At 48.4% G+C, this 61,233-nt stretch overlaps 1 protein-coding gene across 1 annotated transcript; it reads right to left on the minus strand.

Annotated features, from left to right (window-relative positions):
* Positions 1 to 16,036: 16,036 nt before the first annotated feature.
* Positions 16,037 to 30,812, minus strand: LOC144141557 (kielin/chordin-like protein). Its single transcript, XM_077673098.1, has 2 exons — positions 29,810 to 30,812; positions 16,037 to 16,690 (listed from the first exon to the last, which is right to left on the minus strand). Exons 1-2 carry the CDS (start codon positions 30,105 to 30,107, stop codon positions 16,347 to 16,349), a joined length of 642 nt encoding a protein of 213 aa, XP_077529224.1. The 5' UTR covers positions 30,108 to 30,812; the 3' UTR covers positions 16,037 to 16,346.
* Between the last annotated feature and the right edge of the window lie 30,421 nt (positions 30,813 to 61,233).

A 61,233-nucleotide genomic window follows, 5' to 3' on the forward strand; every position in this document is an offset into this window, starting at 1 on the left:
GAGGACCAGTTTTACGGCAGAACAAGCGGGCGGGTCATCAGCGGTAGGATCTATGGACGGGAAGAGCTCTACTTCGGCACGGCCACAGTCGATTACAGCTCCATGTTGGGAAAGGAAGTCCCACCCCAGTATTACATCGTGGGAGCACGAAGGCAGGACAACGAACTCGATAACGTATACGACGTCTCGAATAACGGCACGGGCAGTGCACACGCCGAGTGGATCTATGGGATGAGCCGTAGCAGTCCGCAATAAGAACCCGAGGTGCGGCGTCGTGACCTTCTTTAAGCGGCGGCAGAGTTTGGCGTCCATGACAGAAACGGCGGCTCCAGTGTCGACAAGGGCTAAGATTTCGGCGCCATCTATGACAATACTAATGATGTTTGCGGGAGAGGGAGGAGGTCTTGGGCAGATCGACGACGACGCAGTTCTTGCCTCCGGAACTGCGGCGCCTAGTTTTCCGCTTGCGTTGGGGTAGGACGACGACGCATGGGCGACAGCGAGCGTCGTCGCGGGGACGAAGATCGGCGGCCGGCGAAGTCACGGCTTTCGGAGGGCATAGATGTCACCGGCGAATACGCGGCGCCCTCCTGAATGAGTTGCGATGGGGCGTAGGAATAAGCCGTGGCAGGGTTGCGTCCAGTTGTCATACTGCGGCGGCAATAGCGGGCCACATGGCCAGGAGCCCTGCATGCAAAGCAAATTGGACGATTGTCCAGCGTCCTCCAAGGGTTAGTGAGTTGCGGACCAGAGCATCCCAAGCAGCAGAAATTGCCAAGCCCAAGCATGGCAAAACATCAGTGGCCAATGTGTCCGAGCTTGGCAATACCTCGGCCGCCAATATTGGCTGGTGTTTGGGAAAGGTGACAAGCCAACAATTGGCCAAGCCCTGGAAGGCCAATATTGGACAACGCTTGGCAAAGTACCTTGCCATGATAATGCCAATTGGTGGACCCCACGCTATTTTCATGCACATTTTTGGCTTTGTGGCCAGTCCTTATGACCAATGCTTATTTTACGAGTTGCCTCGCGGCCCGATTTCTGCTTTATACATGCCAGTATACAGGAAATTATTAAACGGGTGCGCATTATTTATTTAATGCGCACTCGTTAAATAATTTTATGTACAATGGCATGTATAAAACAGAAATGGGACCGCGAGGCACAATAAGCAAACTGCATCAACTTTGCGAACCAATTATACATACGTGACTTGCCAAAAACAATGGAGCAACACAACACACCGGGTCTCTCTGTGTAGCTTTTTTATTATTCTCATCAAATATACGAGAAACCTCGCTTAACAGTGGCAAGAATACGAACACAAACCTGAAAGCAAACACAAATAACAGTCGAGAAAAAATTTTAAAAAGCGCTGCTCATGAAGCGCGAACCGATTATCATTCGTTTAACTGCTTGAGATGCCTACAAAACAGAAGCATTCAGGTAAATGAAAACAGGACCCTCATTCCCGGTAATTCGCCGAACTGCCAAGACCACAATATGTTTTTGAACAGCACTATTGTAGAATAGCCCAGCTTGGAAAGCTTGTCACTGCTGCATCCGCCACTTGTCCACGGGAAACACCTGTGCGTCGTAGCGCCTGTAATAAGTAAACAAAAAATAGTTCACTATCATGCTAAATTCACGCTGCTTACTAAATACAGCACCTATACAAGCCTTACCACATATCCGTGTGAAAATATTCAGCCTAAAGTTCTAGCTTGTTAACACTCGCTATGAAACCTAAAACGTACTGCACTATTCATTTTTCAATACTGCGTTTTACGGTGGCAGTTACTTGGCTCGTTCTTGAGAAAACAGTCCGGAATTTCACCGAAAATGGGCTTCACTCTTATTGCAGTAGCGCAAAGTAATATAAAAAGTCCAATAGACAAAGCGACACGCCAGCGGTTCCGTGAAATTTTGTTGTGCCTTCGCTCACTTCTGCCCCGTCAGCAGGGTTGCCACTGGTGGCTACTTTTCGCCAAATTGGCGACTTTGAGAGGCCCGTGGTGACCTAAAATCATGAATGGCGACATGGCGAATTTCTGACGATTTTCGGATGAGGACTGTCCCCCTCATCCGCTTCCCTTTCTCCATCTGTCTTTACGGCAGTGCAAAGCTTTGCCGTCGAAACCGACCGAGAAGCGGCGTTCGAGGGGCTGTTTGACTCATTTCGCCCGAGGCATGCGCATGTGTAAGCGTGGTACGGGGGTAGGCATCGGGGGGCGGAAAGCGGGACATACTAGCGGCGTCAAATGAAACGCGAACGCGAAAATATGAACCTGAACACACAAATAGCACGATTTCTTTCCATGCAAGCCAAAATCACGCGTGGCTCAGTTACAAAAACAAAGTTTGAAAAAGTGGATTTCCAAACATACCAATAGCAACCCATGAACTCTACGAACAGTATTTTTCAATTTTGCACGTTCTGGTTCATATTTTTGTGTTCGCGTTTCATTTGACGCCGATAGTATATACGCAGCTGTCACTGCTACCGTGAAAATCTTTCGCCGCCGCGGCTGGGGCACCGCGCGGCAAGCTTACTTTCAGCGGGCTTTTGGGTACTTGTCCGTCTAAGTGCAGCCACCGCTTTTTTTTCTGTTTGCAAGATGACGATCACATGCTACGGCAGTGGAAAAGTCCCTTCATCGGCTAAGCCGATGAAGAGGCTTTAGTCGGTGGTAGCCTAGCAGGCGCCCCAATGCGGTTAGGGGGCGGGGGGGGGGGGGGGGTAGCAGAAACCCAACTTCCTTCCTAAGGGCAAAGGGTCTGTTGTTTCCCCGCAGTCAGTGATGAGCTGACGAGGGCGAGCACCTCAAAAGGCGGTTTATTGCGAAAAAAAAAACGAGCACTGCTTTTGTTGGAGTGCGTTGGCGAGGGAAAGCTCTCGTAGGAAACTAATTGGCCCGGACCCTCGCAAGTCGCATTCCCGCACAGCTAGACGCAACCTACCCCCCCCCCCCCCCCCCCCACACACACACACATACTTTAAGGAATTCAGGATCAGGAGCTCGAGGTCGTCGGTGCCGTGTGGACCTGCGTTGGTAAAGTCCACACGGCAGCGACGGGCTAGCCTTGCGGCGACGAAGAAGAACGTCGAAGAACCAGGAATTTTGAAGCGGACGATGCGACTGGCGTTGAAAAACGTCAGTATAACGTAAGTGTTTTGAACAGTGCTGATTTTAAAAAGGTATTATACAAAATTAGAAGCGTTTATTTTTAGGTGCTGCCGCAGATATCTTGTATGGCGACATTTTTGGCGAAATCTTAAGAAAAAATGGCTAGTTCGGCGACTTCTCGCGCGTTGTTTGGCGAAATTGACTCTAAACTCAGTGGCAACCCTGCCCGTCAGACGCGGAATTCAGACGCGAACGGAACCGACGGAGAAGCCCAGCGGTAGTGTAATAACTTTGTCGCTCGACAATACCTTTACGTTGCTCAAGAAAATAATGAAACGAAAGCTTCATTAATAGGTAGAGTTTAATTAAGCCAGCGTAATACATCCGCAACTCTTATACTGCTTATACTGCACACGAGTCTTGCTTCAACGCATGCTGAACGTCGTGAACCTGCAGTGAGAGCACGGCTGCTTATTCGGAAAACACAAAGCCGGAAAAAGGATAGCTAGAACTGGCGTCACACAATTGGAAGCACATGTATGTGACCACTTTTTTCTTCGCAAGAACCAACAACACTAAGCAGCACTCGCGAGCGCCAGTTATAAACGACAGCTGAAGTTTTGGCGGGAACGAGCGCGAGCACTCCCGCACCGCGAAAAAATGAAATGGTGACTTACGTTTTCAGCGGCGGCCGTAGCAGGCAAACGATGTTATTACACCAGTCAGGTATACTTCACACAGCCACCGACACCAAAACGCACCTCACAGACACGTACAGGAGTACTACCGCAGTTTCAATGCCACAAAAGAGACGGAGCCGTCGGTGCAACGCGCCCGTGCACCGGCCCCGCCGCGGGTTCAAAGAACGCGCAAAGGCACAACGCTGAAGTAGTTCGACGTTCACCGTTGCGTTAGGACGCACAAATGACCAATTCCTACTGAACGTTTAACACTCTCTCTCACGCTGTTTTGAATAAGCTGCACTTTAGTTTAAGTACGCTTTGTTTCGTGGCACGGTGCTGTGGCTCTTTAGGTAACTACTTTTTGCTGCGTTTTGGCCTGTGCACCGCGCTCTAACCGTTTGGGGAACCGCCGCGGGCAACGACCGCAGTGCTGCCCTCGAGTGGTGCTGCTTGCGCGCCGGGTGCGCATGTACACACGCAAAATAACGCACACGAGTGCTCTACAGTGAGACTTCATGTAACAATATGCAAAAACAGGCAAGGCTGTCGGCATTTACACCTGCCAATACTTTTTATTTAAATGTGCTACTTGACACAAGCTTGAAAATGATTTGGAACTACTTTTTTTGTTGTGCGCTGCGCGTGAAAACAAATTCAAAAACACGCAAACTTCAGTAATATTTTGAGTGAACTTGAGTGGTCATTCAACTAACAAGAACATGCCAAGACGTGCGTAAAGGCACTCATAAATACCTGCGTCACATATAGGCTACTACTCTTCATAAAATTTAATGATCAAAAATTACGTCTGAATGAGCGCGCTGTCCAGTGTGATTTTTTGCGCACCGGCCAATGTGTGTCCTCAAGGCCGGTCATATAGCGCTCGTTGTCCACGAATGGCTTTTGCGTACAGGCCGGCGTCTGGCCAAGCTATCGGCTGTCCAGTGTGATTTTTTGCGCACCGGCCAATGTGTGTCCTCAAGGCCGGTCGTATAGCGCTCGTTGTCCACGAATGGCTTTTGCGTACAGGCCGGCGTCTGGCCAAGCTATCGGAAGCCAAAGGGAAGCCAAGGGGCGTCCAATGATTGGCTATCGGCCAATGCTGCTTGGGATACCGGGGGGCGTACAGGTACGCGGGGCTGCAGAAAGACGGGGCTTTGATGTATGTACCTGGCTGCGACTTCAGCATAAGGTCGCCGTGGGACAGAGTCAAGAAAGGTCGGTGGAGCGGCCATCGGCATGGAGGGTATAGAATCGGCATAAGCCAGAGTTGTGGTGACTGGGGCTGTCGGCGTAGCGTCGGAATAGGGCACGGGGGCGACAACAACAGGAGTTGACTGCAGTGCAGTTGGAAGGGACTGAGCAACTTGTTGTTGGACAATGGTCCGGAGGTCAGGGCTGAGGGAAGATTTACGCTCCGGAACGTTTGGCATTAGGGACAATTGACGAGCCACTTCCTCGCGCACAAACTGCTGGATTCGCTGAAATAATGTACCATCACTGTCGTTAGCAGCCAAGCTGGACATAAACTGATCTTGTACGACGGGTCGCCGAGTGAGAGCCCGCTGCCTACGCAGCTCGTCGAAACTCTGGCAAATGGTAACGACCTCTGCCACAGTTTGGGGGTTTTTCGCGAGGAGCATTTGGAAGGCATCGTCTTCGATGCCTTTCAGGATGTGCTTGATCTTGTCCGTTTCGGGCATGGCGCTGTCGATCCTCCTGCACAGATCTACGACGTCCTCGATGTACGAAATGAAGTTTTCACCACTTTTCTGTGCACGCTCGCGCAAACGCTGCTCCGACCGGAATTTTCGTACAGCGGGGCGTCCAAATACTGCTTGGAAGTCGGCTTTAAATTCTGGCCACGTTTCAAGACGGGCTGCATTGTTCAGGAACCATTTCTCCGCGAGCCCAGTCAAAGAATATTCCACGTTATTGAGCTTGAGGCGGTTGTCCCAATTGTTACGAGTGCTCACCCGTTCAAACGCGGCAAGCCAGTCGTCGACGTCCTGCTCATCGGTGCCGTTGTACTTGGGAGGGTCCCGCTCACGGATCGCACCAGAGCAGACGATGGGTGTTGGCGTAGGCGGCGGGTTATCGTCGCGAGGCATTGTAGGAGGTTGAAGTGTCCGATTGCGGAGCTCCAGGGTAAGAAAACGACTGCCAACGCGGGTCACGCCCTCGGGCCAGGACGGGGAGGAACCCGCACCTCCACCAAAATTGTAAGGAGGATTTATTCCAAGGCCAAAGGACTGGTCAGCTCAAAGTCAGCTCTAGGAGTCAGGAGCACGAAGTCCGCTCTGCAGTGTTGGCCGAGAGCAAAAAGCGAGAGGCAGCTTCTTCTTCCTTCCAAGCGTTCGCGATGCGGCTGCCGTCTATTGTTGTCACTTGACTGCGATGATCATGCTCTGTTTCGGCACGTACCCTCTCATGGCGAGTGGACAGTGCTTCCTATACTCGGGTTGCTCCTTCGTGAATTGCGCTGGCGACGGGCATCCTTACATCCTTACGGGCATCCTTACCTGTTATATATATATATATATATATATATATATATATATATATATATATATATATATATATATATATATATATAACAGGTGCATCATACATACGGCGGAGAACTCTGCTCCTGGGGAGGCTGTGGCCTCAAGTGTATAGTCCGCCTGCCGAACTATAATCCGCACCAAAATACGAAGAAACGTAAGCTAGGAAAGAGATGGAAGCATGATGTGTAGAAGTAAAAGAGTCTGTGAGAGTATCGGGAGTCTCGCGCCTTCAAAACACGTAAGCTGACTTAAGTGCCCCCGAGGAAATGTGTTTATATTAGGAAAGAGCACTTTAGATGCGAGATGATGCGGCCAAAATACCGCCATTCCACATATAGTTCAGCTGCACTGAGCGGCGCGATACGTCTTCTTCCCGCCAAAATCTTCCACCTCCTTCGGAGACGAGTGCCGGAACTTTCGCGCGCATTTCGCCATCAACAAAGCCACCGGGTCATCGTGCGGAAGCCTGCCGACAAGTGCCTCGATGAGAGCTCTCGAAGGAATTCCGAAACCAGAGGGAAGAGCGGCTCACCGACGGCGGCGCATTCCTCGCTATCTATGTACGTGCGGCGACCGCTTTGCTACAACTGTGACCTGATGAGAGCGGCTTGTCTCAACACGCACGGCCTCCCTCACTCTCTTTCTCTCTCTCTCTCTCTCGCGCGCGTTCACCTCTTTCGGACCGTTGTTTCACAGAGAGAGCAGTGCGCCTTCATTTCCTTCAAGCGGCCGCATTTGTCGGGGGGATGCATCATATCGTACAGCCTGACCTCGTTATAACGTCGCAGTATTGGGACAGCAAATTAGTTCGTCATAACCGATATTCGTTGTAACAGTAGAGGTAAAAATCGGCTATTACAAATCAACCATTTGGCTCGCACAAGAGTACCTGATACAAAAATGAATTTTTAAGGCTTCGAACCCATTATAAACAAGTTAACCCTCACCTTTCTCCTTGTTGCATTGTAAGCCCGATGAACCGGAAAATGAGTACGGGAAATCACAACAGAACAGAGTTCACTTGACAAAGCAAGGGCCGCGTCCTTGTTTAATTGATGAAGGATGTGATCTTCGTCCGGTGGCTACTCACAGCACTGAGCAAAATGAAGTTTACCACAGTGACCACGAACAAAAGGGCCTTTATACTTCTGCAGTTTCGGACAAGTTTTTTTTTTTTTTCCCAAAATGCTTCTCAGCCTCCTGGTCAAATATTTCTTCGTTACATCCGATATCCTGCACGGCTCTCACTGCTTCAGTTTTGTTGTAAAAGAATAAGTGTCGTTGACATAAAGCGTGACCAACCAAAGTCTGTATTTAGTCCGCTATAGCCGATAATTCGCAAAATTAGTGTTCGTTATAACAATGTTCAACTTTATGCAGGAATCATAGCGTCACGAAGTTTTTAAAGTGGAAGCCCGAAAGGGACAGGCAACCGATCTTTGTTAAGTATACCTTCTCTATCTAAAATGAAAGGGCGTCACTTCAAGTAGCCATGAAGAGAAAATACAACTTCGTTTAATTTGAAAGAACTAGGATTCAGTATCTCACTCAGCTCCATTACAGCCACAAAAGACGTTTTTTTTAACGAAAAAAAAAAGCAAGAAGTATTTAAAAGCTTTCAAATTTTGCGCCACAGTGACGTGTATGAGCAAGAATGACGTAATACGGGCCAACAATAAAACATAATTTTCAGTGCGTTGACTGCACGTTAGCATCCAAGTGATGCGGTCAAATGGAACTAGAGGCCCCATTACAGACGTCTAGTCATGTGTCGTCGCGACAGGTCAGTTAGGCAGCCGCCAATCGCACAAACAAGGTTCCGTGAAAAGTTGCGGGAAATTGGCTAGGGGGTCACGACTGCTTCACACCTTTTCTTTAATATCTCTGTTGTTTATTCGAAGATTGTGATGATATTGGTATCATTGTTATCGGGACTAAGCAGTCTTTCTAATAAACCCAACTTGTATTTTGTCTTCATGGCTCCTTCAAGGCGGAAGCCTTGGGTGCCAGATTGCGCAAGAGAGCGTTGTTGCTGTCCCGCATTGAAAATGGCCGCATCCCTGAAGAGTAACTTCACTTAATAAAATGTTGCAATTTTTTTGACGCGCGTACGAGGAATCATCTCGGTAAAGCAAATCATTCAGATTGAAAAGAAGATTCGGACCGTTTGAGTTCGTATGGGAATCCAGCTCGGGTCTCTGTAGTACAAGCCAAACGCGTTGCCACCAAGCTACACCATCCCGTAACGAGCGGCGGAACAGGACTTGTCCTATTTAGAGTGCGTGCAGCGCTGATGTCATATCGTGTGACTGGGGATTGTCATGGCACGTGAGTAGAACAGGTGAAGCCATCATCATCATCGTCGTCGTCGTCGTCGTCGTCGTCGTCAGCCTACTCAGGTCCACTGCAGGACGAAGGCCTCTCCCACTGACCTCCAACCGCTCCTTTCCTGCGCTCATCGAGTCCACAGTTTACCCCCGAAGTTTCGTATTCCATCCCTCCATCGGGTTAATGGCGTTCCCCTCCTTCTACACCCGTCTCTTGGCATCCACTCTGTTACCCTAATTGTCCACCGGTTGTCGGTTCGTCTCACTACATGACCAGCCCAAGTCCATTTCTTTTTTCTTTATTTCAACTATGATATCGTAATCTCTAGTTTGTTCTCTGATCCAGGTGGCTCGTTTCCTGTCCCTGAGTGTTACTCCTAACATAACTCGTTCCATGGCCCGTTGAGCCTACCTGTTTGCTTTCTAGTTCTTTGTTAAGGCGCCAAGTTTCAGCTCCGTATGTCATCACCGGTAGTATGCACTGGTTGAAGATTTTTCTTTTTAGCGACAGAGGTAGATTACTTTTCATTAATTCGGAGTGACTGCTGAGTGCTCCAAAGCCCATACCTATTCTGCGCCGGATTTCTCTCTCGTGGTTGGGGTCAACACTAAACATCTGTCCGAGGTAGTTATATTCCTTTAATTCTTCTAGTCTTCTAGAGTTTCGTTTCCCAAGCTGAACCGAAGCCACGGAAAACTGATTATGTGGAAGCTGTGGCTTGAAATGTCGCCAGTCCACCTGCCGAGGTAATTGGCCCCAAAAGACGAGAGCGAAGAAAGAGGCGCGAACGCGTTGTTTTATCGCGGCGGCGCTATAGATGCGGCCCTTGAGAAGTGCTCGCGATAAAACACGGGGAATACCCGCGACACCGCAGACGCGTCCATGGATAGCTAGGTCCCTGTGAAGGTATACATGTGGAAACGCTACTCTATAAAGCACTGAGCCTGCAACACGGCGTTTCTCGCACGCCGCTTGTGAACCAAATACGCACGCCGTGCGGACCGGACATTGCCCGTTCTACATGGGGCGAATTTCGCTTGCGAATTCGCCGCTGCGGCGCCACTCGTGCACCAAAACGATCTATTCTCGTTGCTGTGGCGAATTTCCGAATGTTTGGAAGAGTTGAACTCTACTTGTGAACGCCGCTTAGGCAATATGTCGCAGCAGTGAAAATAGGAAAATAAATCGTTTTGCCGCACGCGTGGCGCCGCAATTGCTAATTCGCAGGCGAAATTCGCCCCATGTACACGGGCTTTACTGGCCAAGTTTGCTCACTTATAGCGGCGGCATTGGCTGCTTGTCGCTCCTTTCGTTGTTCAACGGTCTCGGCACTCCGTCGTTTCCATCTTATCCTATTTTACCGCATACTGGGCCCTGCACTCGGCTCACACTCCATTTACCCTACGTATTACAAGCGCCACCGCCGCCTCGGCTTGACGTCCCGTTTCTCGCACGGCTAATTGGCTGTCGGTCTGCTCGCAGATCAAAGGAGGAAATTTTTGCCGGCATGGCCTATCTAAATTGCTAACTACAGTCATACCATGCAGACCTGCCTTGTCAAACGACAACGATCCCTAACGGCAAACGTCATAACGCGACTGATTAATTATATGCTTCGCATCCACAGAAGTACCCTCGGAAGAATGTCTTCAATTTTTCTTTAAATTACCTGCAGCGCCTGTGATACCGGAGAAGGTTTCCTAGGCCGATTTCACCTTCTCACACGGCATAACCACCCCAGCCTCATGTGCATGTTACTTTCACTGTTGGTTTATTCTTATGCGGGGCATTTTGGTTGCGTACAGAATCGCCGGTCTTACCTGTCCATTTCGCATTTGAGCTTGTTCGGGGCGTTTTATCGTAGCTTCTTTTCGGTTCGAATCCCGCCGGCTCACTACTGGGGACAGAGTCGTCCGTGCCCCATGCATGCTTAAATTATCGTTGTGCCCAGATAAGTGAAATAGGTTGTCTTCTAGTCCACGAAGTAATCACACCTGAGATCTTCGCATTTTCGTTCACTTGTGTAGTGGGTCCGGTACTCAGTTTTCATTTGACTGATTGATTGTAGGGTTTAACGCGACGACGCAACGCAGGCGATGAGGCGCACCGAAGTGGAGGGCTCCGAATTAATTTTGACCACCTGGGGATCTTTAACGTGCGCCGAAATCTCGAACAGACGGGCGTTTTTGCTTTTTGCCTCCACCAGAAAAGCGACCGCCGCGGCCGGGAATACAACCCGCGTAATTGTGCTCAGCAGCGTGGTACTCAGTTTTACTTATCGTGATTCTCATGTCAACCCTCTTTCACTGTTCAAATTTCAGTTCTGCGCTCCTCCGACGCTTCATGTGCAAGTGTCGCCAGTTTAAAGTGCACGACGCTTTCGGAATGAGTTTAAAGGATAACTGTGTAGTTTCCTTTTTTTGGCAGCTCGCTTGGGAGGGATTATACAGGCTTAATAATTACAATTTTGGGGGGGAGTAACAAAGAAATTGGCAGTTTTCAACACTAAGCACGTTCACGAAGCATCTTTTCCACTTGTATTGCATTCACTTTGAGTGAGGTACAATTGAAGAGTCATATTACGTTAACATTAAACAATTTACCTGTTACCACTCGAATTTTTGCGATTCCAGTTGCCTGAAAGGTTTTTGTTCGTGTGTTCCTGCAATTCTTAAACCCGAATCTTTCACACAACCGGAATCGCACTGCTCGCTCGGACCGCACCGCATCAACAGGAATAGCCTTACAATGGTCTACTCAAGGGGTCCAGTTTTGTTCGACAAGGCGTACCTTCTGCTGTAATTGAAATCCCCTCGTCGGATCCTTGTAGTTTACCTCCGTCAAGCATTAAATTCGCAGCAGTTCAGATATCATTATGCAAAAAAAGAAGAGGGCTAAGTGTGAATCCTTGTGGAATACCTCTTTCTAAGTGTAATAGTTGGCGATGTGGTTTGGTACGCAACTATTCCATCCTGTAACACACGTGGGATCATTTTAATATGATGGTGCACACCCTCAGACAGCAGGGAAGAACACACGCTTCCCGTATCACCACAGGGAGAAAAAGTGGCCTCTAGTTAATATACGCACAGCTATCGCAGCAAAACACTGGTTGGTTTGCACCGCCCTCTTTGGCCACGAGGTGTTCTCTTGGCGTACAGTATCCCAAACCTAAACAACGAAATGCGGAAAATAAGGGGCTTCTTACGATTTCATGAACTCCCCGGAATACTTCGTGCTACAACAAAGGTTTATTGCACACAGAAAGTGCAGTTCTAAGGTTTCGTACGGTTATAAGAACACGCCGGAGCAATTCGTATTGTTACGAGGGTTTACTGTGGGTGCAAAGCGCAGTTCTGAGGTTTCGTACGATTAGAAGAACACCCACGACTGCTTCGTGTTAAAACGTGTATACTGTAGTCAGCAAGCGTTGATCCAACATCATTTCCACTTACAGATTTTCCAGTGGAGCGATCGAGGTTGCTCCAACTTAGCTGGCGTAAAAGCGCAACTAATTATTTTGTATTCCTAAAGAAGTCTGGCCAGTGGCCGGTCTTTTGCTTGCTGGCTTCTTCTATGAGATTTGAATTCTATACGAAGGGCAATTTGTCGCCGCTTTCATTGCGGGTAAACTACAATACGGACTCCTGATTGGGGCAAAAGAGGCTAACGGTTTTGAAACACACCTCAAGAGCTCGTGGCACACGAGGATATCCAAATCTGCTAACGAGCCAAATAGTTCAAGAGGGACAACGGCATGCGCTCCGCTCCGCACAGCTACCAACATATTTGTAGTAGTACCAAAATAATCCTATGTTGTGAAGGAAGAGTACCAAATATGCCGTATGGGCTATGTATGACCATTCTCTTATTACGAGCGAGGTAGCGCTTCTGCCATACTCTACCGCATTACGGGGGTTCTGTCTTCTCTGTGCGTACAGATGGTTGTAGTGAGACTGGATCCCGAAGCACATACTCCTTATCTTTGTCGACGTGCTGTGCAGGTTGGAGAGGCCCGACCGCGCATTTTAAGTACGTCCGACCATTCTGAACTGCCGCGGAGTAGATAGATAACAAAAGGGGAAACCGCTTGACACTCGGTCGTATTCTCTACTGATTACCCGCGCTATCTGGATAAGAGCGGCCTTGTTTGCGAGTTTGACACGCGTTGTTTTTTTGCACGTTCTTTTCTTTCTGTTCCTGCGCCCATCCTTCCTTTTACTTGCGAAAGCACTACTAGCCCAGCGAACTGGATTTCGTCTTTGTCTGTATACTGAGTTGGTGAAAAGAACGAAGATACGCAGCGTCGAACCTGGGTTCCCTAGGTTATAAAGCTGAGCCACTGTCATGAGGATGTGTGTCGCGCCGCCCATGGTTTTGTTTTTGTAGTCACATTTAACTTTTCTTTTCTTGCTCCTCAAGCTCTGTTCCCCGTATTTTAAATACCCTTTCCTTCTCTTTAAATCCATCCTTTCGCACTTCCCATGCGTAGGGTAGCCGGACTGTTCCCTGGATGGTTATAACCTCCCTGCCTTTCATGTACTGTATTATCCTTCATTCTTTCCTTCCTTCCTTGCCTCCCTCCCTCCCTCCTTTCTTTCTTCCTTCCTTCCTTCTTTCCCTCCCTCCCTCCCTCCCTCCCTTCTATGTCTCCTTCCTTCCTTTCTTTCTTTCTTCCTTCCTTCCTTCTTTCCCTCCCTCCCTCCCTTCTATGTCTCCTTCCTTCCTTCCTTCCTTCCTTTCTTCCTTCCTTCCTTCCTTCCTTCCTTCCTTCCTTCCCTCCCTTCCTTCCTTCCTTCCCTTCCACCTTCCTTCATTCCTTCCCTCCATCCCTTCCTTCCATCCTTCCATTCCTCCTTCCTTCCCTCCCTCCCTCCTTCCTTCTTTCCTTCCTTCCTTCCTTCCTTCCTTCCTTCCTTCCTTCCTTCCTTCCTTCTTTCCATCCACTCATTCATTTCAGAGACAACAATCGAGCGGTGTGTCTGGAAACTCTATTAGGTCCATGGCCTGACGCTGGCCGCCAAAATAAGGTTGTCAGTACCTTAGAGGCATTCTCTACCTCGACAGGTATCGCGTCAAAATATTAACCGACACTGTGGGCCGTTCACTGCGACTCCGTGAGAACGAACTGCAGGAGGTCATTTTATGGACACCATCTAGACCTCACGAACTTTGTCGCGAACTCGTGATTTTTTTAACCGGGTCTATGTGACTCTTGATTTTGTGGAGCGGAGTAGCCGGGTATTGGCTTCCAACCTCTCCACTCAATAAACCTGTTAACCTACATACTTGTCTACACTGCTAGAACTTTTTATTTTGCATTCACATTGTTCCCCTCTCCTCTTTTTGCTTTCTCTCTGACTAAATCATTTCTTCAGCTTTGCTAATTCCGTCCTATCCAATTGGTTTTCATGACTAAAACAAATTCTTCTTGGACAATCCCCCTAAGTGGGTATGCGCCATTTTTCGTAAGCCACCACCGTCACCACTTAGGTTGCGAAACTGATGCCTTACCGACTATGCTGCAAAGGCTATATTGCCCTCTATAAGCGAAGTGTTGGGGGTGATGCCTCGCAGCTTCCGTTGCTACAGACGTTGCCGCCCTGCCTACTACGCAACGAAGCACGCTTGCGTATGTGTGAAGTAAACATGGAAAGTGAATTGAGATGGTCGTCTCAAAAAAAAGAAAAAATTCCCCCGCATTTCCCCGAGGGGGAGAATGTGAAAGTGCGAATGCACGGTTGTCGGCCCGCTTGCGGCGCTTGCGCTCGGCCCCCGCAGCCCACCGCCTCGCCGCCTTCTCTTCCATCTCTTCCATCGGGTTTGTAGTATCACGTGTACACCTCGCAGTTATCAAGCCGCTATAACGCCGCTGAGTCGCCAACGCACGCCGCTGACGACGTAGTTTGAATGCGTTAAAGATATAAGGCGCGTTACTCACACTGATATCAGCGTGGCTTCCGTGGCTTAGTCGGTAGAACGTCGCGCTGCGGCCGCAAAGTCCTCGGATCGAAACCTGGCGCCGGATGCTGTTTCTAGCGACCCAAAACCATCCACCGCCGGCGGCGGCGACGGCGTCCGCAGTGCTCCTCTATATTTAAAAAAGAAACAGCATCCGGCGCCAGGTTTCGATCCGAGGACTTTGCGGCCGCAGCGCGACGCTCTACCGACCAAGCCACGGACGCGACGGTGATATCAGTGTTAGTGACGCGCCTTATATCTTTAACGCATTCAAACTACGTCGTCAGCGGCGTGCGTTGGCGACTCAGCGGCGTTATAGCGGCTTGATAACTGCGTGGTGTACACGTGATACTACAAACCCGATGGAAGAGATGGAAGAGAAGGCGGCGAGGCGGTGGGCTGCGGGGGCCGAGCGCAAGCGCCGCAAGCGGGCCGACAACCGTGCATTCGCACTTTCACATTCTCCCCCTCGGGGAAATGCGGGGGAATTTTTTTAAATATAGAGGAGCACTGCGGACGCCGCCGCCGCCGCCGCCGGCGGTGGATGGTTTGGGGTCGCTTATAAAGTGCATTCGCACTTAAAACCCGAAGAAGGGGCTTGTCTCACCTGATTCGTCACCACAGACACGGCACCTATCCCCATGGGAAATATACCGAAAGGAGCATACGCAATTTCTCTAAGGACACTGCGCTTATACAAACGTATTGCACGTATGGCACATGCCCGCCCTTAAACGACATCACGACTGCAAATCATTTAATCAGCAACTCGTCAAACAAGGGCCCAGCAATTCCTAACTAGGTGCAAGAAAATAGCTATTCGGTTCGAGAAAATGAGCCTTCACACGTTATTTTGTGGTTAGCGCATGCCAAACCCGTTTGTCCGCCGATAACACTTTATGGGGCACACTTTCGCCACGCATGAAGACACTATCCTTAAAAGGCCCTAGGGTCTTCATACTTTGATGTGCTCCTGGTAAAAAAAAGATGTCTTCTCAGCAATTCACCTCAGCGTAATAACGAAGGCAGCATTGGACTAGGATTATGTATACATGGTGCTTTATAAACGTTTTTGTTATAAGGCCCGAGTACCTTCGCATTTTCGTATAAGACCTCTTGCAGTATTCTTCCAAAAGGTGTACTCCCAGCAATGCATGTGTATACACTGGTGAAGCCGACTTTAGAGGGTCCGGTGTGTAGCAGCAGTGGCTTAGGCATTTATTCGCAAGTCCCCGCTTGGACTTTGAGCAAATTTGATGTTTTGTCCAGACTTCGGCACCGCCATGAATAAAATAAAATTTGTACGGTGACGAATCGCGTCACCGTACACATTTGGGACTCCTCTATTATTCAGCCTTCCTATGGATGACGCCGTGAAAGTCAGCTGTTCAGCCTTTTATTGAGTCGGTGTTTATTGGCACACAGCCTTCTCAGGCATCGCGCTATGGTTATTATGCATGGGTCATTTCAGAACGTTATTGTGCGCCCGATCAACGGGAGCCCGCAAATGAGCGACATGTATGAATCACAACAGTATGACCAGCAGCAAACGCTCAGTTGGCCGACCAGCTGTACTGGGTCGCAGCAGAGACCATAGTCGCCCCGCCCACCGGCGAGTCGCGTTGGCGCATATCCCTGCTGCAAACAGTTCCACCGCATTTCTTTTTAGTGGAGTCGCTGTTGTTGCCAGAGCGCGGTCAGTAGTGCAGCAGCGTCGTGGGAGTTATGCGTCGCACAGTGTGCGTTGGAGGTGGCAGCGGGGGTTTCTGCGGGGACGGGGGCAGCATAACGGGTCCCTCGCAGGGCGTGGCACGGCACAGGAGGCGGGGCCCGTCGGCGCAACGACATTGCATGCAGGGTCCCGACGCCCTGGGCACCAGTTCGCCGAGCTCGAAACGCTGTCCGCCCAGGACGCAGCCCTGGCGTTGTTGAACCACCACGTGGCCTCCCGCCGCTGGGAGAAGCACCGGTGGTAGCGGATCGGCTCGGCTTGGCTCGGCAACAGGAGGCAGGGGGGACACAGCGCCCGCAGCAGCTGCCACTGCGATACACACACGGTGTAAACGTGTTATATGCAAGGGATGTAACTCTCCGCGCTGGTGTTGACGTCAAGCTACCTCCACCAAGTTGGAGGAGTGGCTGGCGTACTCAAGCGCTCAAGCTGAGCGACAGCTGCCTGAACTGGCAGAGTTGGCCCCCAGCACCATACCTGGAGCCCGGTCTAGGGCCACCTTCTGCTAATAAACTTACCTTTCTCTCTGTCAACGCCTTGTAAGCCTATGGGTGCGAAACTCACCTGCTGTTCGGCGTCATGGCGTGAAGTAAGCGACTTGGGTTACTATCCCTGAGCCATGAGTTGAAACCACAATACGCACTGATGTTTTTTTTTCAGTGCAGCTGTGAAGCCATAGTTGCCGGAATGATGGCGGTGTCAACGAAAACTCGCCGCGCCGATTCTCGTCGCCTCGGCGAAAGCGCACACGCTACTGCGGCAGCAGCTAGACTCGGTCACGTGACCTTCCTTTCCAGCGGTGTCACCAAGCTCACTCATTTCTCCCTCCTTTTCACTCCTCCAAGGGGTGCTCTCACTGTAGCGGTGGCAGGTGTTTCATCACTTGACCGTTTGTTTAAAATGCACCGCGTCTTTTTCTTGTTCTAACAGAAAGGAGGCCTAAGAGGCCCCCAGAGCAGAAAAAGGCGCATCGAAATCGTCTATATACGTGCCAGTAGTAGTCGTGAAAGGAGTTTAAAAATCTGGGAGGCCGGACCACGGTGTAAGAATAAACCATGGAGAAACGGCGCTACTGTTCAGACCCAGCAGTGCCTTCTTCTGAAACTGTGTGAGGATACCGGCTAGTAGTTACTGATCCGTGATGAACGCGTAAAAAATCTGGCTCAGGCAGGCAGCGAGGAAAACATACATCAGGAGTGCCGCTGGAACGTTTACATACGCTTCGTACTTCAGGAAATCGAAACTTTAATTTGAGCGTGCGGATCGAGCACGCCGGTCAATCATACCTCTCCACAGATTATCTAAGTCAAGCAGAACTAAAAGGATTTGGGTACACTTTGATAATCGGTTACTCTGAGAATCCGAACAGTTACAAGGTTAGAGACGATGACGTTTCGAGTGTGCGTCCAGGAAAAAACACCGCATCTCAACAATAAAAAAAAAAGTCAACGTTCAATCCTGTAAGTTTTATCTTACAATCCTCTAAGTTTAATCTTACATGTCTTACTTATATCACTGCTACACATGGTGAACATGAGCCGACAAATCAGTGCTTTATTGCTATTAAAGATTAACAGGTGATAAACCGGAAACATGTGCGAAGTAATAGAGTGTCACCAACACCTTCTTTTGCAACTCGTACAAAGAAGACTCCTTACGGAAGACTTTGTCAGTGAGGAAGGTGAGTTGAGGGACAGGTGACATTCGCACAACTGTACAAAGGGCCGGGTTACCGGCACCCGAAATTAAAAATAATCAAGAGACTAGCTACCAAGTGAGCAAACGAATGAGACAAACCCCACCCATGTGCGTCCGAAAAGAAACGTGACGGAAGCGAGTAGAAATTTCGTTAAAGTATTTAATGCTTTTGCACTCACAATCTAATACCCACACTGCATAGCAATTTGGCTTCCATAAACGCATCACAAGCTTAAGCCCCTGTCTCTCCCTGTACATGTATCAGCTTGCTGTTACGGCAGGCTCGCTATTACCGAAAGGGGGCAGTAGACCCGAACGAAGGGCGCATGTGTCATTGCTCCCACCAAAGACAGGCTTAGGAAAAGGAAAAAAAAAGCAGTGGCGACAGGCGGCAACCCTGTTCTAGCAAGGCACTACAGATACTAACAGGAGCTCTCGCATTCTGTTGACGATGAAGCGAGATATTTCTCTAGCATTATTTAGCACATCAGTATGTCATTAAAGACAACCATCACGATGTTCAAAAACCTTAATACACCGAAAAGAAAATAAGGAATCATTTGTCGAACTTTTAGGCTAAGTCAATCTGAACAAGAGCGACCTCGCCCATCTGGGTCCTTCCTATAGACACTGAATCGGCGACGCGGATGGTGTAAGAGGCTGGGAATGGGGGTCCCGAAGGTTTAATGCTCGCGTGCAGAACACTACATACCAATAACATTCCGCACAATCGACAGGAACAGCTGCAGGAGTTACGCAGATCGTACCGTGGCTCCGTTTCGGTGTTACTCGATGGGACGCCAGAAAGAGAGGGAGAGAGAAATGGAGGGGGATAGATAGATAGATAGATAGATAGATAGATAGATAGATAGAGAGAGAGATAGAGATATATATATATATATATATATATATATATATATATATATATATATATATATATATATATATATATATATATATATATATATATATATATATATATATATATATATATATAGAGAGAGAGAGAGAGAGAGAGAGAGAGAGAGAGGGGGGGGGGGGTCTCTAATGTGAACTGGTGAAGTCAGCCTTGTGTGGGACACGAGAGCTTCTGAATGGCTGCGAGAGCTCCGAGAGCTTCTGAATAAGCAGCGTATTCCATTTGATAGCGCTTACTCGTAATTAATGAAAATGGGTGTGGCCATGACATGCATCAAAGCAGCCTTAAACAAGCCGTGCGAACACAAGGTACAAGACGAATTTAATGAACATATTGCCCGGCTGAGCAATGCGGGATTCTCTTCTGCAGTTATCTCTGGCGTTTGCGAAACACTTCTGCAAAAATTTAAACAAAAACCGAAGGAAGGTGACGTGCAAAAGAAAATATAAAAAAAGAAAGTTCATGTTATCTCGTATTGGTAGAGCATTTCGCATAAACTCAAAAAGTGGCGCAAAGGTACGATGACAATGTTGTGTTCGGCGCGCCATGCAAATTGGCGAAGGTTTGCCCTATGATGAAGCAAAGGAAGCGGCAATCGTGCTCCAGGAAGCACGGCGAATTATACACAGAATGCACCATGGGACTTGTCTACAAGACTGCCATGATTTGTAAAGAGTCTTATATTGGACAAACTGTCAGATGTTCGACAGAGCGCGCGAGCACTGTTGGGCTGTAAAAAAACAACGCTGGTGGCCACATGGCTGAGCACAGAAAAAGGTGCACTCTGCAAGGTACAAACTGCACTTCGCTCTTCAAACAGGCCACGTTTTTAAAAAGGGGAAGAGATAAGCAAGAAAGAGAGACTGTGGAGGCGTACTTCATTCATAAGACGGGAAACAAGTGCAACAGTACACCGTCGGTCGCATTATCACTTAAAGAACTCGAGTTCTTAGATGGACACGGGCCGGTTTGCACACGTTGTTGGTGTGACGTTTTCATGACTTCAAAACAGTGTATTTAACCTAGGGTTTATAAAGTTCAGCGCCTCGTCTGTGTCTGCGTATTTCTTCTGGCCCCCGTAGTTTAGCGCCTCAAGTTATTCAGTATTCTGAATAGCAGCGCTGTTGCAATGTGTCGTATCTCCTGCGGCTTACAAGTGGGCGATACTGGGGCACATCAGAGATATGACGCTGTGCTCGAAAAAGGCCATGGCGAAGGACTGATATCCTTGGTGTCGAGGACAGCGGCGTGCTGCGTGTAAACGAACGTCTGCTTGTCAGCGCGTGAGATGGAATGTGAAAAGAACTGGAGACTTTAAACAAGAAAGAGTATGCATCTGTGATTCTGATAACACGGCTCTGACCCAGCGTTTACCATTCTGGAAAACGGGACGATACTCAATTTTATAATCGGCAAGAAAAGGTGACCTGTGAATTTGTAAATAAACGTACGCATGCATGATTAATGTGTGTCGGCAGAATCTACTTTATTGTTCGTATTTATGTGCCTCATTTAAAATTTGTATGAACCGGAAAAATTGGCCTAGCTTCACTGAATTAACGTCGCGAAAGCTGATGTTAACAGCGATACTGTCTGGCGTTTCCTAGTCGCAAGACCAAGCTTCATAGAATTTCTAAAGCCAGTGAATCGATTCCTGTTCGCGCCAATTCATGGTTGCCGTTAGTGTCACTAGATAAGGGTGCAGAGTATCGTCACTCTTTTCTCCTATTCTTCTGTGCCGCTGCCATGATCATTGGTCATCTCGCATCACGTCACATTTGTTTAAACTGCGACGGTTCATGGGCCCCGCCATTCTGTTGTTTGTCCGTTTTCTGTCGGTCAACTGTGGTAGTCTCAGCTTGTACTAGAGTTTCTTACAATATACACTAGAGAGGAATCTGGCACCAGCGTCTATGCGGCTCACATCAAGGCCGTCTGTGTCGTCATGGACCGCCATTATACATTGCGCTCGCCTTAGTTTAATCATTGGCTTGGATTGGAACGTTTTAGTGACCGCAAATTTAAACAAAGTGCTACAAAAACGCGAATAGTGTGCAATTATGTAAGTGGAAAATAAAAACAGGCTGTTTTAATAACTTAAAACTAAGGAAAAAGGAAGTAAAGCGTATTTTTGCCGGAACAGTTGTGCCTGCTAGTCCGCCGGCCAGTGTTCTTGTTACGAACACGGTTAATATTCAGGGGGGGGGGGGGTACTCATTAAAGACTCTGATTTTATTAATTTTACCATTATTGCAAATAAGTTGCTTGAAGAGTTTGGAAAGTTTTTTGAGCGTGCCTCTTAAAATGTTGCCTTCGTGGTGAACCGGTGCATCGACCGCCAACTAGTTGAACAAGAAAAAAAGGAAACGTGGCGTTAAACAGTCGTGCACGATGACAAGATAGGACGCATACAAGCGCCCGTATCTGTCGTATCCCCGTGGTCGTATCTAGTCTTTGTCGAAGTACGTTTTGTTTCTTCTTTTCGTCGGCTGCAAATTTCGCGGCGGCATATTACCCGCTCAGTCATACGTCCTTCGACTGCGCATGAGCAACGCCAGGTGCGATCACGCACTGCCTGCTGTTCCACCGAACATGTCTACCGCAGAACAGGGAGGACTTCGGCTTCCTTGTAGCTCGTAAATGTGTAAATGCATACTGAAGAAAGCAAATCCCAAAAACCGCTTAAGAATCCAATTGTCATGCCAAGCCCAAGCCGAAAAGGGGGGTCTTCCCATGAACCCCCACGACGACATGGCTTACAAGGCGCAGTTTCCTCTCTAGTATACTTACTAAGAAACTCTATGGCGGTGACGTCGCAGAAGCGGCAGTTTGACAACACTGATAACCACCAAAATGGCCGCCGTCACTCACTTGCGTGCCTCAGTGACGGTACTCTGTATCTTATCTAGTGGAACTCATTGCCGTGTTCTACTGCTGGCGCCTTCTACTGGAACCTTTTCTTACTTTTGAACTTGGAACACTGTCACGAGGGGGCGCCACGAGCGCTTTTTGTTGCTTTGCGGTGTATTTTTTTATTTGCTCAGCCATGCATTTTTATTTAAACGAACAATGCAAATGCCACTTGTGTATTGGTGTTGCCACCAGAGTTAGTAGTTTAGAAAAACTTCGCCTTTATGAGCGTCTCGTTCAAGCATATTTTAAACTTGCTGCATGTGTGCTTGATCTCATATCTAAGCTATGCCCCCTCCAGCACTGTGACCATGTTACCACAGATCATCCCATGACAGCCTCGACAAATAACAGCTTCGCTTTTAATACCGTATTAGTAATGCATCTTCAAAGGTGGCGTGCAGCTTTTCATCGTAATCATTATCAGCCAATTTTACTTTCCACCGCGGGACGAAGGACTCTCCCGTCTTTCCAGAACCCAGTTTCTGGTCTTACGAGGTCATGGACCATTGTTTGCCCCTTAATATCCCGAGTTCTTTTCTCCATCGAGTTAGTACTGGCGTTTACCCAGTCCGTCTCTTGGCAGCTGCTCTGTTTCCCTGATAGTCCACAGTTTGTGAGTTCTACCACCCAAGTCTGTTTCCTGATGCATGATGCCCGCCTTATATATATTCTGCATGACATTTTTATTTCCATTGCTCGTTGGGGTCACCTAGAGATGGTTCTCGTTTTCGAAGGGAATGCTAAGCGAGTCACAATAATTCCGTAACTTGCCTACAATATGTCAACTGGAGTGCAAAATTTCCCGAGTGTTCTTCAGTAACCAAATGTTCCAATAGTTGTGCAATCATGGCATAACTATTGTGACAAGCAGCGACTACCGCAATTCATGAAAAGCATTGCAAACAAAAATAAAATACCTGATGATCCCACGAGCGTTCGCGTAAGTTCTTGTAAGAAAACTGCGTGTGGGGCAGCGCGAGGTACGAAAAATTGACCCTCATGGCGTGGTGGCCGCAACCAAGCTTTCCTCGTGGGTCCCTGTCTTAATGCTACCAGTGACAGCACAAGAATCTGACTCTTTACACTTGCGCTGCAAGGGTCCCCGCATGCCCCGATACGCGTGCGTAAAATGCGTCCATACCGACATTGGCGCAACTGTTTTGTTATAAGCGCTAGGAAACTTAGTTCACCAGTGCCGTGCTGCCAACACTGCCTTGTCAAGAAAGCTGATCTAGAGTGCCTAGGCAAGCTAGAGTGGTTTGCGACTCTGTTTTATCTCCCGTATAAGAAAAATCATCACAGGTTTAATCAAATTTATATGCAATTTTATTTTAAAACCTGGGATTGCCGCAGAAGGTAGCTAGGCTTTTCTTAACAAGATAGTGTTGCCCGCGGTCGCCTGCGTACTACGCCTGCATGTGTTCGTTATTACGATGTGAAAACAGAAGAAGCCCGAGTGTGGAGTTGACCCATTCATAAGGGCATAAAAGGCGTTCCGAAAGTCTGTTCATGGTGCCGTTTAGCCTGATGCAACTGGTGTGTTGCAGGTAAGCCTATCTCCGCTACCGGAAGAAGCGGGAGGAGGAGAAAAAAACTTGATTTGTGAGTGCGGTCACTCTGGACACCAGTGAGGGGTGTTCTCAGTCCAGGACTCCCTGATTGTAGCCGACCTCCCGTGGCCTGTTCACCAGCCGAAGCTGGGAGCACGGGTCGGAGCTGGCCAGCGTCGCCGCTCAGTGTGAAGGGGTAGGGTTGGGATTGCGAGGGAGATCTGGGACGTTCGGGCATGCCCACACTATGTAGTATAGTGTTCCTGATGTGGAGCAGAAGATGCACTGAGGTGGGTGTGGGGTGTTGAATATTTTGTGCCAGAGCGTGTTGGGGGGAACGTGTTAGTTTGGAGCTGGCGAAGTATGACTCCTTCCTCTTTGGTGAGTTCCTTATGAGGGGGAGGAAACTGTTGGCGGGATAGTCGGTAGTGAGAGAGGATGTCATTGTATGTCAGTAAAGGTTGGGGCGTGTAGTGCGTGGGGATAGTTGGCATAGGGTTTCGGCTGTCCGCAATGGCCCGGTGTACTGCTTCTCGAGCCGCGGTATGTTGCACTTCTTTTTTTTTTTTTTTTTTTGAGTGCATTCGGTGCCTAAATCGTTGCGAAGGAATCATTTAGCGGGGCATTTCTCGGTTGCAGTAAGGATTAATTTCATGTATTCAAGGATTAATTTCGAACACCTGTACATTTTGTTTTTCAACTTCGAAATAGTTCACAATATTCGAAGTTTTTGAACAGTGCTGTCCGAATCTAAGCCAAATAGAATATATTCTAGGGCTGGCCGTCGATTAAAAATTGCAACCCGATTAATCGGCAGGCTTTAATCGGCTAATTTAGCGATTAATCTGGTGCGTTAGTTAGGGAGAAAAAAGTTGAAAGAAATATTTCATGTTTGACGGGTGTTTTTATTGTCACGTGGCCGGCAAGGTAAAATTTGCGTAATTCCAGGCACTGTTCATAGCGAGTTCGCACTGCTACGCTGTCAAAGACTTTTCTTAACATTTTCGGGCATCAGTGTGCTACAAGGCCTGTCCACGGACATTCCAGGTGAGGTAAGAATCATCATCATGGCGCTGATGCGGCCGGGACGCTTATCACCGTGTTTGTTATCATTCCCAAAATTTCTCAAACCAGGAACACCGGCACTCATCGATGTCCTCTCCTTAATTGGAGGGGCCACTTATCAACCGTAGTGTGCTTCCGTCAGTTACTCTATCCAACGCCAAAGCGGCGTTAGAGCCCGTCCCCCGATTTTTGTGCCTTGTATAGGTCATTGCATCTGTATTAAAATGACCATTCTCCCGGCTATCATCTCGCGGTTTTTCTCAGCGTCATCTATGAGCATGCGTACATCGTTTCCTGTTGTGACGTGAGGCCGGTTGTGTAACCACGAGTATGATCCTCGGAATGCTTGCGCAGAATTTCAACATTTCGCAGAATTTCAAAATTAATCGCGACTAAAGCATTAATCGATCAATCGTCCACCCCTGATATACAGTCGTACCTCGTTATAACGAACACTGATATGGCGAATTATTTGCTATAGCGAACTGAATACGTTCTTTGGTTGGTCACGCTTTATTTCATTGGCACCTATTCTTTTATAACGACAGTCGCGATGCCGGATATAACGAAGAAATACTTGACCAGGAGTCTGAGAAGCTACTTGGAAAAACCCTTCGGCATAGAAAATTGCAGATGTATAAAGGCCCTTTCGTTCGTGGACTCTGTGGAAAAAAAACTCCATCCTGCTCAATGCTGTGAGCAGCCACCAGGCGAAGATCACATCCTCCATCAAATAAATAAAGACGAAGGCCTGTTTTATCAAGTGAACATTGTTTTGTTGTAATTTCACGTACTCATGTTGCGGCTCATTTAGCTTGGAATGCAACAAGGTGAAAGGTAAGGGTTACCTTGTTTTATAGCGGGTTGGAAGCCTGAAAAAATGCAGTTTTGTATCAAGTATTTTTGCGCGAGCCAGATCGTCGATTTGTTAGAGCCGATTGTTACCTCTACTGTTATAACGAATATGGGCTATAACGAACTAATTTGCGGTTGCGATACTACTTCGCTATAACGAGGTTCGACTGTTATTCTATACGAAAGTTGTAATATCGAAAATTTCGTTCAACGACGCCCTCATTGGAAGTCGTAAAATATACATTGCATGTGTGTACACACACACACGCACGTGCACGCACGCACACACACACACACGCACACACACACACACACACACACGCGCACACGTGCACGCACGCACGCACAGCTTTTATGTTAATTTAATGTTAATCCAAGACTTTATATTCAGCCCCGCTTATCTCGTTCAACTCGAAGCACTCATGAGCACAATCTAACTCGAATTTTTGCACGCACTAATCTTTTTAGGAACTCCTTTCCCCGCACAATCGAGCAGTGGAATAGATTGCCTGTTGATGTGTTTTCTGTGCTACTTTCTGCAATATTTTAAACATTCACTGTGCCGCTACTTTTCTTTGTGTACTGCTATCATTTCTGTTTTTTGTCAGTTTCTTATTTTTTCTTTCTGTTTTTTTTTTCACACTTGTTTGACTGTTTTCAGAAATATGTACCAATTTACCGTGCGGATTGATGCGTTTTTTAATGTAATTAATTGCTGCCCACCTGCTTGGTCTTCGGACTGCAGTATGCCTTAAATAAAACAGCTATCATAGCCGAGCTTCACCATCGCTTCTCATGGCCAACAACAATATAATGACCCTGGAAAACAGGAGACAGCTTGCGCGACTAAGGTTTCTGTTTTTGCTTTTAATTCCCAAATATTTAATGTTAATCCAGGACTTTATATTATATTCAGCTTTTTTTTTCTTTCTCGAGAATATATGGCGGCCTAGAAATGGTTCCTCCACACGGTTAGAAACGGGTCCTTGACGCGTGCTGCTTCCCTTCGTATCTCTGCACCGCATGCAGTCGTGCTAACACCGCGGACGCCGCGCCTTGTGTACTTTGGATTCCGGCTGCGTCGTAGGTTAGCTCCTCCGCACGCACACACCTTCCAGTGCTCACGGTCACTATCGAGGGGATCTGCGTACGCGAATATTTACCACTCGACGATCGAGTTCGTACGCCGTATATGTGACCAGCAGCGCGAATAAGGTCAGTGGGACTTCTGTGCTTCTTATGTTGGCACAAGTATACGTGAAGATACTACTGGGTCGGATACGAGTTAAGGAACGCAGCCGGGCGCAGCAGACCTATATAACGCCCCTAGCCGAGCGGAGCAGGTCTGTCGTGACGTCACAGATCAGCGGTGGTGCGGCGCCTTTTATTTATTTTTATATTTTTTCAGTTTCGCGCCGCTCTGTATGCTTGTTGCTGCCCTGAAAAAATGTCCGCATTTAGTAGTGTGCGTCCGTGTAACATCTATAGGGTGATGAATAATTAGGCAATGACCCGGCTTGAAAAACAAATTTGCACTTGTTTCAGCAAAAATACGGTATCAGCAGCGGATTGCTATTTCGCGGTACTGGCAAAATATTTCTCGGGGAACTTGGGTCTGTTTACGCAACTTTAATGCGAAAACATTATGACTTCGTTTGTGATACTTATGAAAGACCTGTGTGCTGCTACATCATGTGTGTGCGTGTGTGCATGTGTGTGTGTGTGTGTGTGTGTGTGTGTGTGTGTGTGTGTTAGTGTGTGTGTGTGTGTGTGTGTGTGTGTGTGTGTGTGTGTGTGTGTGTGTGTGTGTGTGTGTGTGTGTGTGTGTGTGTGTGTGTGTGTGTGTGTGTGTGTGTGTGTGTGTGTGTGTGTGTGTGTGTGTGTGTGTGTGTGTGTGTGTGTGTGTGTGTGTGTGTGTGTGTGTGTGTGTGTGTGTGTGTGTGTGTGTGTGTGTGTGTGTGTGTGTGTGTGTGTGTGTGTGTGTGTGTGTGTGTGTGTGTGTGTGTGTGTGTGTGTGTGTGTGTGTGTGTGTGTGTGTGTGTGTGTGTGTGTGTGTGTGTGTGTGTGTGTGTGTGTGTGTGTGTGTGTGTGTGTGTGTGTGTGTGTGTGTGTGTGTGTGTGTGTGTGTGTGTGTGTGTGTGTGTGTGTGTGTGTGTGTGTGTGTGTGTGTGTGTGTGTGTGTGTGTGTGTGTGTGTGTGTGTGTGTGTGTGTGTGTGTGTGTGTGTGTGTGTGTGTGTGTGTGTGTGTGTGTGTGTGTGTGTGTGTGTGTGTGTGTGTGTGTGTGTGTGTGTGTGTGTGTGTGTGTGTGTGTGTGTGTGTGTGTGTGTGTGTGTGTGTGTGTGTGTGTGTGTGTGTGTGTGTGTGTGTGTGTGTGTGTGTGTGTGTGTGTGTGTGTGTGTGTGTGTGTGTGTGTGTGTGTGTGTGTGTGTGTGTGTGTGTGTGTGTGTGTGTGTGTGTGTGTGTGTGTGTGTGTGTGTGTGTGTGTGTGTGTGTGTGTGTGTGTGTGTGTGTGTGTGTGTGTGTGTGTGTGTGTGTGTGTGTGTGTGTGTGTGTGTGTGTGTGTGTGTGTGTGTGTGTGTGTGTGTGTGTGTGTGTGTGTGTGTGTGTGTGTGTGTGTGTGTGTGTGTGTGTGTGTGTGTGTGTGTGTGTGTGTGTGTGTGTGTGTGTGTGTGTGTGTGTGTGTGTGTGTGTGTGTGTGTGTGTGTGTGTGTGTGTGTGTGTGTGTGTGTGTGTGTGTGTGTGTGTGTGTGTGTGTGTGTGTGTGTGTGTGTGTGTGTGTGTGTGTGTGTGTGTGTGTGTGTGTGTGTGTGTGTGTGTGTGTGTGTGTGTGTGTGTGTGTGTGTGTGTGTGTGTGTGTGTGTGTGTGTGTGTGTGTGTGTGTGTGTGTGTGTGTGTGTGTGTGTGTGTGTGTGTGTGTGTGTGTGTGTGTGTGTGTGTGTGTGTGTGTGTGTGTGTGTGTGTGTGTGTGTGTGTGTGTGTGTGTGTGTGTGTGTGTGTGTGTGTGTGTGTGTGTGTGTGTGTGTGTGTGTGTGTGTGTGTGTGTGTGTGTGTGTGTGTGTGTGTGTGTGTGTGTGTGTGTGTGTGTGTGTGTGTGTGTGTGTGTGTGTGTGTGTGTGTGTGTGTGTGTGTGTGTGTGTGTGTGTGTGTGTGTGTGTGTGTGTGTGTGTGTGTGTGTGTGTGTGTGTGTGTGTGTGTGTGTGTGTGTGTGTGTGTGTGTGTGTGTGTGTGTGTGTGTGTGTGTGTGTGTGTGTGTGTGTGTGTGTGTGTGTGTGTGTGTGTGTGTGTGTGTGTGTGTGTGTGTGTGTGTGTGTGTGTGTGTGTGTGTGTGTGTGTGTGTGTTGGGAAACAACGACACATTAAATTTGTAGTCGTTATTGGCTCTCCGCACTGCACTGTTTTGGTCGTTTTGGTGTACGTACTTGGGTGGTTTACCGCGCCCAGCCGACGCAGAAACTGGCGGTGCACCCGACGTCCATCACTACACGGCACGAGTCATTCTGACAACTCCAACGAACACCAGGAAGATTGAAGTCTTTTCCAGCGCGCTGGCACGGGAAATTACCCAGCCATAGAACGAAGGGAAAACGTGGTATTTTTCGCTTCATGGAGCACATAAGGCTGTTTAAAACGCGCTTGAAACAATTAGCCTGTATGGCGGGCGGGATAGCAGTAACACATCAGGTGCAAGAGGGGCGTGAAGGGACCCGTACGTAACGCAGGGGGAAATGCGTACATTTTTGCCGTTAGTTTCCAAGTTTCCCCAAAGGACCGTTTTTCCGGAATCATTCTTTCCGGAGCCTTTCATTTTCTGGTATTTTTTACTGTAGCTGTTACTTCGCAGACGGCGGGAAAGAAACAATGATGGCTGGTAGTGGGACTAGGGAGAAGTTGCGACTAAAATTAGGGCTTCTTGCCGAGGACACGATAATCAAAACTATTTCGGGGTTTCACATCTGGCATGAAATTGCCACTCATGCATGTCATGTGTGAATTAACATTAATAAGGGTTAAGTGTAAATCTCAATGTTACTGCTGGTATGAATAAAATATTTATCTAGGATTCAGTTCTGCTGATGTAACAGAGGCAAGATGCCTTTGCATGTTAAGCACTCCTTCGTCTGCATACGCAGTGAGTGCATGGCTCATCCCGATTGTGATATAGCATCCCTGATATTTTGCTGTTAAAGAACATACGGACAATTTTACGAACTGTACAGCTCTTCAAGTTCAAGGGCATGGCAAAAGTGATGAAAACTGTCTTTTAGCCAATCTCTGGATGACAGACCATGGCGCCGCCGTCTATAGCGGCATGTGGGAAAGGATTAATTTCAAAGTCTAAGTGCAAAGTCTGCAATGCCGGGACTTGAGAGCGAAGTTCTTTGCCCGTACTGCGTACAAAGAACCCTTCCAGGCCAATGTATACTCACGGGCGTCCTTGCACTCCAGGGCGGGGCAGCATATCCCTGGCACTCGCCGCTCCTTGCATCCCGGCCTGGTCTGGTTGGGGCATCGCTCCTGCCAGCAGAGCACCTGCCCCCCGAAGCATAGGCAGCGCTCGCAGGGGTCCTGTCTCGGCACGCTGGCCCCATGGCCGAACAACTTGGTTCCCAGCTGGCAGCCGGTCTGGGACGACGGAGGCTCACCACCCCGTCCGGCCACCCCCGTAGTCGCGCAGACTGCCGCGGCCACAATCAGCAGAAGCATCGTCACCGAGAGCCGCTTCATCGCCGACTGCGAGCTTCAGCCGGCAAGCAGCGGGCCTTGAGATGCCGGCGTGACAGCGAATCCTTGACCCTGTCACCTGGTAACGGCTCAGCGGGGGGCTTGGCTGGAGGGTTGGCCCTCCCTTGCGCGTTCCACGACTCGCCGCCACACTTCTTCGCGGTGGACAGATGGGCCGGGGACGGCGTGGCGTTGTCTCTTCCCCCCGAGCGCAGACACCTCTTGCCGTGGCGGTGGCCTTGAAATCTGGCGGCGAGCACTGCAGCCACAGCCGGCGGGTGCCCTTCTTCCGGGTGGGCGCGGCCGAGGCGTCTTCTGGCCTCCTCCTGTGGTGTGCCGCAGGGACTCGCACTCGCTCCCCCCATCGTTGATGCTCGCCACCGGCCGCGCTTACGGTGTCTCCTCCTCCTCGCCCGAACCAGTTCCTGCCCTGTTTTTTTCTGAGGTCCCCGCGCCATTCATATATATATACTCGGGCGCAATTACACTGTGCTTTTTTTACAAAGGCTGGCCTGCAGCGGCCAGAGGCAACCGGATCAACGAACTGCTGCTGCTGCACTGTCCATCTTTGCACTAAAGCGAGCACGGTCAAGACACCGAAGAAGAAGAAGAAGCAAAAGGCCGTAATGGTCTTCCGCACCATCCGTCGCCTCCGAACTTCCTGTCGGCAACGGCAGTCTCACGATTTCTCGCCGGAGAAAGGGTCTTCCCGCTGTTCCGTATCATTCGATGCATGCCGCCTTGACCCGTCCTATTCCGGCACCTTTTTCAAAGAACGGAATGCGTTGTTTCGTCGTTGTTAGCGGTTGTTAGCGCTGCAAAGTTCCCGGAGTTCCCGGAGCAAAAGCTCGACGTCTTGCATGCGTTGTGGAATAGTACGAATGAGGGTTAAACTGGCATAATCTGCTCGCCCATAAAGGCGAGGAACATGAAGATTCTGTGTAATTTGGCGCGAAGTAGCAGAATGCATAACCCTTGGCAACCCATCCGCGGAATTACAGTGCTTCAGCCGCCAGAGACGGGACATTTGAGGCACCGGTGTACAGCTCCGCAGAGGAAAAAAAGGAGCCTTCGTTTCTTGAGTCATGTTTAGACATTGATGCCCTCTGTATGCTTGCCGCCTTGCGTGCAAGGCACCGCGTGTACGTCAGGGAAATGACAGGCTTTCACACAGTCAGCTTGTCTGCATCGACCGCACATCGCGAAATACAGGATATAAAATGAAATGGGCACTCACTGCGACACCGCTGTTTGTCCCTCGAGGCGGAAGTTTTCGAGATGCGAGACCAACTGGCTCGAGCATCAACGCCAGTCAACTTCAAAGATACATGGCAGCAAGCGGCGAGGTCTAAGAAGCCGGGGGTTTTTCCTCTTGCTGCACCCAGCTCACACTAATCGAGCGAGGAGCTATACAATTACCCAGAAAACAATTACGCAACCTTTTTCTTGCTTTAGAGGGGGCAATTAGCCTCCGTACTCCTGGTAGTGCGGTGGAGCCGAATCACCCCGAACGATGCCCAGGAGGGTTCAGTACTCATCGGGCAGCTTTAATGATGGGAAGTTATTGCTGTGGAAGTGATTTCAGCAGAGAAGGGGGAAACATAATTGGTATTTCTGCGATACTAGCGATTGCGTACAATGCACTCTTAACAAAAATGTTCGTAAAAGGGTAGTAACGGCTGTATTTACTAACTCCTTACGAACTTTACTACCCCGCAGAATGGTACGTAGGCTCTGCCACTAAGTGTGGAACCTAAATACTATACTTACAAGTCCAAACTGTGCACTTAGTAACTGCTGCTTGTTGGATACTAACATTCACTGATAGCAACAACATTCTATGAATTTTTGGACATAATAACTACAGCACTTTTCCCACTCCAAATCCCGATTTAAAAGTTTTTTTGCATATCTACGTGCTGACTTGTATATGCTCACATTAACATGCATAATTCTAGAATGATCGCTAATATGTTTGATTTTTTTGCACCAAGTCCACGCACTCTATCAGAGGACTTTCCGGTGCTGGGTATAAAAGCAAGAAAATCAGATGCATTTCTGAGGTAACTAAGTTGTGCTCGCTCTCCCCGGGCATGCCGTTGCTTTTCTTGCAGAATTTATTTGTTGTCTAAGTGTGATATGTACGGGTTGGATGTGTCTATGCCGTGCTGCGTGCTCAGCCGATCCACATTGTCACGCGTAGTTTTTTACTAGGTTATGGAGGACCAGTTAGTAAAAGCACTAAGTACTTAGTTTATATTGGTACAAGTAACTGGTTAGTGTTGTGTTAGTAAGTGCCACGACCTTTTTTTACCTAGCCATTGGAGTCTAGAGTTTTCATGAATTTTTATTTATTTATTTATTTATTTATTTATTTATTTATTTATTTATTTATTTATTTGGCAATACTGCTAACTCAAATGGTAGGAGCTGTAGCCGAGTGGTTTATACGTGGCATACATGTGTACAAGTTTGGATTAGTAAACATCAAATCAACATCAGAGTACTCTCCGAGTAAACAACACAGCAATCTCCGGAGTACTGTCTGGAGATTAAACAAAAGTGCAGTTTTCACACAAAGCAAGGAGCACGGATTGAAAGCAAGATTTCTTATTTTTCAGAAATGTAGGTACGCGCAATCATCAACAAAACAGCAGAACAAAAATGGAAACACCGATACGAGGCAATTTCAAGTTTCAACATGAGTCTGGAATTCGCAAATGTCGTCTTCCGTAACCGCATCGTCTTCCACAATGTCGTCTTGCGCGATCGCTAAGTGGCCTCAATCTTGTAACTACAAAATCATACCGGAAGAACTAAGATCTCAATGTCTTTAAAGGAGCCATGAAGAGAAAATACAACTTCGTTTAATTTGAAAGAACTAGGATTCGGTATCTCACTCAGCTCCATTAGAGCCACAAAAGATGTTTTTTAACGAAAAAAAAAAAACAAGAAGTATTTCAAAACTTTCAAATTTTGCGCCACAGTGACGTGTTATGAGCAAGAATGACGTCATACGGGCCAACAATGAACCATAATTTTCAGTGCGTTAACTGCACGTTAGCATTCAAGCGATGCGGTCAAATGGAACTAGAGGCCCCATTACAGACGTCCAGTCATGTGTCGTCGCGACAGGTCAGTTAGGCGGCCGCCAATCGCACAAACAAGGTTCCGTGACGTCATAGAAAAGTTGCGGGAAATTGGCTAAGGGGTCGCGACTGCTTCACACGTTTTCTTTAATATCTCCGTTATTTGTTCGAAGATTGCGATGATATTGGTATCATTGTTACCGGGACTAAGCAGCCTTTCTGATAAACCCAACTTGTATTTTGTCTTCATGGCTCCTTTAACAGCTACACTTCACCAAAGAAAGACACAGTCTTTGATGATTGATTGTAGGGTTTAACGCGCCGACGCAACGCAGGCGATGAGGCGCGCCGTAGTGGAGGGCTCCGGATTAATTTCGACCACCTGGGGATCTTTATCGTGCGCCGAAATCTCGTACACACGGGCGTTTTTGCTTTTCGCCTCCATCAGAAAAGCGGCCGCCACGGCCGGGAATCGAACCCGCGACCACACAGTCTTTGGCAATGAAAACTGTTCTGGTGCATTCAAAATACGTGACCACGCGGGAGAATTGAATCCAAATATGTATCAGCAAGCCCGCTATCAAACTATGTAGATGACAGGTCAGTTGATTTCGACAGTAAGTGAGAAATGTGCCTCTAAGAGGTTCCCGACAGCATTTTAATCTTCCAGCATGCGCAAGAAAAATGGGGGCAAGGCAGATTTACCTTCCGTTAGTATATTCTAATGACTAAAACACTGTGCTTGAAACTGCGATGTCTTGGGAGAATATAACAGGGGGATCACGAAGATATAAAAGTAGGACAGGATCAGAACGCCAGCGTGGATTCAGGAACAACAGGACAACTATACGCACGCAATTAATTCGAAAAAGTCCGAGGGCTCGCGAAACTTGACTACGAGAAATAACCTGCAGGAGTGAAAAACTCAAGCAAACAACGCCAATGAATTTTTTTAAAAGAACTAATCGATTCACGAAAAAATTTAAAAATATAAATAGCGAGAATAGGGAGTGGCAACTGTTCAGGTAGCAAACCAGATTTAGAAGTGTAAAAAAATTAAGTCAACAAGGAAATAACAGGATACCGAAAATACCGCCAAAAAAAGGAGTTCAGAAAAGCCCATAGTAGGGATGCTCTAAAGGAGTACAATAGTAGAGATTACAAATAATAGAAGTTAAATTGGGGGATCTTTGAAGGAGTACTGACACGAAATTTTCGTGTTAAGTTTTTTTCGCTGCTATGGGTGCCTACCAGCGCACTGATTATATATAGGCACACTGGACGTTCGATATCAGCGTGAATAATTACTTACAGCCTCGTTTATTTTCGTCAGTTTTGGTTTCGACAAAACGAACACCGGGACGGCTGCCATGACTGTAGGGCGTTCGTGACGTCACCGTTCTCGTCGCACCCCTGCCGGTGTGGACGCGCGCGCCCAGACCGGCCGTGGTCTTCACCATCTCCACGCGCCTGGGCAGCATGACATCAGCTAGCTGGCAATAGACGTGTTTCTCTCTCTCTCTCTCTCTCTCTCTCTCTCTCTCTCTCTCTCTCTCTCTCTCTCTCTCTCTCTCTCTCTCTCTCTCTCTCTCTCTCTCTCTCTCTCTCTCTCTCTCTCTCTCTCAAAACCATGACGTGATACAGACGGCAGAACAGCGCGCGCCAACCGCAGCTATACTCGGTTACAACTCAAGAACGGCACCACCTCATGTAGTGTATCACTCCAGCAAAGCGCCGGACTCGTGACGTCAGTGCGCGCGCGTTTTGAAAGGGGTTTGCTATGAATGCGTGATATCGTCTGCCTTGTCTCACGCAGTTTGTTTGTCGTCACCGGAGTCGTTTATAAGCATATTAAGTAAAAAAAAATCACTGGAATGGCTCACGCCATGTTCAAAATATTCCCAGTAACGCCCTACTTGCGCCGCGCGGAGAAACATCCGGCTACGGTGATAAGGCACAGCGGCAACTTTCGGTGCCGTTCTTAAGTTGTCACCGAGTATAGCACGGGAGCCTTCATGCCGGCAGTTTGGGGCCAGGAGGAGCAGATGGCGTCATGCTGACGCCGATTGAGAAAGGGTATCTGCTCTGAGCTTCCTCAGGCGCGCAAAGGTTAAAATGATTTTAAAATATTGTTACGTGGCAAAGATACGTATATTTGCAGCTATTTATAAGTGCGAATAAGCTGGGAAGCGCACGATTAGGCAGAAGCGTGCGTCCGGGCCAAGCGTCGTCGTTCTCGTCGTCTTCCATCAGCGGCGCAGCGCTCACCGCATGTTTGGCTCGAACAGGGATTGCCCCGTCACAATATTTTATACTGAGCGGTTACTGTTGCAACTTGCTGGGCGATATCTCCGTATACAAGGGAAGCCTTTTACATAGTTATCCCAGCCTTAAAGTTTCGTGTCAGTGCTCCTTTAAATGAGTGAGCATCGCGTTCCTCTCCGTCGCAAACTTGAGGCGAAGCCCAAAGCGCACACCTAACTCCGGCTTTAGCTGCTCGCAACACGGCGTTTCTCACAAACCCCTCGCGTACCGCGCTTGTAACCGTCTCAGTGGTCACGTTTTCTCGCTTTAGCAGAGGCACTGGCTGCCTGTCACTTCTTTCGTTGCTCGCTGGTCACCGTTAGAGCCACTAAGTCACCGTCATGCCCCGTCCATCCTCTTCTGCGCCTACTCGGCGCTGCACCCTCCGCTACAACGCTCCGCTATGCGGGGACGCCGGCTGACAGGCCCGTCGAACCGTCGAAGGCGTGAGGAGGGAGCAACAGGTCGCCAGCTGCGCGAAGGCAGCGCCACCACTGCGGCCAGCTCTACCTGACGTCACCTCTCTCCGCATGCCGCCCTGTCGTTCTCTGTTCTTCGGTCACTTTCTGTCCATGGATCGACGGCGCGAAAAACAAAAAAGCAGGAAAAAGGCTAATTTGTAAATTTAAAAAATAGACGATTATTTAGCGCAGTTGTATCCTATTAATTGAGACGAAAAGCGGCGTTTCGACTAATAACGGTGACAGTTTGATGATGTCACGTTATTATTGCGATTTCATTGCGTGAATTTTATGGTTATCGTAGCGATGACATTGCAGCTGCGTTAGTCTTCTGTTGCTCCGCACAGTACTCCGGAGGTTATTGCGATGGAGTCTCCTTTCCTACGGTACGGAGCCTCCTACGGTATCCTTTCTTCGCCGTGTATCTCAAGCCTGTTTACCCTCGCGTATACATACTTGTCGGTGAGTCTATTTCGAGAAGTCACCGCAACTGGCTCCACAAGACTCACGCATTTTTACTCCATTTCGCTAGATGGTTGCAGCACGGTGAAAGCTACAAAGCGTGCAGAGGCGGTCCTCCTCCTCAGCATCATATTCTGTTCTCATTGCACGCTCGGTTGCTTGGTTGCATCACTCAGTTAGAACGTCACAGAACTATCTGTGCATACATGCTTCCGGTCATTGTGTTGTTCATGCAGTAACTGCATGGAAAACTGTCTGAGAGCCAGTGGTAACAAGTCAGCCTTCTTTTTCGTCAGTTTGCGCGCAGGACCTCCATTACTCAATCCAATACACCGGACTTTGCTCAGCCACGCCTCCACAATCAGGACCAGCACCGCCTTCCGTGTGTGCTGTCTCGATCGCAGTCTACTTTACTTTGTAGACTGTGGTTGGGAGTGGCCTTTACGAGAGCCTACTCCTTCCTCATCCAGTATTGGCCAGCAGTATGGCCAGTGGTGCCCACTGCCACGCCTGCGAGGTTGATCAGACAATCGAACATATGCTGTGTTGTTGCCCCAGTATTCTACGTGAAGATTTGTTTTGGCCTCCGAGCTCAGCCGATTGCACAATCAACCGTTCAAACTAAAGACTACTGTAGGACATCGACCCCTACAATCAACTTAGCAGAAGGCAACAAAAGCCCTTCTGTGTTTCATGAAGGACAGACGCTTGGATGAAAGACTATAGTGGCCGCAAAGGGACTAAAGTGTGTGTGCGGCCCCGCTCCTATCCCCTCTTTTTCGCTTGCCCTCTCTTTCATACCCTGAACACCCCTTCCCCAGTGTCGAGTAGCCATCCGGGCTCTAAGCCTGGATAACCTCTCGACCTTTCCGTTCGTTATCCTCCTCCTCCTCCTCCTCCTCCTCCTCCTCACTAAATTAGGCATTCCTGTCCACGTTGATGTTATTTAAGATCGACTAGGAGGGCATTGATGTTGGCTGTTTTAAAGGAGCCATGAAGAGAAAACAATTTGTGTTTGCTTCCTGCCTAAACGAGAGTGCAGAGCGCGGCACCTTTTTGTCCTCGCTAGTGCTTGGTTAAAAAAAGCGTGAAAGAAAATAGAACGCTGCAAGCACGCTACCATTTGCAGAGCTTTCACTTGCCACAGCCCCTATTTTTTGCCACAACATGTGCGTTTATACAAGTGAACAAACAAAGAAACAAACATCTTTCGGAAAAATGACGCGTGGCCGACGAGGCAAAATCGAGAGCAGAAACGCTCCTTGAAGTTTGCTTCGCCTCCTAATATTTTGTGGTAGTCTCTGCAACCACCGCTGACACGTTGACACGTACCATTGACACGTACCGTTCAATATACGACGTCGGATACATAACTTTATGGGATGTCTTTTTCAAGCGCAGTTATAATTTTTTTTAAAATTATGTAAACATTGTTCACGTGTCTATAAAGCATTCATTGTTCAAAGTTCATTGTTCATAAAGCGTTCACGTGTGCCATTCGTACTGCGTAAGAAGTGACCTGGGACAGCAGAGGAGGTGCTGCCACATTGCGCAATTAAGCCGTCACCATTTGAAAGTGTCAGAAAGAACCAAAGTAGAACAAAACACTGGAGGAGATATAGTCTCGGTTGATTAGTTATTATCCCCATGAGTACTAGTTTGGTCCTCCACGTGTTTATTCAGCGCCAATGCTGCGAGCCTTTTCTGAGTGACTGCGCCGGCCACAAATAATTGATAACTGTATAATACTTCCACCGTTAATAAACTTACACTTCGTCGTGCCGACATAAAGATAAAGGGCTATAATATAAAATAAAAGCCCAACCCGTACCACATACGTATCACAGCCTTGTTCGCTCATACATTAATTCTCCCCACGCAGCTGTTGCGGCCTTACTGCACAGATATACGGCTTATCTCTGAACTTTCCGCCGCGTTCTGGATATGGCTTTACATATATATGTAGCTTTAGTTCACTTTCATGTCGAGTTCAGTTTTGTACCAGTGCACCGTTGCTTCTGTGTTACATTGGTTTAAAAAACAACAGGAAGTCGTTTTGAGGATTACTTAGATAATATAACTTTTATGGCGGTGTCAAAGGGGGGGAAATTGGGTCGCTTTGAGGGCTACTTAGGGCTTCTTACCTTTACAGCGGCGTCCGCCATTTGCATTTTGCGCTCCACGAACTGCACACACGCTGTGGAGCCTTTTTCATCCGCCTACTCACCGTCGAGCGGACGACTCACAAAGGCTGAATGGGGCTCCCAGAAACCCGACTAGTGCCGCTGAAAGGCACGCGAACACGCGCCCAAACTTCCTCATCTTCAGAGAAAAACAGAAGTGTATAAAAGAGCTCCGAGGTTCCATTTCGAATGCTCTGCCGCCTGTCCCTTTTTTTTCGCTTCACAACAGGTAGTTCTTCCTATTTCCCTTCCCCCATTCGTGTGAATATCGTGGCCTCTCGCCCTTTCCTGTTAGGCTGCAGCCCTGCTCTCTCGTATGGCTTCCGCTTGGCGGAAATTATAACGGCTCGAGTCGTGAAAAACACAACGTTGTCCTTGGCAGCAGTACGCACAAAACGTTTACCTCTTGCGCGTGGTGATTACGGGTCTGAGAAAAGATATCGTATTTGAAATTAATGCAGAGCGTTTCGAACACAACAGCGGGACTTTACTATCGTTGGACATTTCGTCTTGTTGGACATTAGGGCTGAAATGGATGTTCTGCCTCGTTGGATCTTTTACTGGTAGATAATCAGGCTGGATTACATCTTCCGCTTCGGTTGGTATTCGTCTCGTTAGATATGCAGGCTCAACTGGATCTTCTGTCTCGGTAGATATTTTGTCTCATTGAATCCAGTGTCTCGATTGGACATTCAGCCGCAGGGGATCCTTTGTCTGCCTGGATATGTCGGCTGGACTGGATCTTCCCTCTCGGTAGATATTTTGTCTCATTGAATCCTGAGGCTCGATTGGACATTCGGTGTCAGGGTAACCTTTGTCTCATTGGATATGCAGGCTCGACTGGATCTTCTGCCTCGGTATATATTGGGCTCATTAGATCCTGAGGCTCGATTGGACATTCAGCCTCAGGGTAACCTTTGTCTCCCTGGATATGCAGGCTCGACTGGATCTTGTCTTGGTAGATATTTTGTCTTTTTTGGATCCTGAGGCTCAGTTGAACCTTTAGCCTCAGGGGATCCTTCGTCTCATTGAATACGCAGGTTCTGTTGGATCTTCTGTATCAGTAGATCTTTTGTTTGTTGGATCTTCGGATAATGAGGGCTCGTGATGGTCATTTAGGGATGGAGGCCGACCAATCTTGGCTATCTACATTTCAGCTTAGGCAATGGAGTAAATTCTAGAAAAGAAAGCAGACTCGCCCATACCCAGCTTTCTCGCTCAAAATTACAACCTCTCGGGAACCTAGAAAAACCACTTTAGGTAATTGATATTTGGCATAAAGCTAGAAGTCAACGTGAAGATTAAAACGCTAAAATGATATTTCAGGTTTCTGAATATTTTTTTGTGTAATTTGCTGTCAAATCTAACTCCCCATGCATTTCTATGGGATGGTTCCCATGGCTCAGGAACCCAGTTGCGCAACGTGCGCGACTTGAAACTGTGCACAAAGCAAGTATTCACCCCAAATATTAGCTGTGCAAAATAAATTTTCATTTCGCTAAAAAATTGCAGAGTAATCACTGTTGAAAGGACTGCCATGAGCGGGAAAGCTGCACATGTATACACATTTACGTAGCAGGACCCAGCGTGGATCTCCACTCTGTTTTTACAGAACATGACCCAACGCATTCAAAAGTACCTATATATTTTGTCTCGAGCCCTGACCCTTGTGTCACCGTTTAAAGGAAAGAAAATGCGGTAATTATATGGACGTGTAACTTACGCAACTAAATTTAGTATATACTGCGCGGAGGAACCGATTTAAACTGCTTGCTCTTCCCTCGGTTAAGTTTACACAGTAAGTGTGAGAATATATGCTACAATATTACTTCTACTGCTACGTATGCTGTCTACAGCCAAACTACTGTTTACTACTGCTGTTACTGCTACTATTAACACTACTATTGGCGCTAATACTGTCATCACAATTACTAGTGTCTACGGCTGCTTCCCTAGAAAGAAGAAAAGGGCGCTCAATGGACGTAGATGAAGGAGACACGGCAGATATATACAGGCACTGTACAGCTCCTTTACAGCATTTGCTGTACAACTGCACTGTACAGCATACTGTACAAATGTACAGTATGATATGCTGTACAAATTTACAGTATAGTACAGTATGCAATGCTGTACAACTATGCTGTGCAATGCTATTCTGTACAACTGCACAGCATAGCATACAGTTGCGCTACGGCTGCTATTGCTACCATTTTTCAACCACTGCCATTACTGTGCAACTATTACAACTGCTACAGCGGCAATGTTGCCGTAGTAGTGCCATCAGTATTAGCGCTACTACTGCTGCTGATATTCTCGACCACTTATATTCCTTTTCTTTGTCTCTTTTCTCTTTCGGTCTTATTCCCAGCTCTATATTTATCTCCTCGTTACCTTGCCATCCCCACCATCCCGCCATCCCCTCCAGGAACATTTTGTAACTCCGCATTCGGGTAGAAGTAGGGGTTCCCGATTCCTTTCTTTAGCAGTGAATTATCGTTCAATTGTGTCTATTATTTGCTGGGTCTACCCCTGCTATCTAGATTCTACCACCATTACTTTCACTACTACTATTAGTGCTACTACTGCTACTGCTACAACTACTTCTACTCCTACTACTACTGCACTACTGCTGCTACAACTTCTACTATTACTACTGCTACTACTACTACTACTACTACTACTACTACTACTACTACTACTACTGCTGCTACTACTACTACTACTACTACTACTACTACTACTACTACTACTACTACTACTACTACTACTACTACTGCTACTACTACTACTACTACTACTACTGCTACCACCACCAAAGACTGTCGTCCTTGAAACTGCCAGCGATAATTTCATATTTTAGCAGCCTAGGTTTCTCTTTGCTGAATGTAAGCAACAACGCACGGTCTTGACAATTCCAGCGAGTTTGAACTGACCATAAAAAGCATAAAATGAATTTGGTTCGTTCAAAAGACTGCTTTGTGCGAATGACAACGCTGGCAGTTTTCACGTGTGTGCCCGCGTTTCTCATCGGAGGGAAGGCAGGTCTCGCGAAGTCCGTGAAACCTAGGCTCTCGGCGGCCTTTCTTTGAGAAGAAAATTGCGGGCTGCACGGTGCTCACACGCTTCTTGCGAACCCCAAACTTTCACGAGAGGCAGTAACATGGCCGAATACAAACTTGGGCTGTTGGTACGTCACAAAACTGAATAACTAACTGCGTTAAAGATAGGGGAAAAAGAAGGGAAGTGGGCACTCGAAAGACCCTAGGGACACTTTCTGACCTCTGCACCTATCGACTACTAGTGCCCTAACGCTGGGTGATCATCTCTACGCTCTGGTCTTGCCTTTCTGCTTCATTCTTTTGCTTTTTCATTTTTCCCCATTTTCTCTTCCCCCACGTCCAGGATAGAAAACTAGGCTACAGCTAGGTTAACATTCCTTCCCTCAGGCGGCTTTACTGGTGGCACTGTAGCTATTTCTGTGTCCGGTGTTGCTCACGCTTGTGGCGCCATCTCACAACTGTTTCGCCTATTCGCCGCTGGCGCGGAACTGTTAGTCCTTCTGTTCGTTTGTAAACAACGGGGAGATTTTACGTATTCGTCGGCTGAATAGTAACAGTTTCTTCAGCCGCAACTATTTGGACGGCCACCGCTCAGACGCCTTCAGGGTTATTGAATATAGGTAGTTGCGAAACTCCCCATAGACCCCAGGCTTAAAAAGCGGTCCGTGGTTGGACTCCTACCCCCTGGGGCCGAAACGTAGGCAGGCAGCGTCAACCGGATTCGCCTGTCATAAGTCAATAACACTCAGCTGCTTGCGTCTGCTGTCGCTAGGCAAGATCTTGAAAAGCTAGTTTCATTTTGTACATTTTGTTATTTAAAGAACATTTTTAGCAGTCTTCGGGTTTATCATTTAGACGCCGCGTTAATACACTTTCCCTTTATTTACAAAGAGGCAGGGGTACCCGCACATCCAGGATTCTGAAGTGCAGCTTCGAGACTGGAGCATATTGAACAACTGTGAACGCCATCGCCTCAATGCCTACACTTTTGCAGCCGCTACTGTTTCGACAGTACAGTCGAGTCCACTTACAATGATACCGTTTATAACAATATATCGGATATAACGATGAACAGCTATGGCACCGTCAACTTTTGTATTCTTTTTATGGTAAAATAAACCGATTATTACAATGCCCCAGTGCCACGATATCGGATATAACGATTGAGTCCGGTTATATTGTGCACCAAAAATGCAACAGTGATGACTCTAATGACGCGGTTGCGCAGCGTAGTGTCTTCGTAGGAGGCCCAATGAGTGGCCCAGTCCCTCAGGGACTTTGTTTCCGCCAAGGACATTTACCTCATCTAGGTGAAGCACCTATAGATGTTCTTGGAAAATATTTGCGCTAGCTTCACACGCGGCAATCAGAGGTGACCGACTGTGGCTTCTTTTCCGCAAATTAATAGTAGTACGGCCTTGCTGGCATGCGAACAAAATGTTTTCAGCTTCGTTCCGTCTTTTTATTTCCGCAACCCGCTTATAACAATTATCGGTTAGAACGATGGGATTTCCTTGGCACTTGGATATTGTTATAAGTGGACTAGACTGTAGTAGTTATATATATACCGATGCCAGCGCCGCCACATGTGCCATTGCGCCGTGAGTTAAGTTCACGTCTTCCCGCGTAAATGAAGGCAACGGCGAGGACGTGGAAATCGTTTCGTAGAAATACCAGTGACGGTTGATATCAAGAAAGCATTGGCTGTTGATTTTCCCGAAAAAGTAGTGGGCGACTAGTAATGGTTGTACGAGTTCTTGTTAGCGAACGAGGCTTGATGGCCCGCGTTAGCCCTTCATGGACGCTATTTTCGGGAACGTGCTTACCTTACTTAATTGCTCCTTGTTGAGGATGTTCGAGAATGTCCCTATGTAATGCTTATATGTCTGAATTTTGAAAAAAAAAAACATTATGGTTCAGTCTATGAATATCAAAAGTGGAGCAGCGCAGAACAAGATGGTCCATGTTTGCTTCACACACAGTGTGACAGAAGGTACATGTGCAGGGGGCAGTGGTGTCGATGCCCTTCTTCCGGTCAGCAAGTGTATGCCATTTATGGATGATATGAGGTGTAGTGGCCGTGTTGGCAAATACTTTGTTCATAAATATTTCTTGCGATCGGCTGAGGGGTAAATCCCTAAATATTTTTGGCGGGGTGATGCTTTTTAATCTCTCGCGCTGGTGACCTTAGCCGAGTTTGGCGTTGCCAGTGGCCTGGCGAGCGTGATTTAGTGGGCGTCCACCTCCCTCCCCATTCCCCCTCTTCCCCCCTCCAGCGACCTGCGGTAATCCCTTTCCTAATAAAAGAACTTATCATCATCATTTCTCCTTGTGTAATTCCCATTCTGAAATTTCTCCTGCAGCAATGAGTACGTGTATTTAACATGCGCTTCTAAGACGAAGCCCACACCCATGGACTAAGTTATCTTGATTCAACTTAAATCGTTGGGTCTGGTGGTCCAGGGGTTCCGTGCTCGTCTGGCATTCCGCATGACCGTGGTTCGAATCACACCCAGAGCAACATTTACCAAGCTTACTTTTCAACTCAATCAATTACTTTGTTTATAGGCTCTTTCTAAAGTGACTAAAGTACTATAAGCACTAAGCGACGTCCACAGCGCTTCGCAAAAAAAAAGAGCGACTACATGCTATACCTCAATCTCCAAAAGAAAAGTACCGTAACTTAACTGAAAACAACCTAACGAAGAGAAAGCAGTCATTTAAAATACCCAAAACGAACCTAAGCCATGAAAAGTACAATTGAAACTAAAAATGAAAAAAAAAACAATAAAGGGCGCAAAAGCCGGACGAGAGCCACCGCCCTTGACGCTATAACACGGAAACTACGCCACAACGGTAAAAACCCCGCCCTGTGCCAGCCTAGTCCTAAACGGACAGACACCCGATTTTTGTGGAGTATATCATCTCTGTCCTAAATGAAAGAGCTTCACTTAAAACACCTTTAACCGAAACGATTTCCCGTATAGGATCCTAGAACATTTCAAAGCGTAATTTTTACATCTACCAGCCGTAAGACCGCTAACAAAAGGAATGCTGGCAACTATGACAGAGCCATGCTGCACATACATTTAACTGTACGTGAGATGAGAAGAGGTATTTCAAAACTTCTCCCCACCTGCAAAAATAATAAAGTGCAGCCTTTCCTATTCCTCTGTGCGGTTTTTGAATCACAAATTTAAACCGACGGAGTTGTTTGTATGCGTACCGTAGTGTAACGTTTAGAGACTACGGGGCGCCACCTTTCAGGCTTCAGAAAGTTTAGTGCCACATTAAAATTACATCCGCCAACTGATTTACAAATTCCGTGTGATTACCTTGTGATATAGAGGGCATGCACTCCACAAAAATGGGTTGTCTGTCCCTTTAAAGGCGTACTTACACACATTCCAAAGCCCAGATAACTATGTAGAAAGCTTCCTTTGTATATGGAGATACCCCCTCGGAAGTTTAAGCCGCAACCGTTCAGTAGAGCATATTCAAAATCAATTTGAATCCTTACGCGCACGTGAAAGCTCATCCGGGCCATCGAGCAAGCTCATGACGTCATCTGCGCTTCGACCCAAACGGCCGACGTCAGGGCTCCCTTGACGTATCGAGGCGGCCGCGGTGCTGCTGGCGCGCGCTTTTCCGTCTTGTGCATCACGTTACAGTTTTAGATGCAGAGCATCTGATTCACTCGCCTTGTCCCTCCGGCGTCGTCGTCGTTGTCGTCGGCGTTGTCCACCCCTCCCCCATTCTCCTCGCCGTGCCAGCTGCACTCTCCGCCGCTCACCCCCTCTCCTCTCCGATAGCGAACACTCTCTCGCGAGAGGCATTGGATTGGTTTCGATTGGATTGGATTGGATTGGCTTGGATTGGATTTGGATTGGATTGGATTAAAGTGGATTGTGTTGGATTGTGTTGCGTCATAGCCGCGGCAGACGCGCTGGCGCCGGCGCATGTGCAGTACTCTCTCTTGCGCGGTTTCTTCTCCTTCGGGCGCGCTGCGCATATAACCGGTGTGCCGTTCTCCGGCGAAGCAACATCCACGCTTGGCTCAAACACCTAGAGTCCACGCCGCTTTACAAGTACGCCAACGTCGTCATCGACTGGGACCGGCTTACACAGTCCCCTCAACGTTATGCGCGCTATAAAACGCGGTCCCTTCGCCGCTCCGCCTATGCGTCGCATCTACAGAGGGGTTCCCGCGAGGGGAGGTGGGAGTTTTTTTGGGCCTGACGTCACGTGCGACTACGGCCGGTCGAGCCGTTCTGACGCGGGCGCGCGCGCCCAGACCAGCGTCGGCTGCATGGCGACGAGAGCAGTGACGTCAAATGCGCCTTCCCGTCATGGCGGCTGCCTCGGTGTTCGGTTCACAGAAACCGAAACTGGCACAAATAAGTGGAGCTGTAAGTAATTATTAGTGCTGCTTTCGACAATCTAATGTGCCATTCTATGATTAGTGGGCTCGTAGGCACCTATAGCCGCCATAAAAACGTAACGCAAAAATTAGCATTGGCTTAGCTCGGCTATGCCAGGATATACGTAGCGCGAGATAAGGTTCTGCTGGTTATTCTTAGGTTTCCTGGTTGTCTAGGGTTAGCTGATTGTCATGCTTACTGCTGCTAAAACGATTTCCAATCCAATCCAATCCAGCTTAATCCAATGGCAATGGCGGCGGCTCCGGTGCGCCAGCTGTGCGCCGTGAGACGTCACTGCTCCTCGCGCATGCGCAGCACGGCTCTCCAGGAGCCACGCAAAACTGCTCAACCTCGGCCAGTGTAACTTACGCTACGAAACTTCATATCAGTACTCCTTTAAGAACCAGAATGTCGTCGGACGGCACTCTGGCCATGGCTGCAGTGCTCAGCTGGCTCCGCTAGAGTGCCGTCGGACGTCACTTATAGATACTGCGTTGTTTATAGGAGATTTTCTCTCCTTGAGAAATGTGACGTCATTCCGAGTATTTATTGACTTTTTTTTTCCCCTACAAGCAGTCGCCCATTTTGAGTGCCGTCCGTCTGTCATCTTGTGTTCCGTGGACGCGCGGGATTTTCAAACATAGCTAATCAATTCTTTCGCATTAAAAGCATCCGACAAGCTGATTGTAACTGTCTATCGGGGAAAAATTAAAGCCGTTCACTCAGTGTGAAAGCTGTCGGAAGTGCAGAGCAGTGATTCGCCATAACGGGCTGTAGCGCCGTTCTCCGCGCACTGTTACCACCCTATGCAATTCAAATTTCCCTCCTTCGCAGTGCTCGCGCGCCCCCTGCCTGAAACTGCGCCAGCGATAATCCTGTTCTCTTTGTGCTTTTCTCCCCGCACGCGCCGGCGTTGCACATGTTGCGTTTACTATCGTAAAAACCAACCCAACGGGCGTCCTTAACTAAAGACACGCGGGCGCTGTCGGTTAATTACGTATATTTTTCCTCAAATGTACCTATAGTTTTTTTTTTTGTTTTGCGCTAAACAACGGGAAGATGTATGACAAGCGCCAGCGTATCACGAGTTTCGAATGCTTATGACTATATAAATCGCTTGGCTTTCGAAGCCTCTGGGGTACGCCACGAACAACAGCGTTACCCCGGGACGCCGCCTGGGTGCTTTATATACTTGGGTCGAGCGAGCGAGCTAGGACGACAAGGCGACTGCCTAAAGTGCTCTGCACTTAAAAGCTTTCGTTGGGGCAGTCTTAGAACATTGCACGGTAAGCTATGCAAACGATTACTTCGAAGTTTGCTTGGTCACATCTACACGTACAGCAATCCTTCCAAGGAAAGGTGCGTTCTTAAATAAGCTGTCCCCAAAATGTTGCGATCATCCCGCTATTCTGAAACGCGACAGCCAGGGGCTACATTAGTATGAAGAGACCAAAATGTTTGTCGAGCAGGTGGGAATGACAGGCCAAATGTCTTGGCTGGAAAAGCACTCTTCTTTAATGTGCTCACAATGTACACATATCGGCATTCATAATTAAGTGGTTTTTAAGAAACGTTTAGCCAGCAGTCTGCTATTATTATTTATCCTATTGCGAAATTGTATTTTACTACAGTAGTTCGATAACGGTATCAGATACAAATTATTACTTCATAATCATAAGGCAAAAGCAATCAGCAGGAACACTGTCGGTTTCGAACTAACAGCCCGTTTGTTGCACTGAGATGCACTTTTTTTGTATTCGTTCAATGCATGCCGTCACAAAGCAAAAAAAGAAAAAAAACATGTATTAGTAACTAAGTGGCACCTCTTTTTTGTACGTTGTCGTCTTGATAGCAGCCAATGGAGCTATAACAGTTTGTTCGTACCCTTTAAGTGCTCCACCTGATGCAAGAGCGCCTGAATAGTCGTAATCGTATGCCGCAGTAGAAACTATAGACTTTACACCAGAAACAGCACTCAAAGATGGAACTTGCAGAGTCTGTCCGTAGCTGTAAGCCGTTCCTTGCCCACCGGCCGCGGATGCTGGGACCTTAATACTACTTCCAAAACCGGCACCAGGCGTCCCAGTAATTGAAGCCGGCAGTGTCAATTTTTGTCCGTAACCCACATCTGACAGTCCTGAAGCGGGGAGCGTCAGCGTTTGCCTGTAGCCCGTTCCAAAACCAGCAGCGCCAGAAGCCGGAAGCTTTATCGTATGCCCTTGAACACCATTGAATGTAGCAGCACCTGAAGCCGGCAATTTCAACGTCTCTACATAGCCAGACCCATAACCTTTACCTCCTGAAGCCGGGAGCTTCACTGTTTGGCCGTAGGGGCTACCCAATCCACCGATACCAGAGGCGGGTAGTTTCAACGTCTGCGCATTGCCGGACCCATAACGTATACCTCCAGACGCAGGTAGTTTCACTGTTTGCGCTTGAGGGCTACCGTATCCTTTAACACCAGACGCCGGCAGTTTCAATGTCTGTGCATAGCCGGGCCCATAGCCTATACCTCCCGACGCTGGAAGCTTCACTGTTTGGGAGTAAGAGCCACCGAATCCACCGACACCAGAGGCCGGGAGTGTCCAGCTTTGTGCATAGCCAGGACCGTACCCAGACGCCGGGACCTTCACTGTCTGTGAATAAGATGTACCGAATCCACCAACCCCAAAGGCCGGGAATTTCACCGTCTGTGCATAGCCGGGACCGTAACCAGACGCCGGGACCTTCACTGTTTGTGAATAAGAGGTACCGAATCCACCAACGCCAGAGGCCGGGAATTTCACCGTCTGTGCATAGCCGGGACCGTAACCAGACGCCGGGACCTTCACTGTCTGTGAATACGAGCTACCGAATCCACCAACCCCAAAGGCCGGGAATTTCACCGTCTGTGCATAGCCGGGACCGTAACCAGACGCCGGGACCTTCACTGTTTGTGAATAAGAGGTACCGAATCCACCAACACCAGAGGCCGGGAATTTCACCGTCTGTGCATAGCCGGGACCGTAACCAGACGCCGGGACCTTCACTGTCTGTGAATAAGATGTACCGAATCCACCAACCCCAAAGGCCGGGAATTTCACCGTCTGTGCATAGCCGGGACCGTAACCAGACGCCGGGACCTTCACTGTTTGTGAATAAGAGGTACTGAATCCACCAACACCAGAGGCCGGGAATTTCACCGTCTGTGCATAGCCGGGACCGTAACCAGACGCCGGGACCTTCACTGTTTGTGAATAAGAGGTACCGAATCCACGGACACTAGAGGCCGGGAGTGTCCAGGTTTGTGTATAGCCGGTTCCGTAACCAGACGCCGGGACCTTCACTGTCTGTGAATAAGAGGTACCGAATCCACCAACCCCAAAGGCCGGGATTTTCACCGACTGTGCATAGCCAGGACCGTAACCAGACGCCGGGACCTTCACTGTTTGTGAATAAGTGGTACCGAATCCACCAACCCCAAAGGCCGGGAATTTCACCGTCTGTGCATAGCCAGGACCGTAACCAGACGCCGGGACCTTCACTGTTTGTGAATAAGTGGTACCGAATCCACCAACACCAGAGGCCGGGAATTTCACCGTCTGTGCATAGCCGGGACCGTAACCAGACGCCGGGACCTTCACTGTCTGTGAATACGAGCTACCGAATCCACCAACCCCAAAGGCCGGGAGTTTCACCGTCTGTGCATATCCAGGACCGTAACCAGACGACGGGACCTTCACTGTTTGTGAATAAGTGGTACCGAATCCACCAACACCAGAGGCCGGGAATTTCACCGTCTGTGCATAGCCGGGACCGTAACCAGAAGCCGGGACCTTCACTGTCTGTGAATACGGGCTACCGAATCCACCAACCCCAAAGACCGGGAATTTCACCGTCTGTGCATAGCCAGGACCGTAACCAGACGCCGGGACCTTCACTGTTTGTGGATAAGAGCTACCGAATACGCCGAAACCAGAAGCCGGCAATTTCACCGTCTGTGCATAGCCAGGACCGTAACCAGACGCCGGGACCTTCACTGTTTGTGAATAAGTGGTACCGAATCCACCAACACCAGAGGCCGGGAATTTCACCGTCTGTGCATAGCCGGGACCGTAACCAGACGCCGGCATCTTCACTGTCTGTGGATAAGAGCTACCGAATACGCCGAAACCAGAAGCCGGCAATTTCACCGTCTGTGCATAGCCTGTTCCGTACCCGGATGCCGGGATATTCACTGTTTGGGAATAAGAGGTACCGAATCCACGCACGCCAGAGGCCGGGAGTGTCCAGGTTTGCGCATAGCCGGTTCCGTAACCAGACGCCGGGATCTTCACTGTCTGTGAATACGAGCTACCGAATCCACCAACCCCAAAGGCCGGGAATTTCACCGTCTGTGCATAGCCAGGACCGTAACCAGACGCCGGGACCTTCACTGTTTGTGAATAAGAAGTACCGAATCCACCAACACCAGAGGCCGGGAATTTCACCGTCTGTGCATAGCCCGGACCGTAACCAGACGCCGGGACCTTCACTGTCTGTGAATACGGGCTACCGAATCCACCAACCCCAAATGCCGGGAATTTCACCGTCTGTGCATAGCCAGGACCGTAACCAGACGCCGGGACCTTCACTGTTTGTGAATAAGAGGTACCGAATCCACCAACACCAGAGGCCGGGAATTTCACCGTCTGTGCATAGCCCGGACCGTAGCCAGACGCCGGGACCTTCACTGTCTGTGAATACGAGGTACCGAATCCACCAACCCCAAAGGCCGGGAATTTCACCGTCTGTGCATAGCCCGGACCGTAACCAGACGCCGGGATCTTCACTGTCTGTGGATAAGAGCTACCGAATACGCCGAAACCAGAAGCCGGCAATTTCACCGTCTGTGCATAGCCGGGACCGTAACCAGACGCCGGGACCTTCACTGTCTGTGAATAAGTGCTACCGAATCCACCAACCCCAAAGGCCGGGAATTTCACCGTCTGTGCATAGCCGGGACCGTAACCAGACGCCGGGACCTTCACTGTCGGTGAATAAGAGCTACCGAATCCACCGACACCATATCCTGGGAGTGTCCAGGTTTGTGCATAGCCGGTTCCGTAACCAGGCGCCGGGAACATCGCTGTACTCGAATAAGGGCCACCGAATCCACCAAAACCAGTCTGCGCACAGCCAGTTCCGTAACCAAAACCTCCAAATCCTGGAATCGTTAGTGACTGTGACTGTCCGTAAGAACCAACAGCCCCAGGAGTAACAAAGCTTCCATGTGAAGTGGTTCCCCAAGAGGGAAATGGGAAATACTGTCCGTAGCCGGCTGTGTAAGGTGTGCTTCCGGCGGCTGCCATAGTTCCCCCGTAGCCGTACGGAGGGGTGCTCGGAGCTAGAACCTTCATCGTGGATCCGTAGCCGATACCGTAGCCTACGCCTCCTGCGGCCGGCAGTGTCATGGTTTGCCCGTAACCACCGCTCCAACTTGCAGGTGCTATCAATGCGTGCGAGCAAATGACTTGTGGATAGGGAAGGTTGCCGAGACTTGCAACACGACTGAAACTCCATTGAGGAGCTCCGTAGGGTCCTGTCCCAAATGAGAATGTCGGTGCGTAGCCGGCGTTGAAGATGTTCGATGCTTGTCCGATACCCTGGGGAAAGAGGAACAAAAATGGTGTGAGGTATGGGCTACTGAACATTGCACGCGTGAACACTGAACACTTACACAACACTCGCGGTTGCCCGCAACGAAGGCGGTTAGAAAAGAATTTAGTTCTAGTTCACTTTTTGCGGATTGGGTGTGTGGCTGATGGGCGCCAGCGGAACTCAAAAACAGAGCCTTCTACCATGGCGCATCGCTTTGCAGTAACAGAAAGAAACCAGCTATTGTGCAACGAACCGAATAACGAAGTCTTTTTGCGCGCGATTGACCCGGAATTGAAATCAAGACTTCCAAGACAGCTCCCTCGTAGGCTAGTATCATCGCGTACGACTGAAGTCGGCTTACACCAACAGTTACCTTTTTCGGCTCGTACTGACGACCAACCTGTACTGCAACAACAGTTCTCCGTTGAACATATTTTATTAGAATGTGTGACCTAACCTTTTTCGCCTCGGACTGATGACCAACCTGTACTGCGACAACTGTTCTTCTGTAGAAACCATTGTACATACTATCTTATTAGAATGTGTGGCCTATAACCTTTTTCGCCTAGGACTAACGACCAACCTAGGACTAACGACCAATGGGGTGTACACTAGTATGAGTGTGCGAATATTCAAAATTTCGAATGCTAATCAAACTGTTCTCGTTATGTTATATCCTCATATATTCGGTTTTAATCAGATACTCGGGCATGCTACGAAAAAAAAATTGTGAGAGCAATGAAGTTTGCCTACATGCTGTGACAGCAAAAGCCAAGTGTACGATTTTTACTGAGGCGCTTTATATAAACGTCTACCCGTCGGCCCAACGGCCCCCCTGTTTCGCCGCCCGTAATTTCATACCGCTTTAATCCATTTAATCCCTACCTTCATTCCCCTCAGTTCATTTTAATATACACTGCTTGACCTACTACTCATTACTATCAGTATCTCATAAATCTTAAATCCTTCTTATTCCACGTTATTCTACGTTAATCCCACTTTACCACTGATTACTATCAATAACTAATCAACCGTTATTAACACTGGCAATTACTAATCATCCGTTTACTCGGCTGACACGCTTTGATTCGCGTCTGGCCTACCTTGGGTCACGTGGGCGTTTTGCTCCATTCGTGTGGACGCTGTGGTCACTCAAGGTCACCTTCGAATGAGGCAGTTTTTTGTCGTGCATTGGAATGTACGATGCATGATCGCTGCGTACGGTGCATGATCATGCATAAACGATGCATGATCGCTGCATGATCGCTGCATGATCGCTCCTGATGATTATCCAGCCCGAAAACTCTGGGTAACATTGAGTAAAGTGGCATACATGCCTACCGGTACCACCTGAGTATAACGGGTACTCTGTGTGGCACACCGAACAGTGTCAATGCGACACATGGGCGCACCTGGCAAAGAAAGTCCGCCATCTGTTTTCGTTTTTCTAGGTTGAATTTATCGCGGCCGCGCACTATATCTACACCTCTAAACGGCATCCCATCAATGCCGGCACACGTTAACGATATGCTAAAACTAGAGAGTTATAGCAGATCGGAAAAACGGTTCCGGTACGGTAACGCCTACCGTCTGGACGCCACCGCGCATGCGCAGAACCCTACCGTAAACCGGAGCGACTTGGCCGGACGGTACCGAGACGTACCGTGTCCGTCGTTCGAAAGCGAATTCGGCCGCTTTGGAAGAGTTTGGTAGACGTACGCTTAGCTCACGCCTAGTCGAACGAATTGTAAATATGAGATCGTTTAAAAAAAATGAGAGCGGAGAACCGGTCCCGGTACGGTAACCGGTAAGCGACCGGCGCTACTACGCGTGCGCAGAGGCGGAAAAACTGGTCGTGCGCATGCGCAGCTACCATACCGGATCTCCGGTACCGGTACCATACCGGATACCGTTACCTTGTTTACGTTACCGTTTGCCGTGTTACAAGAAGCTGGAGTTCCCGGTCGCCGCTGTAAACGGTAGGACACGTTTTGCCACAGCGTTTGCGGTTTGCGTATTCCTGCTTAGCGGCTGCAGTGCTTCAGGTAGCGACACCTGACGAATTAGTCGCAAAACTAATGACGCAAAGATAGTTGCTCAAGGCCATTCGCTTTCGTTCAAAATAGCTTGAATAGTTGACTTTTCGTATTAAGCGTTCACACAATACAATTGTTTGTTTTGAGAATATTGTAGTCACTTCCTGTAGAGCTTTAAAGGGGCAAACATGATGTCGGCGGCGCCATATTATGTAACTTTTCCCTCTGTGAAGGCTGCCTCGAAGCATAGCTAAAAGAAAACGCAAAGAAACGAAAGCAAAGCCATTCAAAACCTCGCCGCACACTTCATTACCTCGCAGTAGTCAAATCATGACAACGTCACCGCCTTTAAGCTATCCCTCAACGCACCGAGTCTTGAATCACGCCGCGTTATTTCTAGTCTATGCCCCCTTTACAATTTCTATTATTGGCTGCAGTCAAAACGTGCGTTACTAAGGCCGCCTTACAGAATTTCATCCCGCTTAAATCACAGTTGCCCAATTGCTCCCATTACTGGCGGAACGTCAGCATTTAGCTCGTCTTTTTTTCCTAACGTCATTATCCCATGGAACGCTTTGCCAGCGGACAGCGCCACGCGCATCGAAAACCAACAGTCTGAGAGAAGTTTAAAAAGCTACTTACATAGCATACTAACAATGAATTACTACTGTTATTATTTTGCCAGTGATGTTTCAACTGTTTTTTTTACCAGAGATGTGTTCGCTTGATTTCAGTGTTAGTTTTGCATATTTCTTGTGTAATGTTCCGTTCAATATATTATTTGGTTGTATTTTGTGATTTTGTGTTTTTATTTTTTGTGTTTTGTTTGTTCTGTTCAGTGGTACTCCTGAAGACCTTGTTATCTGACCTCACCGTATGTAACGCCTCCTGGCCTTTAATAATTAATGAAACGAGATAGATTGAAACACGGAAATGAAGGATAAGTGGTAAGTATACGTAAGTAAGGTAGGGAACTAAAGGACGAAAATAAGGAAGGAAGTAAAGAATGGAGGAAAAAGGAAGTAAAGAAGGGAAAATGGGAAGTAAAGAAGGCGAAAAAAGGAAGTAAAGAAGGGAGTAAAAGAGGACTGCCCCGTATTACCCTGACGACATACGCGAGCTGTTTCGTGTACGTATACGCTCCTATACGCCTCGAGCGCCGCCTGTAGGGGCTAGGGAGCCTACATGCGCCGCGCCTTCGACGAAGGCGCGGCGCATGTAGGCTCCTTAGTAGGGGCGCCACTGAAATCCCCCTAGCGGCACGTTTTGAAACCAGCCGCGGGAGTCGCCGTCCCGCTCCCCCCTGTCGCCGCATCTTTTGAAGCACGTTCGAGACTGAGATTTACCGTTTGCATGCGCTAAAAACACGTATTAATGTGGAGCAATCGTTCTGTTTGCAAATATAGTGTATTTACGAGAGGGTAAACGTTTCTGGCGAAATCTCAGTGTGGTACATTCGGACTGTATGAACGTCAGGTGTGTGTCACAGACCAATCTCGCGAAGCCGGCATATGCATGGAACTGATTGTAATTCCAGTGCCCTGAAATTTACTAACAGTGCCTCCGTAAGCAGCGTTTCCTCAGAAGGTCATGCGATGCCTGTACACCATGATGTAAATCGGTTTTGTGCACTTCTATATCCCAGCGGAGCACTCATACCTGACAGCACGCCAGTATGACTGGTAATATAATACCTCGGGTATTGATCACTACCATGGACAACCAATGTGGCATAAATTTCACGAACGTTCTACAAAACAAGTACGGTAAATAATAAAAAAAGTATGCGGAGGGGTGGGGTCCGCACCCGACAAAGAATTTAATGCTGGGTCTTGTCCTGGGGTGAGGTCTCGCAAACATTCATCATCTGCTACAGATATCCTCCGCGACCAGCGCGGCGACGGGTTTACAAAGCAAGCCGCGTCCAGGAATGAACGCGTCTTCTAAACATTAACATACGACCCAGGGAACCTGCAGAAACTAGCACAATCAGATGGCCTTATCAAATACCACACTCTTCCAGAGACACATTTTATCATTGTGAACTCCCTGCCCTGTACTTCGAAAAATGCGTCCACCGAGTGATCAGCTGTGCGTTTAAGTCGAAAAACAAAAGGAAATTGAACGCGCAGCTTGTGTGTGATTACTAAAACGTTCATTTCGATGATTTCGTTCTGTGTTTGTGCACAACGATAGTTAAGCGTTCCCCTCCCCCCCCCCCGCCTCCCCCCCCCCCCCCCCCCCGTGCTGCGAAATATTAAGTGCAATGCACTTCTTAAGCGACCCTGAACCTGCGTCCACCGGCGATGTCCGCGCACGTGGAGATGGGCGCGCGCAGCCTGGCCGCTGACATGGCACATACCCACGTGGGGGATTGGCCAGGAATCTCCTCGTCTCCCTTGGCAACGGGGGGAGACGGGCGCGCGCTGCCTGGCCGCTGACATGCACATACCCACGTGAGGGATTGGCCAAGAATCGGGCGTGAGAAGGGCTAATGTACCTGCTTAAAGGAGTACTAACACGAAATTTCAAAGCTGAGATCCGCTCTAGCAATCAAGTACAACGACAACACAAATAGGTGTCTGTGAATAAATGCATCTTTCTTTCTTTGTAGTTGTGTGTGTGTGTGTGATCTCTCTTTCGCGAACATTACCGAACCGCGCAAATTCAACTCGTGCATTCGCACTTTCACATTCTTCCCCTCGGGGAAATGCGGGGAATTTTTAGTGCATTTCGCATCTAGTTGGTCTAATGAGCACTACTTTGCTTAAGTTTCGACAAATGTTTTTAGCATTTCCGAAGCTGCACTGGATTTTTTCATTCCCGTACTGGCTCTACTGTTTCTTCCGGACTTGGCAGATCATTTATTTTCCTGTAGTCTCATTAACTTGCTTTGTTCCTTGCTACAAGGCGTGGCACATATTTAACGAACCACAGGCTTAGAATATACCTAACATTTTCGCGGGGCTTATATTCCCACAAAAGGCAAAAGGTATTGTCAGGTATTGGGTAATCACATCTCCCAAAACACATTTTTTCCACGACGTATATATTTTCGAAACAAAGCCGCATTTGTTGTCGGCGCTTCCAAACGAAACCAACCTCTCAATGCGCCAGTATGAGGTCTAAACGAGGCGACAAAAAAATTCACTTGTGCCTGACGTATTAGAAGGTGACAGCTGCTGCCGTCGCCGACGCCCGTAAGAGCCGCGTGCAAGCACGCAGAACCGCGTCACCGGATAGCTCTTGTTCGCGTTCGAGCAAGACGCAGCTGTTTTTTTGAGGTGCCCTAAACGTACCATTTACTTACAGACATCACCAGAACAATTTTTTTAGGGCGCGGAAGGGCAAAAAGAAGCAAGAGAGAACCAAAACCCTGCATGAGTCCCAATGAGCCACGCAGCGCTGCTCCCGTAAGCGCCGCGGAGAAGCGGCGGCAGAAGGCGCAGCGATCGCGAAGCTCGAGGCGTATACGCTCAAGTGGAACGATATTCGGTATGATCGACACTGATGAGAGGTGAGACGTAACTGACTGCAGCAAATCGTTGTCCGTGAACGCATACGCGTACAAAAAACCACTCCACCATCCTGATAACGATCTGTCGCGATAACGCAACTATAGAGGGGTTTTAATCTGGGCAGTTTATCCACCAACACACATTCCGAATTCCCTTACGTCACAGTGATGCCACTATAGCGTTCTTTGACGGAGAGAATTTTACAGGCATCCTCGCCACACCTTCACGCATCTCCTATTTCCCCACGCTGGGAGTGTAATATTAGACTGGAGAAATAGGAGATACGTCAAGGTGTGGCGACGAAGCCGGTAAAATTCTCTCCGACAAAGGACGCTTGTGGCATCATCGTGCCAGGCTGCATGTAACTTATCCTACATGTACCCGTCACCCAACTGCCCTGCATGTGGTGCACAAGACACCAACAATAATCTTATATGGAATTGCCCCAAAGACCCATTTCCCGTAATACCCACTGGCGAGCGCTGGGAGGAGGCGCTGGACAGCTCAGACCTGCGGATTCAGAACCTAACGGAACGAGCTGTCGAGGGTCACCGAAAAGCTGCAGCTGTCGGTGACCAGGCCTCAATAACCCAGACTCTTCAAAAATAAAGTTCTATCTATCTATCTATCTATCTATCTATCTATCTATCTATCTATCTATCTATCTATCTATCTATCTATCTATCTATCTATCTATCTATCTATCTATCTATCTATCTATCTATCTATCTATCTATCTGTCTGTCTGTCTGTCTGTCTCTCTCTGTCTCTCTCTGTCTCTCTCTCTCTCTCTCTCTCTCTCTCTCTCTCTCTCTCTCTCTCTCTCTCTCTCTCTCTCTCTCTCTCTCTCTCTCTCTCTCTACCAGGGGAGTTTTTTCAACGAAATTTTATATTGGAAGTTGTCACGAAGTGTCGTAGAAGGGCGGCATGTGCAAGGTGTTACACAAGCGCGGCACGTTATACTGACATACAGTCCATGGTCATGCACTAAACAGAAACTTCGGCCAAATGGAATCGAACGTGCGTGTTCTCTGTCGCGAAAACGCTATATGCACCGTCGCGGCATCGAACAAAACGACGTAATAACTTCAATTTCTGGCGGCAGTGCGCGCTATAACACTTGCGCGAGCGCCAAAGCTATTAAAGCGGAGCTTTGGTGTTCTGACTGATGGCGTCTTTAACGCGAAAATTCTCGGCAGGAAAGCCACCTTTCTCTGACGATGATGATGAATGATTTTTGGTAAAGTGAAAGAAAAAAATGGCGGCACCTCCACTCCGTGAATGATGGCGACGGTGCGGAGTACGGGGACTCGAAATGACATCCAGGTGGCGCCCCGAGTGACATCCGATTTGCGTCCCGACAGTCATTCGATTTGAGCCGTGAGTTGCACCTTGATTATTCCCTAAATGAAACTTCAACTCACGGCTCAAATCGAATTTCGCTTGATTTTCGCTTGATGGTGGGGGGCACGGATGGACGCGGACGGACATTGGGAGGTCCTAAGGTACTCCGCACCGTTACAGGCGAGGGAGGGAGTAAGCCGTTTGACTTTCGGGTACCAACTCATGGTAGGATTTTGGCATGGGGAATGGTCATCAACACCGCCAGCCTTCGCTAATATTAGTTGGGTCACCGCTCCAGTGAAGTACTTGGGCGTTGAACTGGAATATTACAGGGATAGTGAACCATACTGGCGTAGCCAGACACAGGCGTTGAGGGAGAAGGCCGAGAAATGGAAGGGGGCAAGGTTGTCAATTTTTGCAAGGGCCACGGCATGTAACTTATTCTTTGTAACGAAGATTTGGTATATCATGCAGGTACTGCATTGTTCGCGAATCAACGTCCAAAGGCTTCACCGGGTATTTGCGGTGTTCGTTTGGGGCTCAACATGGGAGAGGTGCAGCAGAACAAACCTGTCTCGGAGAGTCCGAGATGGTGGCTTGGGGCTGGCGCACCTTTATGTGCGACAGCTGGTAAACCGGTTTTTGTTTTGGCGAGATGTTCGTGACCCGTTCTTGCAGAGTATCATGCAAGTACGGCTGGCGCGTGCTATTCCGGAATATGTAGTATCAACATGGTGCATGCCAGGTGGCGTGTATGGGTATTTTAAGGAAATAGTTATGACGGCCCGTTTTCTATTCGCACGTTTTTCTGGCGAGTACCTGCCCTCTGTGACACGCAAAAAACTGTATAAGGACATTTGCGATGTTGTTTTTTCCCGTCCCTATGTATAGATATAATTACCGTGCTGGGCCAGGCCAAAATGTGCTAAAGCGCGTCAAAAGAATGGAGGTTCACCCTGGTGTGAAAACCTTTTTCTTCAAATTACACACAGGCACCTTGTCTGTTGGAACCTGGATGCAGGATAGAGGGATATCTGTGCCATAGCGAACTCAGTGTTCAATTTGTAAACAACCAGAAACGATAGAGCACGTTTTTCTGCATTGTTGGGCTGCGGTATTTCTGTGGGATGTCCTCCAGAGGACCCCTCATAAAGATTTCCCGCTGAGCCCCCATGGCATACGCTATCTAGCGGTGGAAAACGAGGAGGGGGCGCCCTTGGACCTCGTTATGTTGGTGGCCTTGCATAGCATATGGCGCTCGCGCATGGCCTGGCTCCACGGTGGTGTGGACGCCCGCCCTACGCGGCAATGTTTTCGTGAGTCCATATCCCAGTACGTAGAAGTCCAGAAGTGCAGGGCATGCACTCCTGAGTGGCTGTCAAGGATAGAACCCTTGACTACGCTTAGGGAATTTTAGAGAGACATCAGCCTTCATAGGTTGGTGGCTTGTCGCTCGAGTTGCTCATGTGAATAAGTTTGTTTTGTGTTTCTGTGTTGTGTCGAAGACCGGCATTAAAGAAAAAAAAAAAGTCGTAGCCCAGTGGGTAAGATGACTGGCACCAACTCTGTCTGGTCTACCACACACTCGCTCGAATCCTGTCGGTGCGTGTGTTATTTTTTTGCGATTGTAAATGCTATGCGCACGGACGCGGACGGACATTGTACGGTCCTAAGGTGCTCCGCACCTAAAAAACGCTTCAGTGGCAGGAATCGAAGCTGGGTCCCCCGTGTTAGGAAACCGGCGCCTATCCGATCGCTCCGAAACTCAGTCCAAGCTCAGACGACAACCAAAGAATCCGTACGAGAAAGCCTCGCGTTCAAACATCGTCGTCGTTAGACGGAGGGGTGCATGATTTCAATCTGGCGCGTCTCTTCACAGGGCATTGTAGTAGAAGCTAAAATGACCGTACGGCATTCTGAGGTTTCTGGCCATCAACCACGTGCTCTTTACTACGATGATGGCAATGATGACGGCGATGGGTATATCAAATCGTACGTACGGACGGACAATCATTTGGCTTGCAGCCATTAGATTCAGATTCCACGGAAAAATAAGAATACCGCAAATTCGCTCCATCGCTCGACAGGCCGCTTCACTGGTTACAATCCGCAGCTATTCGAATACCTCAGTTCTCGCGTCCATTACAAGTGTCTGCACCGCACTCCTTTGAACACGCCTGCTTTTTTTCAGAAACCCGGCCAACGCGGCGCCGGGTACTAATTCTAAGGCCACGGCGAGGGGCTTTTGAAAAGCACGCCGTGATGGAGGCGTGATCTCTGCGTGGGCATCGCTCGACGAGGATATATTCGCGCCATTCCCGCTCAAGGCGGCGGCGACGCCGCAAGAAGCAGACGACACCTCAAGGAACCGAAGCAGACGCTTCTTTCGAAAACTGCGGCCGGCTGGACGCGCAGGCAGGGTCGCCCAATGCGCAGGTGCAAAAGACCGCGCGCGCGCGCAGTGGGAGGTAAGAGGAAGGTTGGAGCAGCCTTTACCGGGGAAGGGCGGCTGTTTTTTTTCCGAGACGGGGGTAATGGGGGTCAGCTGCCAGGTGTTCCGGGCCGCGATTCGCCCGCGCTGTCCCCTCGCGAGCCCGTCCTCTTTGTCGGCGCCGAAGGTCGGGTCATTGGAG

This window comes from Haemaphysalis longicornis, unplaced genomic scaffold, assembly GCF_048455015.1.
Source record: "Haemaphysalis longicornis isolate Haplotype H1 unplaced genomic scaffold, Haemaphysalis longicornis Haplotype H1 scaffold_6, whole genome shotgun sequence".
NCBI classification, from domain to species: domain Eukaryota; kingdom Metazoa; phylum Arthropoda; class Arachnida; order Ixodida; family Ixodidae; genus Haemaphysalis; species Haemaphysalis longicornis.

Coding starts and splice junctions, on each gene's coding strand:
- LOC144141557 (XM_077673098.1), bottom strand. CDS start 30,107: ATGAAGCGGCTCTCGGTGACGATGCTTCTGCTGATTGTGGCCGCGGCA. Junction 16,691..29,809: donor CCTGGAGTGCAAGGACGCCC/GTGAGTATACAT, acceptor TGTGTATCGCAG/TGGCAGCTGCTGCGGGCGCT.